Raw genomic sequence first — 70,387 nt, forward strand, 5'->3', positions numbered from 1 at the left:
ACGAAGGGCAGGTCTGGGAGGATGTCAGGGATGTGCCCGCCGGGGGAGGCCGCCAGGCTGGAGTGAAGGCGTCTGGACCTGAATCGTCTGAGTCGGATCAACAGGTGCAGATGTCCCGTTCAGTTCGAGATGGTCGTTTGAGCTTCTAGAGTTCCAAGCTGGGTGTCAGGGCTGGGAAAGGAAGTGATGGTTCCAATGAGAGGCGGTTGCTAAGGGCCCGTGAACAGCAAGGAAAATGCAGGGGGCACCTATCTGATGACAATGATTGTCCTTTTCCAAATGAGAAAATGCGTTTCTCCAAACTCTGTCTTTTCCACGTTCAGCTTCCTTTTGATCATTTCTCATTGGGCTCAGTTTTCTCCATGATTTGAGTTCTCCAGGGGACCCTGGGCCTCCTCAGACATGGCAAGGCTTCGGGATGGCTCAGTGAGTGCCTCCTGGTCACTGCCCACATGCAAAGTGACTCAAACGGGTGTCCGGTGCCAGGGCAGGGCTGATCCAGGACTGCCTTCTGCCCAGCTCCACGCCAAACCCTCTGAGGCTTTCTCCCATCAGGTACGTGGATCTCACAAGTTGCCCACTGTTTACAGCATCTGCTAAACTCACCCTCAAGCTCACAAATCTGTTCTCTGCGACCGGACAGTCTTACCCTACATTCTCCCCTCTGAGAGGATCAGGAGGAAGCTGGATGCATTATGATGCTTAAAATCTAGAATTTTCATGGAGTCCAAGGAAACTCTGAATCCATAACAATTCCATAACAAATCCATAACATTCACTATTTTGTTACACCCCAGTTCCATCCCCAACACCCTTGCCCCAGGTGGTCAATAGAAAAGCAAGCCCATCTACCAAGCCTGAGGGAGGCAGGTAGGGAAAGCAGTATGATTATGGGAATGTGGAAGTCTTTCCTGGACCCCAAAGAACGTCCCAACCAGTAACCACACCACTGACACTTGCCAGTTAAAATACGTGGGAAATAGAAACTTGGATACTGCCTGGTTCATTGGAAGGATGGTAAGCATTTATTGAGAATGGACTGTTATTAATTACCATCATCACTTAAGTACTGTTGAAGAACTTACATGAACAAGATACTTTTGTAAGAAAAACTTCAGAGAATCACATGTAAGTAAGCACATAAAATCCCCCTATGGTTTTGGGAGCTGTCGCGCTTGGAGGAAGTGATGGCAATGTGATGGCAATGTGTCCCCTGGGGGTCCACGCTGGTGGTGGTTTGTTTCTTGGTCTGGGTGCTGGTTACATCGGTGTGTTCAGTTTGTGAAAATTCACCAAACTATATACATATAATTGTACCTTTTTTGTCTTTATGTTGCAGTTCAATAAAAAGTTCTAAAAACTTAGCATCTATCTCAGTTGAAGAGCATTGGGAATTATTTATCCCTCTCTCACCTTTTAGCAGAAAAACATCCTCAACCATAAGTTATGAAACCAGGTTATAGTACCGTTTCTTCAATTAACCAGCTGTGTGATCCAGGACTAATCACTAACCTTGCTGTCTAGTCTTGCTTTTCTCGTCAATTTTATAGGAGGAATTTTATCTAGACTCATCTAAAGTCCTGTCCTTCCCAACCCCCAAATATTTCAACCTTATGGTCCTCCCACCCCCAAGCCCTCCACTGTCTTTTGCCTGTGGAAAAACTTTAGCCAAGAATAAGACTAATCAGAGAAGTGAGAAAATGCAGAAGCAAAGAAGAGCAGTCTCACGAGGCTAGACAGGAGTTCAGTCGTTGTTGTTTAGCCGATAACTTGGGGCTGACTCTGCCTGCCAGGCTCCTCTGTCCACGGAATTCCCCAGGCAAGAATACTGGAGTGGGCTGTTATGTCCTTCTCCAGGGGATCTTCCCATCCCATGGATCGAACCCACGTCTTATGCTTGGCAGGGAGATTCTTTACCACTGAGCCGTTAGGGAAGCCCTGAACTGAAGATTAATTGTTCTTAAAACAGTCAAGATGCTGCTGCTCAGACCACCAGTGACTGCCGGAGCTGACTGTGCTGTTCTGCTCGCAGCCCCTCCTTCCATCTATACACCCTGAAGCTCCGCCTTAGAAGCTCTTGCCCACTGACCGTCAGTGGCAAGACGGTCAGGGGGGTTAGGGGTGGGAGCTGGCTTTTGGCCAAGAGTCACACTCCTCCCTGGTTTCCAGCATCCAGAATAAAGCAAACTTTCCTTTTCACCAAGCTTGCCTGTTTTCTGACTTTTGACCTGCGAGCAGCTGGACCCCAGTTTTGGTGACAAGGCCATGCTGGAGCTGTGGCCTCTTCTCAGGAGAAAACTTCTGGGCGGGGCTGGAGACCCCACCGTCTACACTTCTCTTCTCTTTGAGCCACTGGGCTCCCATCTTCATCTCCAAAGTCGCCCCCCAGTCTCTGCGATCACGGACACCAGCAGCCTCATCACCGCCAAGTCAGCGGCCGCCTCGACCTCGTCCCACCAGTGCCTGGCCTCCCTCTGGACCCTGCAGCCCCGCTCAGCCAGCCTCCCCAGTCACTCCCCCAGCTCCTCGTCCTCACCCTGACGTTTAAACCTCGGAAAATGCCGGTGTTGAGACCTCAGATCTTTGCTTTCCTCCAGCTGCTCACTCGAAAGCCAGATAGAGCCTGGGTCTCCCGCACTGCAGGGAGATTCTTCACTGTCTGAGCCACAGGGGAAGCCTGCTTGCGGCTTTTTTGTTTTATTTTTTGTAAGGAAATGAGGGAGCAGAGGTGACGGAGCGCTGCATGAGAGTCGGAGGGATGTTCTGACAGAAATAACACGCGGATCCTGGAGCCAGAGAGGTGGGCGTCACCAGCATCAGGAGCATCCCTCGGGGAGCTCAGGTACCGGTCGGCGCCCGCCCCGCCGGCCAGGGGGCGCCGCGCAGCCGCTCGGCCTCCGCGGTCCAGGTGATGGGGGCGCGCTGGTCCCCGGGCCGGACTGACAAACGCGACAGACAGGCGCCTCCCTCCTGCCCGCCTCCCCGGGCCCAGGGCGTTGAGCCCCGGCGGGGAAGACGGAGGACGGGCGCTGACTGCTGCTGCAGACCCAGGCTCCTCCCTCTGCGGGATCTGCCCCGTCCCTGTCCTGCCGGAGAGGGGACAGACAGACTGGGGAAACGGGAGGCGGTTCTCGTGCCTGCGTGGGAGGAAGCGCTGGACCCTGTGGGGAAGGGTCTCTGCCTGGGGGGAGCAAGGCAGTTTTGAAAGAGCGCCCCTGAGACGAGGCATCTGAGGTGAATTTTGAGCACAGGGGGAGGAAAGGAATTTTGATAAAGCCAGCGATCACTGCTGAGGCGCAGAGATTATGATATTTCTATGCAATATGTTTCTACATTTATGTGGTACTGGGGGAACTTTATATTGTATTTTGGGGAGAGAAGGGGTGAGGGCGAGGATGAGTCGGGACTGCCTCACTGGGGGTTCAGCATGCCCGGCTAAGGTGTTGAAAACACAGTGGCCAGAGCTGGCTGGTTGTGAGTAGAGGAAGCAGCGTGTGAGTCTGACTCTCTGAAGGACGGTCGTCACGTCAGGAGTCACAGGAGGCCACAGAGAGCGTGGGGCTGGAAGACGTCCCGGGAGCAAGGCCAGCGGGGCCGGTGCCTGTTGGAAGCGGCGGCCGGGAGCGGGTTAGGCTGGGGCAGCCGGCGGGTGTGTGGAGGCAAGGGTTGCTCCCCATGGGAGGTGATGCTGGAGACAGAGGCCTGTCCAGGGGCGGGTGAGTGACAGCCGAGAACTGGGCCGGAGTCCTGGGCGGCCACAGGCGCTGTCTGCGGGCGTCGGAGGGCAGAGGCCTGCCGGGGAGGCCAGGCCCCTGGAGGGGGTGCTGGAGGCTGAGGGGTGGTGGTGGAGGGGGGCGGTATGGGACAGGGAAAGGGTCCGTGGACCCGCGGAGGGCTTGGCTGAGCCGCCCCCAGGAAATGAGGACAGTGGAGGCCGAGGCGTCTCCCCCGGGAGCTCTGGGCCGAGTGGTGCAGACAGGGGCTGGCGCTTCGCTCGGCTGTTTGGCCAAGTGTCAGTGGAGCTGGTACTACTTCCCTGTCGCTTCATGGCGTCCGGGGGCAGTGGGACTCCATGACGTCACTTGTCGTGAGCTGCAGGGACAACGGTAACGAATGATGCGTACTCCCAGAAGTTCTTTTCAAAAATGCACTTCGTATGCGGTTAGCCAGCTAAGCGAGCGAGCTGCTGCAAGAGCAGCGACGTGGCGTGACTTTAAAACCGGTGCGCGACTCCCGCCAGCTACATTCCATCGCTGGGGAGCTTTCCAAAAAGCGGATGACCAGCCTCCACCTCAGGCCAAGCCCCTGGGTCAGAGGTCAGGAAAGATAAACCCAGAGGCCCCCAGCCATGAGGATGGGATGAGGAAGCCTTGTAGCTGGTCACGGACCCAGCGCGGCAGTGCTGACGGCCCTGTGGAGGGCCCACCGTGTCCCCGGGACTAGGGGCTACCCTGCGGCCCACAAGGCTCTCCGCCAATAGCTGGGTCACCCCCACACTTGGCCAGAAGTCTGGAGGCGGTGGACGCAGCACCACCCGAGAACGTGTCCTGCCTGTTCCGTCTGCAAACCTCACCTCCCTGCAGACGGACGGACGGAGACCTGCCTGTGAGCTGAGAGGAAGCCACGAGGCAGACCCTGCAGGTAGATGAATGCGTCAGACTGTTAGTCCCGGTATTTGAAAGAGAAAACCAGGAAGCCTGGGCGCCAGGAGCTGGAAGGGAGACGATTAAAGGGGCAGGGAGATGGGAAATGAGCACAGATTATGGGGCGGCGGGAGGCCGGGAGGGGTTGTGCAGCTGGGGGTGGAGGTTCTGAGAGCCTGTTTGGCGGAGGCTGGAGGGGGAGCTCAGAGATGTGGAGAAGCATGACCTGGGCCTCAGAGGGTCTCAGGAGGAAAAAAAATCTCCGTTTCTGATTTGGGCGTGAAACTAGAAACGGCTGCCAAACCGCTGTGTGCTGCTTAGCCCTCTCATTCCGTGTGCCTTCTTTTTTCACCCTGTGTGACTAGGAAAGTAGTCAGCGTGCCTCACTCACCGACTGCATAAACCCGGTTGGAGCCAGGGTGAGGGAGAGGGTCTCCCAAGGCCCGACGCTTTGACTCGAGTAGAAGTTTCCAGGCTCCTGGAGGGTGTGGTGTGAAGTGACGGGCCTTTCTCACTGAAGGCCGCCCTCCTGGCTTCCCGGGGCCCCCGGCCCGTCCACAGAACGACCGCCCGGTGGGACCCCTGAGCCGTCACTGTCAGAAAACACCCGGCCGTCAGTCAGGGTGGAGTCCATGGGCTCGTCTGTGCTCCTCACCTGTGACCCGCGAGGGTGCTCGTTTAGATCTCAGGACCTAGAGAGTTGTTCTCTTTTAAAGCACTGGCGAGCTCCCTTCCATCACATAGTGACCGTTAGGCTGTCTGTGTTCTTTCTTCTTAGCTGGGCCGCCAGTAAACTTAGGACTTGCTTCAGACAATGCTAGTGACTCCGGCAGCCATGAGCCTAGATTACTGCCACGCACACTTTCTCTTTATTATTATGTGCTTTTAACTTCATTTCTGCACTTAGCATTTTACTTTAGACACACATTTAACTTTTGGGAAATGTTTACCAGTACATTGTGACGTGCATTCATGCACTATTTTTGAAAATCTTTCCCTAGTGAGTAACTCTGAGCAAGTAGGCAAGTAGTGCCTTTGTTCCTGAGCCCTGGGAGGTGGACAAGAGACGTACAATTGTAGGATGCAGGCTCATCAAGGCTCATAATAGCCCTGCTGGGAGTTAGAGATGGACAAAACCACTGCATTTAACCTTGTCTGAGGTGCTCATTCTTACCTCGCTGTGTACAGTGCTTTGCGTGCGCTCAGTCACGCAAATTGTGCCCACTCTTTGCGACCCAGGGCCTGCAGCCCCCCAGGCTCCTCTGTCCGTGGGATTCTCCAGGCTAGAATGCTGGACTGGGACTGACCAGTGTCTCCTGCATCTCCTGCATCGGCAGGCGGGTTCTCTGCCGCTGAGCCACTTGGGAAGTCCGTACAGTGCTTATAGTGTTTTATAAAAAAATTCGAAGCATTATATGTATGTATATGTATTTTTCTTTTTCAGATTCTTTCCTTATAGGTTATTATGAAACAGCGAGTAAATTTCCCTGTGCTATACAGTAGGGCCTTGCTGCCCATCGCCTCTCTATGTAACCGTGTGTACGTGTTGTTCTCAACCTCCTAATTTATCTCTCCTCTGCTTTTCCCCTTTGAATAATGTCTTGTCTCAATGATTCCTTATGGAGGAGGAACTTTCCCATTTTGCAAATGGAGTACTACACTCAAGATTAAGTCCCTTACTTTCTGCTACAATTCAGCCTTCCCAGAGCAACACTGATGAGACCCAGGGACCCCCCAGCTCACCCCCCACCCCAGCCCGGGGCCCAGGAGGAAGCGAGAGCCCTGATAGTTCTGTCTCCGTGCCCCCATCAAGGTACCCGAACACACACCGCGGTTAAAGGGCGCAGGCCAAGTTCAGAGGATGAGCAGGAAAGAAAAGGCCTGAGTGCCATGGGCCACCTTCCGGGAGCAGCCGGCTGGCAGGCGGGAGCTTGCTGTCCAGTGGGAGCCTTCGGTGGCCCCAGCGGCCACTCTCCAGACCACTGCCTGACCCAAAGCCCTCCTGTCGCCAGAGGGGCTGGGGCTCCTGTACATTTTCCATCGAGCAGCAACAGCTGCAAACAGCAAGGAGCTCAGCCTTCCGCCAGAGCCTGTGGTGCCTTGGCCTCCTACCGAGGACCTCACGGAGATGCAGGGCCCTCCTGTGGCATCTCAGCCTGGAGTCTGGAGAAGGGGCAGCTGTGGGCCTGATGTTCCCGGCCAGGCCCCTCTGCCCCCAATTCGTGCATTTCTGCAAGTCTGCTGGGTCTCTGCGGGCAGAGTGTCCCCAGTTCCAGCACCCAGGCTCAGGAGGACCAAGCACTGCCAGCCACAGTACTGAGCAGGGGCCGCACACAGAAGCCAGTATCAGGAAGTGTGCGTCACGCGGCACAAGCACAGCCTGGACAAGCCCGAGGGGTCTGTGTTGAGGGCAGGAGGGCGCTCAAGGTCGAGGAGGCCCGTGAGCAAAGCCCTAGAGGCCACAGTGCCCTTGAGAGGGGCCGGGAGGCCCCCTGGAAGGTGGAAGGCCCTGGGCTGGGCTGCAGGACACACCTCGGAAACTTGGCCTTGGGAGGGTCACAGGGTCTGGCAGACAAGTTGGCTTCAGGGCTGGAGGAGGGTAGGCGGGTGTGCTGCTACGGGACACGGGAAAGAAGCCTAGAGAAGAGCAGGGACTGAGGTGGGGAGGAGGAGGCGAGGTGGGGTGAAAGAAGAAAAGAGGAGACACGGGGAGCCCTGTCCATGAGGTTCCGGGGTGGGGTGTCTCAGAAAGACAGCTGGGCTCAGAGAAGGGCCGTGCCTGCATTACTGGGCATCAGACAAGGAAGAAGGAGCAGGCTGATGGACGTACCTGCCAGAGAGGTGGGCAGAGGGCAGGAGACCGTGGGCCCGCGTGTGGGTTCATGTGTTATCAGCCCCACGTGTCAAGTCCCATTGGAAGTAACTAGCGTCTCTTGTCGTTAATGGCCTCCAACAAGCTAATGTGATGACGTGTGTGTGTGATCCAGGTGAGTGGAGTGAAGTATTTGGACAAGAGTTAGGTGCGTAATATAACTGGATTTATTCAGAAACTCATACCCCAAGGCTTCAAGACACAGAGAGCCTAGTCTGGCTTTGTCCCTCGCTGACTCTAGGAGGCAGTCACTGACTTGCCGGGACGTCAGTTTGCCCATCTGCGAAGTGCTGGCGTGGGGCTGCGTCTTTTCAGCAACTTTCTAGTTCTTAACAGCCACCCCCAAACAAGCCTAGGCTATTGGCCCATGACTCTAGGCAAGTCCCTAGTGGCTGGTGGTACCCTGAGTTTATTTCTTTTGTATCTGAAATGAACTGATTCCGCCACGTACACTCTGCACCTCCGTGATGAGATGGCGGACTGAAGAACCTGATAAAACAGAGACCACGCCACGTAACAGTGAAGCCGCCGGGAAGTCAGCGGCAGCCTCCGCGGGCCTTGGGGTCCGGGCCCACTCAGGGCCCGCGCCGGGCTCAGCCACCGCGGGTCCCCGCGTCACGGTTTCGTCTGCGTCACCCGCTCCTCGGCGGGTTTTGTCCGCTCCGCGGCCTGCGCGGACTCCAGGCGCTCGACGGCCCCGTAGGCGGCCGTGGCGGCGCTCAAGACGCCCAGGAGGGCGTAGAGCTTGACGCGGACGCACAGGAACGTGCTGTATCCGAAGGCGATGACGAAGCCCAGGGCCTCCCAGAGGCGGTAGCTGGCGAAGGCGGCCTCCTTGTTCTTCTCAAACAGAACCCCGAAGAGAGCTGCAGCGAGAGGCGGAGACGTGGCTGTGAGAGCGCACACAGCCCTCCCGGCTCCTGCAGACAGCGCTGCCGCCTCCCCGAGGCCCACGTAACCACCCCAGGGCCTCCTTGCCTGGAAACCAGAAGGGTTTCACGTTGTGGACGATAACCAGTCCGGTGAGCGGGCCTCTTGCAGCGAAGGAAGCACCATCGCGTAGACGAGAAACAGAGCGGATGAGAGTGACCGCCGGAGGGGCCGTGATCCGACCCCGTACCTCGCGGGTCAGGAAAGCAAGGCTGGGAGACGGGGCCTGAACAGATGAGGGCGAGGGGCCCCCCTGCCGGGTCCACAGCGGGGCCGGCCGTGTGCTGTCCCCCTGGTCAACATGACGAGAAAGCCCCTGCACTCTGGCGTCTTCCTCCCCGAAACCATAGCTCCAGCCCAGTTATGAGAAGACATCAGATGAACCTGAATTACAGGGATTGTGTACACAACCCCTGACCAGTATTCTCCAAGAGGGCCACGGTCACCAAAGCAGAGCAGAAAGAGAAGCTGGCACAGACCAGCAAAGCAGCCGCTTGCCTGGGGAGCACACAGAGAAAGGGGGGAAAGCTGGAAAAATGGAATAAAATCTGAAGTTCCGTTATTTCCCAATGTTAATTCCTCGGTTTTGACAAATGTACCACAGGCTTGCAAGATGTTTGAATTGAGGAGACAGAGTGGACAGTATGTGGGAATTCTGCACTCTATTGGCAACTCTGCCGTCGATCTAAGATCATTATAAAACAAAAAGAAGAAAAGCCTGCTTGCAGTCCGACCTGGCCACGGCACCAGGTGAAAGAGACAGGATGCAGACTCCCGACCTCCGATGCCAGGATGAGGTCAAGTCTTGTTTGGTTGGAAACGACAGGATGCATGAGCTGGGCACATAGGAAAGGACAGATCTGAATTTATCAGCCTGGAAGCAGCCCCTTTGGTGGTTGATGAGGCAAAAGGGCATTTCAAGACCAGACACTCCGAGTTGTCTCAGATTCAGGCATTGGTGTGTGAGTGTTGCCATGGCCACAGTACATTAAGGTGGCTAAGCAGAGAGCAGCCAAAATGAATGGCTCCAGAGGCAGGAGGGCTCTCTGGAGCCCAGTGGGAACCCGGAGCCCAGTGGGAACCTGGAGCAGGGGGAGGCAGGATTCTGCCCCAAGAAGGAAGGGCTGGGATGGTCCCACCCAGATGTAGCAATCACCTTTTCCATTGAGAAGTGGTGACTGCAAAGGAGGGTTACACTGTACTCAATTGTATTCCGTCTCATTAACTAGGAATGCACCTAACTAGGGATGTACGTGACTCACGTGTTCTCTTAACAGAGAGAAACATCCAGGGAGAATAGCATTAGAAATCCATCTTGCTATTGAGACAGCAGAAGTGAGAGAGCTGGTCTTGGTAGGTGGCAAAAGCTACACAAAATGTGCAGTTTTTGAAAACACAGAGACGGTACGGATGGACCACACTGCAGGGAGGGGTGCCCGCAGGGAGCTCTGTTATTAAAACAGCCCTCCTGGTCGAGATGGTTGAGAAAGTCACAAACCATAGATGGGAAGAACAGTTTCCCCCCAAGAACTGATTTTTACTAAAAAAAAACAAATTAAGTTCAAATTAAGAACAAAAAGACAGAAATAATTCATTTTAAATTGGTATTCTTATTCAAGAAGGACTTAACCCAAGTCATTCACTGGACTTCATGTAGCTGCTCACCTTGACAAAGGCTCAGCCTGATAGTCTCTCATGTCCATGGAAAGGAAGGAAGAGTTGGAGCAATTATTCCCGTGTCTCAGGGATAGAGAAGAACCAAACAGGTTTACTGTGAGCCTTCCGAACACCTGGGAATTGTATGCACACGGCTGTGCATCCCAGGTCCTGACCTGACTTCTGAGTGTTCAGTTCAGTTCAGTTCCGTTGAGTCACTCAGTCATGTCCGATTCTTTGCGACCCCATGGACTGCAGCACGCCAGGCCTCCCTGTCCATCACCAACTCCCGGAGTCCACCCAAACTTATGCCCATCGAGTTGGTGATGCCATCCAACCATCTCATCCTCTGTCATCCCCTTCTCCTCCTGCCCTCAATCTTTCCCAGCATCGGGGTCTTTTGCAATGAGTCAGCTCTTTGCATCAGGTGGCCAAAGTACTGGAGTTTCAGCTTCAACATCAGTCCTTCCAATGAACATCCAGGACTGATCTCCTTTAGGATGGACTGGTTGGATCTCCTTGCAGTCCAAGGGACTCTCAAGAGTCTTCTCCAACACCACAGTTCAATAGCATCAATTCTTTGTGTAAACACTTCAGAAAGCTCAGCTGAGCTCAGGGAAGTCAGTTAATCAGAGCAAGTTGGCAGAAGCACTGGGGCATAAATAGTGGGGGTCCCTCGCCCCTCCACAGGGACGTGGAGGCGCTCTCTCCTGATGATCACTAAGAGTCCTCTGGGGCTGTGGGGACCCCTCACTGGCTTACAGTCTGGGTGGCCGAGAAAAGCAAGTGTGGTTTCTGTTTGTCTCCTCTACCGACTCAGGGATTTCCTCTGTTGAGCAACAGACACACCTGCGGCTAATCTGTCGCCGCTTCCACCAGCTGCCCTTTGTCCAAACACAGCAGTCTCTGCTGAACTGAGCACACCTCTGTCACCTGGCTGAGAACTCCAGGAACGTCTCCTGCATCGTGGAGGTGGGAGAAAGGCTGTGAAAGCCAAACCCCTTGATGCCAGCGACCTTGGGTTTGCTCGGGGATGTTTCCTCAGCTGTTTCACAGGCCGGCACCGACTCAGATGCTAAGGAGGGGCTGTCGTGGACTGCTGAGGCCACGTGTGTGACATCCCTGGGTGCAGGGACAGCAGCCAGGCCCCCGTCCCTGGAAATGGCAGCTGCTGGCTTGTGTCTGGGCCTGACCTACTTTCCAGTCCCAGGTGCTTCCCTGGTGAGGGCGGGACTGTGGGTGGCATTTCCAAGGGAGTAAGCTCCCTTCTGAGCCGGATCCACCCCTGCGGCCCCAGCTCACCCCTCAGTGGCTTCTTGGCTGCAGAGACGGCTCACCTCCGGGGCCTCGACACTCCCACCCCCCAGCCAGGGCCATCGATGGGTCCTGGGAGACCCTGCCCTCCCGAGTCCATCGCTATTCCAGCCCAGACCTCTGCAGGTGCCGCCCTTCTTCTGGGTGAGGTGCCATGGGGGTGACGCCACCCGCCGGGCTGCATCGTGAGTGAATCCTCACGGGATTAACCCGCCGGCCCGCAGCCAATGCCCTCTGTCACGTTAGGGCGTCCTGGCTGTGGCTCCTCCAGGAAGCCAGGACTGTCAGGCCTGAACTCAGCTCCTCTCCCCAGAGTGATAGTCTTCCTGTCCTTTATGCTGGCTGCCTTCCCAGACTTTCCAAAGAAAGGGGACCCCTCCCCTCCCGGCCTGGAGGCCCCTCAGCCCCCTGTCCCTACATGCCCCTACTGGATGCTCTCCCCGCCTCTCAGCTGTCCTCTGCTCCCCAGGTCCCTTCTCCTCTGCTCACAGCTCTTCACGCTGCATCGAAAATTAATAGTCAGATTCTCTCTTGCTCCAAAATCTCTGTGGATGGTGACTGGAGCCATGAAATTAGAAGATGCTTGCTTCCTGGGAGAAAGGCTATGACCAACCTAGACAGCACATTAAAAAGCAGAGACATCACTTTGCCCACAAAGGTCCGTCTAGTCAAGGCTATGGTTTGTCCAGTGGTCATGTATGGATGTGAGAGTTGGACCACAAAGAAAGCTGAGCGCCGGAGAATTGATGCTTTTGAACTGTGGTGTTGGAGAAGACTCTTGAGAGTCCCTTGGACTGCAAAGAGATCCAACCAGTCCATCCTAAAGGAGATCAGTCCTGGGTGTTCATTGGAAGGACTGATGCTAAAGCTGAAGCTCCAATAGTTTGGCCACCTGATGGGAAGAGCTGACTCATTGGAAGAGCCCCTGATGCTCGGAAAGGTTGAAAGCGGGAGAAGGGGACGACAGAGGATGAGATGTTTGGATGGCATCACTGATTCAGTGGACATGAACTTGGGCAAACTTTGGGAGATGGTGAGGGACAGGGAGGCCTTGTGTGGTGTGGTTCACGGGGTCGCAAAGAGTCGAACATGATTGAGCAATTGAACAATAACAGCAACAACAATACCGCTACACACGCCCAAGACAACCCCTTTCAGGGCTGGGTCCCCCTGATTGGGGTCCCCTGTCTTGTTCAAGCCCAAGCCAAGCCCTTCAGTGGATGCCTCCAACCCTGCTGTCTGGGGGCTTGCTGGCTGCCTGCAGCCCAGGAGTCCCAATGTCCAGCCCAGCCTTGGGACCATCAGGTCTAGCCTGTCCTGGCTTCCTTTCCTCCCTGCTTCCAGCAGCTCCACTGCTCAGCCCCTTCTGACCATGGCCCTCTGCGTGGCATACCCCTGCATGTCCCCAGGTTCCCCTGCGTTGCGGCAGCAGCTCGCCCTACCCCCGTCCCCAGCTGTAAACCCCTGCTGCTGCTTCCGTGGGTGCTGAGTGAACCCGGCCCCTTCACCAGGCAGTTCAGCCCCAGATCGGGCCAACCGCCACCCTCGCCTTCAGCACTGCAGCCAGCCTGTCCTCACAGGTCCCTCTAAACACAGAGGCTGAAACCCCCAGGTGATGGTGTTGGGAGGTGGTACGGGGAGCCCTCAGGGTTACAGTGCCCTCGTGAAGGGGACCCCCGATTGTCCCCTCGCCCCTATGTCCACTGAGGACTCAGTGAGATGTTTATGAGCCAGGAGGTGGGTCCTCCAGTCCCCGAACCCGTGGTGCCTTCGTCCTGGACACCCAGCCCCAGAGCAGTCAGTACATGTCTCCTGTTCACAAGCCCCACTCCCATCTAGGGGGTGCTGTTAGAGACGGCTCCCTTCCAGCCTCCCCCAGGCTTTCCGCTGCCCAGAGGACCATCAGACAGGACGGGACTCAGGCGTGACCCCCAGGATGAATGTGCCACTGACCCCTCCCACCCCCAACTCAGTTCTCCCCGTCCACCGAGGGACGTTGGCATGGTAACCTGTAAGCTGTGGCTCCTCCCCACACCTCCACTGAAAGCAGACAGAAGCGCTTCTGCCCAGACACACGGGCAGGACATCGCTCTGCCCAGAGGAGGTCGCCCGGGGGGAGCCTCGACGGGACGGTCACGCTAGCAAGGACAGCTGCAGGCTCTGCTGCCTTTCCTCCCAGGCATCGCGGATCCAAGCCCGCGAGAGGAAGTGGGGCCTGCCCTCCAGCCCCTGCTCCTTGACACGCGTCTCCCCGTCTCCCTCAGGGGCCCTGAGCCCTCCGCAGCCGGCCAAGCTGGGGCCCCCTGAGCGGGCTGGCCTTGCGCCAGGCACTCACCGTTGTTCTGTGTCTGCCAGACCGCGTCGGCCATGCCCCAGAGGCCGGGGAACACGAAGAACACGGGCAGCTGGCTGGGGTGCGGCTTCCACAGCAGGAGGGCAATGATGCAGGCCAGCTGGGTCACGGCCCCTGGGGGCGGAGGCGGGGGCGGGGGGCTCCTCTGAGTCCCTCGGAGCCGCGGGCCGAGCCTCCAGCCCCCTGCTCCCTAGACTGTTGCTGTCCGCTTTCTCTGGTGCCTCTGACCTGACCCGTGCAGGCTGCCAGGGGCACCCCTGGCAGGTGTGCGACTCTGCCCGCCTCTGGTCTCCACAGCAGCAATGGTGGGGGAGCCTTGGGGTGACGTACCTCTGTGTCTTAGAGCAAAGTGTCATCTTGCTGGGCAGAGGAGGCCCCAGATTGTGGGGGCTCAGGGTGGGAGACACTGGGCTTCTTCATTAGTGGGGACCCCTGCTTCTCACTGAGTGGGGGGCGTGGGAGGGGAGGGGAAGAGGGCCCCCAAGTCTGGGAGCGGGGCCTTCCAAGTAGGACGGGGAGCAAGGCCTCCTTGCTCCTCCTGGCTTTGTCCTCACAGCCTGAGGTCTCGGCTTCGTGAGTCTGCAGGCCCTGTGATGCCCCCCGACCGGGGAGACAGAGCAGCCTGTGACCCTCCGGGGCGGCAGAGGAGCACGTGGAGCAGGTGCCTCCAGGGTGTCCCTGGGCTGCGTGACCCTGGGCGAGTTACTAGGTGTCTGCGTTCCTCAGTAAGAATCGAATGACTCAGGCCTCGGCCGGCACTATGGTTTGGCTTCCCCTCCCTCTCGCTGCGTCACCACAGACCCGCGGGACTGTCACTGTTGGCTAGCTCTTTCCTTGAGCACCCTCATCCTCACCTTGTCTCTGCTGCTTCCTGATCCCCCAGGGGAGGCAGAAGGGGATGCATGTTTAGACAACCAGCTTCATCCAGCGCGTGAACCAAGATCTCCTCCTTCTGGGAGGCCCCCTGCCTCCCGCCTGACCTCCGTCCCCCCTACTTCGTGTGCCTCCAGCGACCCCCTTCCTCACCCCAACCCCGGCCCCCTTCACACAGGCTGCAACTGCCCACAGTGCAGCTGGACCCGCCCCGGGCCGCGCCCAGCACCCGCCTACCCAGCGCGAAGAGCACGGTCCTGCCGGTGTACCGGGCCAGCCTCCCGAAGAGCACGGAGCACAGGGCATTGACGGCCCCGAAGCAGATCATCACGTAGCCCACGAACTGGATCCCCAGGGCGCAGGTGGTGTAGGACTGCGGGAGAGGGCAGACCGTCACCCGCGCCAGCCTCGCCCCGGTCGGGGCCGGGCGCGGGAGCCGCAGCTCTCTGGGGCTCATCCAAGTCAGGGAGTCCAGGCTGTGCTAAAACGCCATCTGCAGTGTGACCACTGGCCTGCTGAGTTGGCCTGAAAGCTCGTCCGGGCCTTCCGTTCCCAGGGCGAGGACAGTGTTGGCGCCCCTTTTGAGTGAGAGCTAACGGGACCCTCTGGACAGGCCTCCTCCCTGTGTCCCTGCAACGCAGGTGTGGCTCACTGCCGTTCTGAGTCTGAAGTCTTCTCCTGGGGCGGGCTGTGCCCCTCCTGCCTGTGGGCGGCTGGCTGAGGACAGACCTGGGGGTGAGCAGGGTGCTGGGGGTGCTTTAGGGCCTTGAAGCTGCCCTGAACAATATGGTCATGATGCATTCATGTCATCATGCCTGTGTCCAAACCCCCAGAACACCCACACCAAGAGCAAGCCCCCAGGGAGATGCTGGATGCAAGGTGATGAGAACGTGTCCCTGTGGGTGCGCCAGCTGTGACAAACAGACAGATGGACTGTAGACAGTAGGGGAGGCCGTAGCCAGGTGGGGTCGGCGGGGGGCGGGTACAGGAAATCTCTGTAATTTCTGCTCAGTTTTGCCATGAACATAAAACTGCTCTAAAAAATAAGGTCTTAATGAAAAAGAAGATGGAAGGAGCAGGGAGGGAATCTCAGTAGAGATGAGAAGAACAGGAAAACCTCCTGCCCCAGGCCCGGGAGGTGGGGGGTGGGGGGTGGAGGGGCCCCGGGGCACCAGGGCTCACGGCTGCGGCTCTCATGATGCGCCTGTCTCTGCAGAATCAGGACAGACACATCAGGAGGCCCCTGGCTCCTGGATGGTGCCGGCTGTGCCTGAGCTCACAGGCGGTGGTCTGTGACAAGTCCGAGGGGAGTGGCCTCGTCCAGACCCAGGGACTCTGTGTCATCCCCCTTGTTCTTGGAAACTCCAGGAACAGGATAGTCCTCAGAGCAGAGGCCACAGGCAGCCCTGGGCGCCTGAACATGCGGGGCTGGAGTTTGCGGTTTATCTGGAACTCAAATCTGTACCCTGCCCTTTCTCCTGCAAGTTTGGCAGCCTCTCCTGGGAAGGAGCCGTCGGGCGGGGGGCTGGAGTGGAAGTTCCCTGGAGGATGAGTGGTGGTCCTGGGGGGTGGGCCTCTCGACACAGGCCGGAGGGTCCAGCCTTGGCCCTGGCTGTCTCCCTCCAACGCCCAGCTCCTCTCCCACACTTTCTGGGCAAAAACCTCGCTACCATCCCTGTCTGTGACATCCCTTCTACAGCATCCCACCGGGGTCTCCAGGACAGAACCCCACCTGGGCAGGGGCTCCAGAGACAGGGGCTCAGGGAGAGACCCTCGATAAAGGTGGCCAGCCAGACCTGGGGCTCCGCTCCAGCCACACCTAAAGAAGGACCCCCTCTCGGAACAAAGTGGGCAGACAGTGCAGGGGCCAGGTGGGCGTCCAGGGAAAGGGCATCTGAGTAGCCAGGGCAGCCATGCTGAGCCACCTTCGTTTCTAGATTGTAACTCAATATTCAAAAACTAGCTAAGGGTCCAAATAGACTTTTCTCCAGACAGGACATACAGAGGAGCAAAAGGCACGTGGAAAGATGCTCAACATCGCTAATCACTCAGTTCAGTTCAGTCGCTCAGTGCGACTCTTTGCGACCCCATGAATCGCAGCACACCAGGCCTCCCTGTCCATCACCAACTCCCGGAGTTCACTCAAACTCAGGTCCATCGAGTCGGTGATGCCATCCAACCATCTCATCCTCTGTTGTCCCCTTCTCCTCCAGCCCCCAATCCCTCCCAGCATCAGGGCCTTTTCCAATGAGTCAACTCTTCACATGAGGTGGCCAAAGTACTGGAGTTTCAGCTTCAGCATCAGTCCTTCCAGTGAACACCCAGGACTGATCTCCTTTAGGATGGACTGGTTGGATCTCCTTGCAGTCCAAGGGACTCTCAAGAGTCTTCTCCAACACCACAGTTCAAAAGCATCAATTCTTCAGCGCTCAGCTTTCTTCACAGTCCAACTCTCACATCCATACATGACCACTGCAAACACCATAACCTTGACTAGACGGACCTTTGTTGGCAAGGTAATATCTCTGCTTTTCAATATGCTGTCTAGGTTGGTCATAACTTTCCTTCCAAGGAGTAAGCGTCTCTTAATTTCATGACTGCAGTCACCATCTGCAGTGATTTTGGAGTCCAAAAATATAAAGTCTGACACTTTCCACTGTTTCCCCATCTATTTCCCATGAAGTGATGGGACCGGATGCCATGATCTTAGTTTTCTGAATGTTGAGCTATAAGCCAACTTTTTCATTCTCCTCTTTCACTTTCATCAAGAGGCTTTTTAGTTCCTCTTCACTCTCTGCCATAAGGGTGGGGTCATCTGCATATCTGAGGTTATTGATATTTCTCCCAGCAATCTTGATTCCAGCTTGTGTTTCTTCCAGCCCAGTGTTTCTCATGATGTACTCTGCATAGAAGTTAAATTAGCAGGGTGACAACATACAGCCTTGACGTACTCCTCTTCCTATTTGGAACCAGTCTGTTGTTCCATGTCCAGTTCTAACTGTTGCTTCCTGACCTGCATATAGGTTTCTCAAGAGGCAGGTCAGGTGGTCTGGTATTCCCATCTCTTTCAGAATTTTCCACAGTTTATTGTGATCCACACAGTCAAAGGCTTTGGCATAGTCAATAAAGCCGAAATAGATGGAATATCACTCAACCATGAAAAGGATGAAATAACGTCATCGGGAGCGACATGGATGCGACTAGAAAGTACCATCATACTATGTGAAGTCGGCCAGAGAAAGACGAGCATCACGTGACGAATGATACACGTGAGCTCATTCACCAAACAGAAACAGACTCAGAGGCTTAGAGAACGCGCTCTTGGTAACCAGCAGGGGAAGAAGGGAGAGAAGGGACAGTCAGGGAGGCGGGGGTGGACGCGTGCACACTGCCGTATTTGAAGTGCGTAACCAGCAAGGACCTACTGCACGGCACAGAGGCCTCTGCTCAACATTCTGCAATAACCTAAATGGGAAAAGACTTTGAGAAAGACGTGTGCATACAGATGTGTATCTGAGCCGCTCTGCTCTACACCCGGGAGCAACACAACACTGTCAATCAACTAGACTTTAGAATAAACATGTTTTAAAAGCTGGGTAATGAGGAATTTCAGTGGTTTCTCTATTTTCCACTCTAAGACAAGGACACGGGGTGAGATGCAGGCAAATAAGGGTCACTGCAACAACTCCCGAGCGGCTTTGGCCCTTTACCTGGAGACGCATCTCAAGCGAGAGGCGACCCTGGTTCCAGGCCAGGTGAGCTCACATCCAGCCCCATGGGCAGCTCCCCCGAGGCTAGAAGGGCTGCGTGCAGCCCGGGGAGCCGCAAGCCGCCCGCCAGCCAGCCCCTCTCTTACCCGCGTGTAGTCGCCCGACAGGAAGGCTTGCTCGAACCCGCTGAGCATCGGCAGCAGGATCAGGAGACGCAGGCGCTTGTCTCTGAGCAGCTTAAACGTCGACAGCAAAGTGGACCAGAAAGGGGGCGCCTGCTTCTCGCCCTCACCTTCCGGCTGAGCATCTCTTACAGGTTCTAGAAACACGGCCGTGAGCAGGACGGCCAGGAAACCGCACCCTGAAAGGACAGGGAGGGGACAGGCTGCTGTGCGGGGCTCCAGGGGCGCACGCGCACGCGCACGCGCGCACGCACACGCACACGCACACGCACACGCACACAGGCTCCCTGCCTTGCCGTCTGGCCTCCAGCCCCGCGGGCTCTCTCTGGGGCTTCTCTGCCTTCAGCACCCACTCATCTCTCCTTCTCTGCCTGGTAAACTCCTACTCATCCTTCAATACCTGGCTTGGGTACCACCTTCCCATCAGAGCTGCCCTCAGTTCAGTTCAGTTCAGTCGCTCAGTCGTGTCTGACTCTTTCCGACCCCATGAATTGCAGCACACCGGGCCTCCTTGTCCATCACCATCTCCTGGAGTTCACTCAGACTCACGTCCATCAAGTCCGTGATGCCATTCAGCTATCTCATCCTCTGTCGTCCCCTTCTTCTCCTGCCCCCAATCCTGCCCCGCATCAGAGTCTTTTCCAATGAGTCAACTCTTCTCATGAGGCGGCCAAAGTACTGGAGCTTCAGCTTTAGCATCATTCCTTCCAAAGAAATCCCAGGGCTGATCTCCTTCAGAATGGACTGGTTGGATCTCCTTGCAGTCCAAGGGACTCTCAAGAGTCTTCTCCAACACCTCAGTTCAAAAGCATCAATTCTTCGGTGCTCAGCTTTCTTCACAGTCCAACTTTCACATCCATACATGACCACAGGAAAAACCATAGCCTTGACTAGATGGACCTTAGTCGGCAAAGTAATGTCTCTGCTTTTGAATATGCTATCTAGGTTGGCCATAACTTTTCTTCCAAGGAGTAAGCGTCTTTTAATTTCATGGCTGCAGTCACCATCCCTAGAACCCAATTTCTCAAGAAGATGTAACTGCTCGTCATCTGAGAGCTTTGTTCAAAACACTCATCCTGTTCAACTGGTTTCAGTTAGCTGAGTGCACATCTGGCCTCCAAGGTCACCGACAGCCAGGACCTCGTCTCCTGCTTTCTGGGCCCCATCTCTAGCGCTCACTCTGGTTTATCAGCGTTAAGGTCCCCCTTGTCTCGTCTGATATGGAAGTGACTTTGAAATAGACCGGAGTGTTGGTGCGTCTGCTCTCACCATGGAGACGAGCCGCCCATGCACACGGCCTCATGGCCTTTGATTCCCAGTGGCATCTGCACTCAGTCCCATCAAATCTGACTCTTATCAGACTCATGGTCATTAAGAAGGATACAATCCAAGACCTTCACAGACTCCAGAATTCAAGAATGATAAAGAATATCCTTAAATTTTCTTCAAATGGACACCAAAAAAAAAATAATAATAACAACCCAACCACCTAATTTAAAGATATGCCCAAAGTAGTGGGGTCATTTAGAAATTTTTCATTCAAATAAGCATCTAAGGATAAGAGATCAAACCAGTCAATCCTAAAGGAAATCAACCCTGAATATTCATTGGAAGGATTGATGCTGAAGCTGAAGCTACAATACTTTGGTCACCTGATGCAAAGAGCTGACTCATTGGAAAACACCCTGATGCTGGGAAAGATTGAAGGCAGGAGGAGAAGGGGGCGACAGAGGATGAGATGGTTGGATGGCATCACCGACTCAATGGACCTGAGTTTGAGCAAGGTCCAGAAGATGAAGAAGGACAGGGAGGCCTGGCGCGCGGCAGTCTGTGGGGTTGCAAAGAGTCGGACACGACTGAGCAACTGAACAACAACGATAAGCGCCGTCATAGGAACTCACTCCCCTTGGGCAGCCATCTCTTCACAAGTTTCCAGTGTCCGACACCTTCTGCTGCCCCGTGACCACCAGTGGGCGCCACAAGGCTTCACAGATACCCAGGGGTAGGCAGTGGGAGACGCCCGCCCAGCCCCAGCCTCTCAGAAGTCATTTAAGTATACGCTTCAGGAAAAGGTGATAAGCCCAAGACTTGGGACTTCCAAATCCAACCAGATGTAGTTGAAGTGTGAAGTGTGACATTCACTCAGCCATGTCTGACTGTGTGACCCGTGGACCGTAGCCCACAGGCTCCTCTGTCCATGGGATTCTCCAGGCAAGAACACTGGTGAGGGTTGCCATGCCTTCCTCCAGGGGATCTTCCTGGCCCAGGGATTGAACCTGGGTCTCCCGCATTACAGGCAGATTCATTGCCATCTGAGCCTCCAGGGAGGCCATGCAAGTAGCCGATTCACCAAGGCCGTGGGCCACCTCGGTGCCACCCAACAGCGCGGCCACAGCCCCTAGTGGCCACTGAGCGCTTGGAACGTGGCTGCTGTGTGACCTCGGAAGAGTCATCTTACTTTCGTTAATTAGAATTTCAGTAAGCACACGTGATGACCGCGGGCCTGGATGGTGCAGACGTGGGGCTGGTTCCATCATCAAGCGAGACCTCTGACAGCAGAGGCTGCTGCGCTGGGTTTCATGCGGGAAGGCCCCGGGCACCACCCAGCTGAACGCATTCTGAGGGGCGTGTGCAGATAAGCTCAGATCATCTGAGCCCTGGGAAGGTGGTCTTTTTACCCGGGAAGGTCTTGCTTTGCCCGGGTTCCTGGGGCCGGCACGTACCCGTGTAGATGCCCATGAGCGTGTAGATGAGGTCCTGGGAGGGCCGCTTCGTGCTGTTGGTGGACGCCACAGCCATCAGGCAGTCGCTGGCCCCGCAGGCCTGCAGCTGCTCCTCTGGGACGGTCCCTGTGGAAGCAGAGAGGCCGACTAAGGACATGGGGAACTCGCAACAGGAGACGGCACACGTGGAAGGATGTGCCAGGGAGAGTGTGGCCACATGGAGCGTGAGACCCACCACAGGTCAGAGCCAACCATGGGGGTTGTTCCGTCCAGTGTCTCAGACATGTCTCTCCTCGGAAACATCTATATGCTTGATTTTAAGACACTCCGGACCCATGTGGAATAAATGCTAGCTACTAGTTATATTGCGTTGCTAACTTCATTAAAAGTTTTCCACTTTTCAGAATTATAAATAAGATATGTTAGACTGGGTGTCAGGCCCACTGGGTTCTGAGACTCATCTGTGAAGAGACCCATCACCGTGGGCAGGTTCACTCATACTTTCTCTGAATGTTCCTTAGCCGTAAAAAGAATGACATGTGAGCAATCAGTGACTCTCAGTAGACCCACATCGAATCTCTGAAGAAAGGGGACACGTGTCACAGGCAAGCATCCTCGGTGTCTCATCGTTCCCATAGTACTGATCTCAGCGCACGAGATGCTGTGGCCTTCCTGTGGGTCGGGAGGTGCGCAGCCGGGGACAAGGCGGCAGCGTGGAGGCTGGAGGCACAGGAAGGTGGAGAAGCCTCTCAAGGCTCCCAACGTGCCTTCCAGCCCTCAGATTCTGTGTCTGGTGACCAGGGAGAGATTAAGCTTACTTGTCTGCATGTCTTTAAAAGTGAACTTGTTCGCGCCTCCACACCAGTCATGTCAGAGCCTGAACTTTCACCCTAGCTTCTGTTGGTCAATTGTTGACAGTTCTGGCAATATTGAGTAATGATTGGTGTCTATCAACCCTGCAATTTCCCTCTGCGGAGGTACTCAGCAAGGATGACATCATGTGAGCAAAGAGGGAGGAAAGGTTCTTATTTCCGAAAGCTGGGACTTGAGTGGATGAGCAGTACAGAGGATCAAGGCAGAGAGAGAGCTTCCTGATAACAGGACAGTTAGCTCCTCTTCCCCATTAATAAAGCTTCCTGTGAGGACTGCAGACATGCATTTCCTCTGCCCTCGGTTGAAGTCTTCAGACAGCAAAGTGTGCAGGCGTAAAAGAGACGCGCAGTCTGTAACCCTGTCTGGGTGAGGCCGGGCAGAGAGGACAGTTAAGACCCTGGTCATGCAGGGTTCACATCTGTCGGGGATGGTGGCCTTCTGTGTAATATTGAAAATGCTGGTGAATGAATCGATTCTGAGGGAAAATAAATCACGGAAACCATTCTTAGTCTAGAGGATTTACTACCCCATGGATGTGTGGATGTGAGGGTCGGACCCTAAAGAAGGCTGAGCACCAAGGAACTGACGCTTTTGAACTGTGCTGTTGGAGAAGACTCTTGAGAGCCCCTTGGACTGCAAGGAGATCCAACCAGTCCATCCTAAAGGAGATCAGCCCTGGGTGTTCATTGGAAGGACTGATATTGAAGCTGAAACTCTAATACTTTGGCCACCTGATGGGAAGAGCTGACTCACTTGAAAAGATCCTGATGCTGGGAAAGATTGAGGGCGGGAGGAGAAAGGGATGACAGAGGATGAGATGGTTGGATGCCATCACTGACTCGATGGACATGAGTTTGAGTGAACTGGGAGTTGGTGATGGACAGCGAGGCCTGGCGTGCTGCGGTTCATGGGGTCGCAAAGAGTCGGACACGACTGAGCGGCTGAACTGAACTGAACTGGAGGACACGTGAACTCGCATTCCACAGGTAGTGACCCTCAGTTTCCCCAGGGCACCCCTCCCTAAGGAGTGGCGGCCAAGGCACCCGGGGACCAGACGGCCCTCAGACCCGCCCAGACTGTCCAGGGAGGAGCCGGGTCCAGGCAGTCTGAGAACCAGGTCTCGGGGCCCCACGTGACCACTGTGCATGTCCTGAATGAGGACGTGAGGGACGGGACCAGAGGCCCTGGGTGGCCCCCACTTCCCCTTACCTTGAGTGGGCGTCTGGCCGAACACGAGAGACGAGATCAGGTTGCCCCACACGCCAGACGACTGGAATATGAGGAAGAAGATGCCGAAGTACTGGCTGACCACGTCTCTGCCGGCTTGTCCCGTCTTCTGCGCCTGCATGTTCCCCACGATGGTGAGGTAGGTGCCCTGTGCAGACCACAGGGCGGCGGCTCCCAGCCCCACCAGGACGGAGGTGGGGATCAGAGTGTACCTGAGAGACGAACGTGGACAGGCCTGCCTTGGCCCCTTCCTCCCTCCCTCTGTCTGAGGAGGAGGAAGCTCCCGGCCCGGCCCAGGGAAGTGTCACCGTGTTGGGTTGGTCAGCTTGACTGAGTCGCCCTCAGACTCAGATGACTGAGAAAATCAGACGCTTTTCTGGTTCAGGATCGTTTGCAAGAGTGAAATTCGGTGTCAGTGTTTTTGTGCTTGGGTGCAGCTACCTTGAGCTGGGAGAGCAGATAAGACTGGGCCGGTTCTAGATATTTCTAATGGCGGAAGATTTAACCTGATTTATTGTCTGTCTATCCACTCAGCTCCCTGTCTGTCACTCTGCCGTAAGGATCCCGTCTGAGACTCTGGTAACCAGAGAAGGAATAATGTGAAGCCATCTTCCCCGCGTGCTTCCCTGACAGCTCAGCGGTGAAGACTCCACCTGCAGTGCAGGAGAAGTGGGTTTGATCCCCGGGTCGGGAAGACCCCCTGGAGTAGGCAACGATAACCCACTCCAGTGTTCTTGCCTGGAGAATCCCGTGGACAGAGGAGCCTGGTGGGGTACAAGCCACAGGGTCTCAAAGAGTGGGACGGACCTAGCAGCACATCAGTGCATCCTGGGTGACAAGGGGCGTCCCCCTAGGAGACGCTTGAGCAGCGTGCCCCTGGGAACAAGGCCCCTGAGGGCCCCTGTCTATCCCGGAGCAGGCGGAGCTCAGGTGCAGCCCGGGACACCGGCTCCAGCCCTGCTGCCGTCTCTGTGACGGGCTGAGCGTGTGAGGTCTGGCCCAGGCCACACTCTGCCCACTTCCCCTGAAATTCACCCTCCACATCTTAGGCAGCTTCTCCCCCCTCGTTGCTGGGGCTGTGAAAGTGCCCTCCCTGGCCCAGGAGGGAAGCTGGGGGCCCGAGGAGAGGTCAGGCGGGGTGGGGGGTCGGGGGAGCATGGTCTAGCAGAGGGGACAGGGGCGTCTTGGCGGGAAGGCGGGGGGCGCGGTCACGGCCTGCCCCGGGCGTGGGGCAGGGTGCGGGCAGCAGCTGGGAGCGGGCGTACCAGCTGGCGTAGAAGTTGCCCAGGGAGAAGGCCACGTAGCAGCACATGGCGAGCACAAGGGTCCACTTGCAGCCGAGCTTCCCGATGAGGACGGGCGGCAGGAACATGGAGGACAGCAGCATGCCGCCGTAGAGCGTGCTGAGCGCCGCCACGCCCAGGCCCTCCTCGCTGTACAGGCTGCTCTGCGGGAGCACGACCGGCCGTCAGCGTCCGAGGCCCGGGCCGGGCGCTCGGGGCCGCCCCCTGCCCCCGAGGCCCAGCGGCAGGCTTCCTCTCCTCCAGCTGAGGGACGGGGCAGAGGGGATGGCAGTGGGTCAGGGACCGGCAGCCCAGAGACAGCGGGGCGGCCGGGGTGGGGGGCTCAGGCTTTCCAGCACCCGCCCCCCGCCCCCTGGTGAGAGGGGAGAGGGCGTCCAGGCGGCCGGGAGCCCTGGTGGCCCCAGGCTACTCGGGAGACAAGCGTTGCGGCTGAGCAAGGAGCTCCGGTCTGAAGCCTTGTGAACACAGAGGCTCGCTCCTCAGTGCTGTCGCTTCCCACTTGAGCGCTTAGCGAGCTTAGTGTGAAGCGGCCACAAGGTCAGGCAGGCACCAGACCCGCTTGGCAAGGGCCATGGCAGGGGTGATGTTTGGTTTTTGCTGTGAAAGAACCAGCCTGATTGCTTCTTCTATTTATTTCACTTCTAAAAGGAAAGGAGGGGAGGAGGGGAGGGGGAGGATGGGGAATGGGAGGAGGGGAGAGAGGAGGGGGAGGACGGAGAATGGGAGGAGGGGGAGGGTGGGGAGGAGGGGGAGTGGGTGGGGAGGAGGGGGCGGGGGAGGAGGAGGGAGGAAAAGGAGGGGGAGGGGAGAGAGGAGGGGAGGAGGGGGGAAGAAGACATCTGCTCCCCCCAGCAGCCAGATCCTCCCTCTCGAGGGTCCTCCCGGCCCTGTTTCCTCCTCCTCCATGTCCTGCTCAGGCCAACCCTGCGGTCATTCGTGGAGGGACGCCTGCTGGGCTCCAGGCCACTGACCACACAGCAGAGAAGAAACGTGAGCCCGAGAGGGTCCCTTCCCCGCAGAAGCCAGAGCCCCAGACTCAGGAAACCACCACGGCTCAAGTGTCGGCAGCAGGCAGACACTGAACTGAGAGCTCCCGCGTTCCTTCTCCTTCCGGCTAGGACGGTAGCCCTGGCCCCTTGGGAAAGACATGCACCGTGTGAGTTGCACACCTGGCTAACTAGTCCAGACGACCCCAAACCTGGAAGTAAACAGTGGCACCGTTCACCTTCCTTCCTACCAAGCCCCCCGTGAGACAGAGCAGAGTACCCCACCCAGCCACCGGGCGCCCTGAAGCCCCCTGCAGACTGCAGGCCCGCAGGCCGAGCTCTCACTCCAGGATGGGCTCTTTTCCTCGGGGTAGCTGCCCCGCCCTCTGACCATCCTCCCCTGTCCAGATGGTGCCCTTTCTTCAAGCGCAGTTCAAGCGTCTCCGAGGGTCTTGAGCTCAGGGGGGTGAGCTTTTTCTGAATCTCCCCAGGTGCCTTGCCCCCAGTAGGTACTTAATCGTGTTGCCCAGTTAACTGACACTGAAAATAAGACCTGGACCCACGAAAATTCTAAAATCTGGTTGGAATCAGAAGTCGAATAGTCTACTGTGAAGTGAGGGTTACCTGGAAATTTCTGCTCATAACTAGTCTCCTGGAGCATGGAGCGAGAGAACAGGCTTGGCCAGGGCCCCTTACTTGCTTAATACTCGAGCCTGACGCCTCCTGACTGGTGAACTTTCCCCTTCATGTGCTAATGAGAAGCTGGCATTGGGGCTCTGCATTAGAATGTCCTCCCCACTCACGGCCCCACGGCCATTCAGCAAATATGTCTGTTACTGACCATAGCGCTCCACTGTCCACCTCTGGGAAGGAAGCTGGGTCTCAACCTTCAACACGGGAAACAACTTTCAAAAGCAAATGCCTCTTTCTTACATGAGCGACCGTATTCAAAGGCCTGTCTTTGCAAATGTGAGCCAACTTGCAAAATACATGCCCAAGAAAAAGCCCATGGAAGTGACCTGTACTCAACAACGAGGATGGTCACTCAACTCAATCTGCAAGTCGATCGGTTGTTTGATCGGTCACAAGCGTGGACCAGCAGCGGCTGATGTGAGGCTCCAGGGCTGCTCAAAGAAAAGACAACACCTGCACGGATATCAGATGTCAGTGATGCGGCCCAAAGGCCACCGCAGGGGACAGTGAGCCCTGCCGGGGTAACTCGGGGGCCAAGCTCCTAGGAGGACACGAAGGCCAGGCCTTCTCGTGCCAGAAGACTTTCTGGAAGGTGTGAGACCTGCAGGACATGGGGGTAACCAGGGAAACGTCAGGGGGTGTAGGTGGGGCCGGGATGTTTAGGGGGTGGGTTACAGAGGCCCCATCCTGAGAGGGGAGAGCCCAGAAGAGTCAGATGCTTCAGCCAGAGCCGCTAAGCTCTCTTCCAGGGCGCTGCGGCAGGGACGGGCTCTGGGTCTCCCGCAGAGCACCCCAGAGGAGGCTTAAGCAGATGAGCACATATCAACGACCTCACTCACCAAATGGCCACCAAGCATGCTGAGCGCTGAGGCAGGGACACAGTGGCACAGTGGTGGGGGTGGGCCCGGCCTCGTGGAATTCACACACAGTGCAGGGTGAACCACAGGACCCCAGGTGCACACACAGGGCCGCTTCTCCCAGACGTGGTGCCCCAGGCACAGGGAAGGAGGAGGAGAGACGTGACATTCGCACTGTGACCTGAACCATAAACAGGAGGCTGACTGCTCGTGCGGGAGGCAGCGTAGACCTGTGTCGGGGTCCCCGGCAAGTGCACGACCACGTCCAGACCAGGGCTGGGACGCCGGCCTGCTCGTGGCCGCCTCTGGTACCTCTCTGGGCCCGAGAACGACGCCAAGCAGATGAAAGCAGAAGGAAGTGATGGAGGCAGGCAGACCCCTCCGAGGTGGGAGTCAGCCCCCTGAAGGCCACATCCGTGCTATCCTCACATGCTGTTTCTTAAGCCAGGCCCGGCTGCAAGCATCCAGACACGACGTGCTCTGGATCAGTGGGCGAGGAGATACGGCCCAATTAGCAGGGACAGAGCAGGGTGAGCAGGTAGGTGGGCTCCTCCCATGACAGGGCGGAGGTCTGGTTCTCCAATGTCTCTAGTCTTCTGAGGAGGAGCTGCTGGTGACGGCGGGCCCCCAGCAGGCGCCCTGGGGAAGACGGGGAGGCCAGCGCGGCCTCCCCTCAACTGCGCACTCTCCCCACACAGAGGCTGCTCCGACAGGCTCTTGGGGAGGCCCTCAGATCGCGTGTATCCTCGAGTCCCACGCTCTCAGCCCGAGAGCTGGGAATCCTGGCACATCCTAAGGCATGCCCCCCCGCCCTCTGCCCCTGCTGCTAAGTCCAGGGGCCAATCGGCTGTCATTGAGATCGCAACTGGTCCCTGAGAATTCTGACCCCATCGGCCCATGCCAGGGCCCAGGGAGTGTGGCCTGGCCGACTTCCTCCTGTGCGGACGGTGGCACCGACAGGTCCACGCTCTCGCTAAGCTCTCCTTCCAGACACCACTCACCACATTCAACACGGGCTCAGTGCAGCACGAAAACGCGGGTGCTTCACACATGCTAGCACTTTGCAACATCCCAGAGCTCTGAGCAATGTCTACAAAGTCACGGATGATCCTTCAGCTTGACTCTGGGCATCACCCTGGGCTGAAATTTCATTCTCTGCGAGCGTAATCAGAATAGAGACTGCCCGGGGCAGATCAGGCAGGAATGCACGCAGACCTCTGACGGATTCGCGTGACTGCCCGACCGCAGATTCACAGTGATCAGTCTTGTGTCTCCTCTCACCCACAAAAGGCAAGGCAGACCTTATCAGACCCTAACCCAAGTCCAGCTCTGCTCGTCCAAGGGTCAGACACCAGCAGTTGTGCAATCCCGTTGAACTAGGAGCGGAGGCTGCATGAAGAGCCACCGTCTGTGTAGAGGACTGGGGAGGGTGACCTGGACAGATACCCACGTTCCTCGCTGTCTGTGGCACGGATAATCTTGGTGTCCAGGAGGCATCCCGAGGGGGAGGTCAGATGGCCTTCGCACACCTACCTGCAGGCTCTGCAGCCCTCCATAGGCAGTGAAGAGCAGCAGAAACCCGAAGGAGACCACGAGGACGTTCTTCAGGTTCCTCTCCATGGCGCCGGCTGAAAGCTACACGCCCGGGCGGCTCCGCAGTTCCCTGAAAGACACCAGCCCGACTCAGAAGTCACGTTCTGTCCTGGAGTTCGAGTGAGACGTGCATTAGTCACCGAGGCTGCTGAGAGTTAATAAACTTGATAACCACTGACTCCACGAGGCACCCCAACACTGTTATTCGCCTTTTCTGCAACCCACAGTCATCGCTTCCTAACCAGGCAACACTTAGGACTCTCATCAGCTTGTGTGGACTGGAACTTTTTACTGTTAATTTCCAATAGATATGGTCCATGTGGGAAAGTGATGATTTTCATATCACATGGTATAATTGCCTACATTACATAATTAGATATATGTGAATATCTTAAAGGACAAAGTATACATGTCAGCTTCAAGATCCATAATTCAACTTCTGAAAAAGAGCTGACATGACTGTAAGACCCAAGGGCCAAAGTATTAGTGTGTCAAAGACTAAATGATTTCACAGCACTGCAATAAGGTAACAGGATTTATGTAACACTTTATGGCTTGCAAAGCCTTTTACACGCTGTCTTACTTACGGTGCGGTGATTATCATTAGATCTGAGACCCATTACCAGACAGGAAACAGCATCAGAAGACTTCGAGGGGTTTGAATTCCAGATTTAGACCAGTGTTGTCTAAGAGAACTTTCTGCACCATCCAACACAGCAGCCATTTAAATTTCTTTTTTAATCAATTAAGAATAATGCAACTGTGAACGCCCCTCCTCAGTGGCACTGGCCATGCTTTACGGGCTTGAAAGCCTCGTGGTTATTGCAGCGGAGGAAGTGAATCCATAGTTGCATTTCATTGTAATTGATTAAAATAGAAATGTAAATGGCTACATGTAGCCAGTGTGATCATCCGGGACAGGGTCCGTCTCGAGTTTAAAGAGCTTATCTCATATCTCACAGCCAATAAGCAAGAAGCAAAATCGCTTGCCTTTCTGATTGCGAGTCATTCTATTCAATTATTAGTAAAACTTGGAGTTTGAAGACTGTTTCAAAAGCTCTGTACAGCCAGTTGTTTTTATCTAGCTTGGATTAATAAGGCAAACCTCACAGTGTAGGTAGGTGTTACCCAGGGTGGTGACCCGGTTCAGGGAAGCAAGCCATACCATATGAATAGCGTGATGAAACTCTTCTCCTTGCAGCTTAACTTATTCCTATGGAAATAACATTTTGTGGAAAACGACAGTTCTGGGCATCGACTGAACATAAATCATCACACTTACCAAGCTATGAGAGCAGCATGGTCTATGAAAAGCGATGGGAACCACAGAAATGAACGAGACCTGAGGATCCAACTCTGATCCCGTAACTTTTTAGCCGGACCATCTCAAATGGATTACTGACTCTTCATACCTCAGTTGCCTCTTGAAAAAGGAGGGTTGCAGAAGTTCAAGAGGCTAATGACTGGGAAAGCCCTTGGAATAGCCTTGACACAGATCACCAGTGAGTGTTAACTGGCTAAGATGAAGATATCAGTGGGGACAATATTCCAAGAAATGTCACACGTATACGCTAGTGATGCTATGTATGAAATAGATAACTGATGAGAACCTACCGTATGGCTCAGGGAACCCTACACAGTCCTCTGCTGCTAAGTCGCTTCAGTCGTGTCTGACTCTGTGCGACCCCATAGACAGCAGCCCACCAGGCTCCCCCATCCCTGGGATCTCCCAGGCAAGAACCCTGGAGTGGGGGCCATGGCCTTCTCCAATGCATGAAAGTGAAAAGTGAAAGTGAAGTCGCTCAGCTGTGTCCGACTCCCAGCGACCCCATGGACTGCAGCCCACCAGGCTCCCCCGCCCACGGGATTCTCCAGGCGAGAGCACTGGAGTGGGGGCCATGGCCATCTCCTGCACTGTGCCCTGCGGTAACCTTAATCAGAAGGAAATTCCCCAAAGAGGGGCTCCATGTAACAGCTGACTTTCCAGTAGTCATGCACAGATGTGAGATTTGGACCATAAAAACGCCTGAGCACCAAAGAATTGATGCTTTTGAACTGTGGTGCTGGCAAGGACTCTTGAGAGTCCCTTGGTCTGCAAGGAGATCAAACCAGCCAGTCGTAAAGGAGACCAGTCCTGAATATTCATTGGAAAGACTGACGCTAAAGCTGAAGCTCCAGTACTTTGGCCACCTGAGGTGAGGAAACGACTCATTTGAAAAGACCCTGGGATGCTGGGAAGGGCTGTAGACAAGAGGAGAAGCAGACGGCAGAGGATGAGATGGTTGGACGGCATCACCGACTCAGTTAACGGGAGTTTAACCAAACTTCGGAACATAGTGAAGGACAGGGAAGCCTGGCGCGCTGCAGTCCTTGAGGCTGCAAAGAGTCGGACACGACTTGGCAACTAAACAACAGCATAGCTGCTTCACTTCACAGTATGGTGGAAACTAACGTAACACCGTAAGCAACTATACTCCAATAAAAATCCTTTAAAATGTCGTTCCTAGCATAACACAGACTTTTCACACCAATCTTATTCTCAGTTATCTGACATCCTTTTTATTCCTCAGCAACACTCTAGCTTACCTCCATTCCAATCTGTCTTTACCCATGGAAGACTTATATTTTGATATCAGAAGACCTTCCTAGGGTTTTCTTCTGCTACTCGCTGTTCAAAGACACCAGAATGACCTTCTGGACTTTCTAGCTGGCTCCATGCGCACCTTCCAGTAGCTGCCGATCCAGCCGTTTCACCGGCAGCCAGGGTCTCCCAAGGAGCTGTGAGTCTGTGCAGAGGCACGCCGGGGGCCTGCTTCTGGTCTCTCCCACCCTGCCCCTCTAACTGTCCTCTTCTAATCAGGAATCAATCGCTGACATCATTGCTTTACAGGCTTGCTTCTTCAGTCTCCCTCCTGGTGTTTCCCCTTTGTCTTAAGAGGGATTTTAAAAATGAAACAGATGGTTTGCAATAAACCTTGCTCTCTAGCAAGACAAAAATGTTTCTTTTTTCCCCTCCAGTTTTATCGATAAATAATTGACATACATCACTGTGTAAGCTTATGGTGGACAGTTTGATTTACATCTATTGAGAAATTATGGTCGCAATAGGTTCATCTAACACCCATCTTCTCATACGGATCCAATAAGAAGAAAAGAGAAAGGAAAAAAATAAAAGGTTTCCTCACGATGAGATTGCAAAGATTCACTCTTTTAGTAACACTCCTTTGTATCACATGGGACTTCCCTGGTGGCTCAGACGGTAAATCGTCTGCCTGCAATGCGGGAGACCCGGGTTCGATCCCTGGTTCGGGAAGATCCCTGGAGAAGGAAATGGCAACCCACTCCAGTATCCTTGCCTGGAGAATCCCATGGACAGAGGAGCCTGGTAGGCTACAGTCCACAGGGTCGAAAAGAGTCGGACACGACTGAGTGACTTCACTTAGGTTTGTATCAAATCAGTGCAAACAAGAGTCACCACGCATACTTATCTTGTAAATGGAAGCTTGAACTTTTAGACCACCTTTCTCCAATCCTTCCCCCCTCCACCTTCTGCCTCTGGTAATCATAAGTCTGATCTCTTTTTCATGAGTTTGTTTTTAAATTTTTTTAAAAAGATTCCCAATATAAGTGAGTTCGTACAGTATTTCCTCTCTCTGTGGGACTTCACTTAGTATAACTGAGGGCAAGGTCCATCCACGATGTCACAAACCATAGGATCTCCTTGCTTTTGCTGTTGTGTATGGTATTATATTAATTGTATATATATTATATAAATGTATATTATATATATAGTGTGTGTGTTAGTCACTTAGTCGTGTCCGACTCTTTGTGACCCCATGGACTGTACGTAGCCCACCAGGCTCCTCTGTCCATGGAATTCTCCCGGCAAGAATACTGGAGTGGGTTGCCATTTCCCTCTCCATGTATATATGTACATGTATATTACATATACCACAACTTCATTCGTTTGTCTGTTGATAAAAAAACTTATCTTGGCTATTGTAAATAATGCTGCTATGAACCTGAGGGTGCAGATATCTTTCGAAGTTAGTGTTTCCATTTTCTTTGTATAAATACCCAGAAGTGGAATCTCTGGACCAAATGGCAGCTCTGTTCATGATTTTCTGAGAAACCTGCTCTGTTTTCCATGGTGGCTGCACTAGTTTACAACCGACAGTGCCTGAAGCTTCCCTTTTCCTCGTGTTCTTGCCAGTGTTTGCCTTATGGTGACGGTGGTTCTAACAGGTGTGAGCTGATATTGCTTTGTGGTGAGAGAGTCAATTTCTAGGCAGGTTGATAAGAAGTCCAGGGGTCCCCAAGGAGAGAGGAGTCTGGAATTCTCAAGGAGGAAGAAAGGAAAAACATTTTTTTCCCCCTCTACAGTCCTTAGGATTATATAACAATAATGTATCCTGCTTGAAGACAGTTTCTGGAAAAAACCTTCTGGCTAAACCTGTTATCTTAAAATGTAAATTATGGGAGTAGGTCCAGTAAGATCTTTACAACCTCCAGACATTCTTTTGATTCATTGTAATAACTAATTAAAAGGTATGTAACTCACTCTTCATCCCCCCGATGTCTGTGTCAGAAGCTTTCTCTGTCGCTTTTATACTTTAATAAAACTCTATTACACAAAAGCTCTGAGCGACCAGGCCTCGTCTCTGGCCCCGGATTGAATTCTCCTCCGGAGGGCAAGAATCCCAGCGTCTTTTGTGGTTCAGCAACAACCTTTCAGCGGTTTTAATTTGAATTTCCTTAACAGCTAGTGATGATGAACACTTTATAGGTATCTTCTCTGGAGGAATGCTCAGGTCCTTTGCCCATTTTTTAATTGAGTTATTTTATTTTCTACTGTTGAATTTATATGGGTTCTTTATGTATTTTGAATATTAGCCTTTTATCAGATATATGGTTTGCAATACAGTTTTCCTATCATGTAGGTTGTCGTTTCCCTTTGTTGATTTCTTTTGCTGTGCAGAACCTGATCAGATTGACGTCCTCCCACCTGCTTAATTTTTATTTTGCTGTTTGTGCCTTCCTTGGTGTATCAAAAAAATCATCGCCCAGATCCACATCTGGGAGAATTTTCCCATGTTTTCTTCTAGGAGTTCTGTAGTTTCAGAACTTCCATTAGTTTTTAATCTATCTTGAGTTAATTTTGGAAAATGGTGTAAAACATAGATCCTATTTCATTCTTTTTCCTGTGAATAGCTAATGATTCCAGCATCATCTATTGAGTATTCTTGGTTCCCTTGTCAAACATTGGCCGTATACGACTTGGTTCATTTCTGGGCTGTCTGTTCTGTTGGTCTAATTGTCTGTCATTGTGTTGGCTCCACACTATTTTGAGGACTATAGCTTTATAGTGTAGCTTGAGATCAGGACGTGTGATTCCCCTGGCTTTGTTCTTCTTTGTCAGAATTTCCTAGGCTATTCAGGGCCTTTTGTGTCCCCACATGAATTTTAGAGGTGTTTTTTTTTCTACTTCTATAAAAAAATGTCATTGGAATCTTGATAGGGATTGCATTGAATCTATAGGTAGATTTTGATAATATTGCTATTTTAACAAAGTTAATTCTTCTAATCCATGAACACAGAACATCTTTCCATTTATTTGTGTCTTTAATTTCTTTCGTTGATGTCTTGTAGATTTCAGAGTAGAGATCCTTCACTTTCTGAGTAAAATTTGTTTCCAATGATTTTGTTTTTGATGCTATTCTGATATCAATTTCTTTATTTCTCTTTCAGAAAGTTTGTTGCCAGTGTATCGGAAACACTGCTGATTTTTATGTTATTTGTATCCTGCAATTTTACTGAAATCTTAGATTTTTTTGGTTGAGTCCTTAGAATTTTCTTTACATAAAATCAAATATAAATAAGGACAGTTTTACTTTCCCCTTTGCTTCTTTTTCTTGCCTGATTGATCTTCTAGGACTCCCAACACTATGTTGAATAGGAGTAGGAAGAACAGGCTTGCCTTGTTCCTAATCTTAGAGAAGTTCTCAGCCTTTCACTGTTGAGTATGATGCTTGCTGTGAGCCTGGGGACCAAGTCAGGTCTGAGTGTGCACTGACCTTTCTGGTCAGCCGACAGGGGAAGCCACAGGTTGTGCTCTGCGTCCAAGACCCCTGCACGTGGGGCTGTTGATGGGCTTTGTGGCTCCCGGGTGCTCTGGGTGGGTCTCTGGTTGCTCAGGCTGAAGCCTGTATTCAGTGATGAGCAGGCCTCTGAGTCCCTGCCCTGGCTCAGCTGGAAAATCAGCTGGAAAATCTGGGCTTTCTTAACTGAAGCCGACACGCACCCTGAGCTTTCTGATCAGACAGTCACTGGCAAACCATCAGCCCCACTCAACTCTCAGCTCGAGCCCTGCTGGGCCACACAACTTCCAGGAGCCCTTGCTGGTCCTCCGGTCAGATGGCGCTTCGAGGCACCCTGCACGTGGGTGGGGGTGTGCCCGGCTCCCTTGCCCGGGCGGGAGGGGAGGGGCTGCTCCAGGCCACCCTGTTTCCTAGTCGGCTCTCCAGCCTGGAGATGCAAGGAGCTGCCATCAGCCTTGGCCCTGAGTTTGTCCGCTGCCCATGGGCAGCAGAGAGTGGGCCACGCTGGTCCCCAGCTTCGCTCTGGGGGCCACCTGCTCTGCTGCTGCCCCCCAGCTTGAGCGCAGCCGGGCGCACAGCTTGCAGGAGTCCTTGCCAGCCTCCTGGCCAGACAGGGCTGGCCGGCTGCCTGTCAGCAGGCGGGGCTGTGACTCAGCTCCTGCCTGGACCTGGGCAAACAGCTCTTACAAAACTCCAGTCAGCAAAACTCCAGTCTGAGGATCTAAATCAGGCGAATCCGCACCCAGCAAAGCGGCGCACAGTGCTGGGGGCGGGGCGGGGGAGGCTGCCCCCACCCCAGGTCTTGTCCCACTCGGGGGTCTGGAGGCTCGAGGGGGCCCCTCTATGTGGTGTGGTGCCAGCGGGGGGAGGGGCAGCGTGCTGAGCCTGTGGCCACTTTCTTACCCGGCGCGTGGTCTCCCGGTCCCTGGGGTCAGGGCGCTGTGGCCTCTGCCCAGACCTCCAGGGCGTCCTCAGTGCTGTCCCGCTCCCCAAGGCGGTCAGTTGCCCTGCTTGTGAGGCAAGCGAAGTCAGGAAGGGCCTGTGTCACCGTCGTGGTGACATCACTCTCCCAAAATACTTCTTAGAAGAGATGTCCTCCAGGAGGGCTTCCAAACTGTTACTGTGAGGAGGACAGTCATGTGACGCTTTCCCCACGATCAGAGGGGCCCGGGCTCAGAGGTGTGTCCTGACCAACTCACGCCTACCTGCAGACGTGTGGTGGGGACAGGCAGGGCAGGGGAATTTCCAGGAACCGAAAGGAAAGCTGTCTTGACCTTTCAGCAGCAACAGTGACGTGTTGGCAGAACGGTGGACCTGAACCCCAGGACAGGGCAAACCTCAAGTGGCTGAAGAGATGCCGTGTGAGTGACTCAGGAGATATCAGCAATCGTTTCACTCCTCAATGTTAACATCAATACCAGACCCTTTGATTAGCTTCCCCGTGGCTCAGGGGTGAAGCATCACGCAATGCAGGAGAAGCAGGTTCGATCCCTGGGTTGGGAAGATCTCCTGGAGGAGGGCATGGCAACCGACTCCAGAATTCTAGCTTGGAAAATCCCACAGGCAGAGAAGCCTGGTGGGCTACAGTCCATGGGGTTGCACAGAGTCAGACACAGCTGAGCATTGCCACTATGCAGAAAAAGGATGATTTTTGCAGACCTGCTTAAGTGTTCACGATCACTTGCTAGGTATAAAAGTGATGGAATGTTCTAGAGAACTGCTAATGGCCGACACTGGTGTGACTCTACCACTCACGAGGTGTCACTGTTTGGCTGCCAGTGTGGGCGTGCTCTGTCACGTCCAACTCTGTGTGACCCCAGGGACTGCAGCCCACCAGGGCCCTCTGCCCATGGGATTCTCCAGGCAAGAATACTGGAGTGGGTTGCCATTGTCTGCTCCAGGGGATCGAACCCCAGTCTCCCGAATCTCTTGCCTGGCAGGCAGGTTCTTTACCACTGAGCCACCTGGGAACCTTCTGCTGCCCAAGTTCACCAAAGCAGCTAGGGGTTGAGAGCTGAAGAGCCACACTGCAAATTCTGTGGATTTGTTTTTGGCTGTGCTCAGCCTCTGCTGCTGCCTGCTCCAATTGCGGGGAGTGGGGGCTGTTATCCAGCTGTGTCTGAGCGTCTCGCCGCGGTGGCTTCTCTTGTGGGGAACTCAGGCTCCAGAGCTCTCGGGCTTCATAGCTGCCGCACCCAGCCTCAGGAGTTGCGGTTCTTGGGCTTAGTTGCTCCGAGGCACGAGGAATACTCCTGGATCGGGGAGGGAACCTGTGTCCCCTGCACTGGCAGGCAGATTCTTATCCATTGCGTCACCCAGGAAGTCCAAGAATCACATTTTAAATGAGCAGACTTCCTGCTAAGAAGCTAAACATGGCTCTGAATTCAAGGGAAGTCTAATCAATGATTTACTCTTTTAAAGGCATTGCTTATGTAAGGAAATTTATATCAACTTTTTTGACATTTAAATGTGACATCTTTGTTAACAAAAACAGCACCAAATAAATTTGCATTTGTCCTATTCATTAATTATACTTTTATCCACATAAAGAATTTAAAAGGTATATGTAGGGCCTGAAACAAAATATTGCCTAAGTTAAATTCTTACACTTTGGAAATAAATGTACTTAGTGCTTTGTTTTTAAGAAAAAAGAAAAGCAATTTATGTTAGCATAACTCTAGCTTGGGAAAGTGTTTTTGAAACAGGAGGGAAGGGGGTGGGGTGAAACCTCTGAAATAATGACAGGGCCCAGGGATACAACATGGACTGATTAGACTCAAGTGGGTCCAAGGCGGCAGAGTCAGCAATATCACGCTCACTGTACTCCCAGACCGCACTAGCCTGTTACTCCAGGAATCTCTTGACATACTTCTTTCGCATTCCAGTCCCCTGCAATGAAAAGGACTTTTTTTTTTTTGGTGTGAGTTCTAGGAGGTCTTGCAGGTCTCACCATAGAACCATTCAACTTCAGCTTCTCTGGCATTACTGGCTGGGCCTAGACTTGGGTTACTGTGATGCTGAGTGGTTTGCCTTGGAAAGGAACCAAGATTGTTCTGTCATTTTGAGGTTGCACCCAAGTACTGCATTTCGGACTCTTCTGTTGACTATGAGGCCTATTCCATTTCTTCCAAGGGATTCTTGCCCACAGTGGTAGATTATAAAGGTCATCTGAGTTAAATTCACCCATTCCCGTCCATTTCAGTTCACTGATTCCTAAGATGTCAATGTTCAGTCTTGCCATCTCCTGCTTGACCACGTCTGGTTTACCTCAATTCATGTACCTAATGTTCCAGGTTCCCATGCAATATTGTTCTTTACACCATCGGGCTTTACTTTCACCACCAGGCACATCCACAAGGGAGCGGTTTTTCCCCGTTGGCCCAGCCGCTTCACTCTTTCTGGAGCTATTAGTAATTGCCCTCAGCTCCTCCCCAGCAGCATACTGGATGCCTGCTGACCTGGGGGGCTAAACTTCCGGTGTCATATCTTTTTGACTTTTCTTACTGTTCATGGGGTTCTCTCAGCACCTCAGCAAGCGAGTGGATTCTCAGAAGTGCTGTAAAAGTTGCAAGGTGGGCCATCGAAACCAAAACATGAGCAGTGGCCCAAAGCCTAGAAATTTCCACCTCTTCCCCCAAATAATTGGAATAATCCTCCCGCCCATCAGCCTACGAAATTACGCAGCCTGTACAAGCTACCACACCTCGTGTCGGCGCTGCGCCCCGCTCTGTGGCAGCCCACACTCTGGGCTCTGGGGAATGCTTCTCTCTGAAGAAATCCACTTCTTGCCTCTCACTGTCTCCCACGGAATTCTAAGATGAGACATCAGGAACCTGAGCTTCATCAGGTCCTGAAACCAGGCGTGTGCTCTCGGTGGGAAGACCGTGGGTTTTGGCCGGGTTCAAGCCCCAGTCTGAGGGGAACGGTTTCATCTTCTCAAAGCACGTCTTCCAAAGCAGCTAAACCTTTAGAGCAACAGAGTCACCTGCTGACCCCGTGTTGAGATGATCCAGGCCCTGGGGACGATGACATTGGAGCTGGCAGGGGCCTCTCCTGGGTCCAGCCCCTCCTCTGCCAAGCCGTCACTTAGAGAGCAGAGACCCTCCTCAGGGCCTCTGCTGACACGGGGCAGAAAGAGACGAGAAACAGTCCAAATGCTTTCACCCTCAAAGTACTCGCGATTGGAGCAGCGCCCAGCCCTCGCGAGACTCCGGGTCTCCTGTGCCCTTTGGGCTCTTAGCATCCCTTTCCACCAGGCCCACCTGGGCCGCCTGACTGCACAGCCAGAACCTTCCAGGGGAACTGCGAGGCCCTGGCCTGCAGCACTGGAGAGGCCACACACCCTCACGCTGAACGGAGGCAGCAGAGAGAGGGGCAGGGCACAGCCTCAGAGGACCTACACGGCCATCACGGACCCCATGCAAACAGGTTGGAACTGACCGGGCCCAAGATGGTGGAAGATTCAACTTCCCGTGGTCCTTGAGCCTCACTACACGCTCCCTCTGACACGTCAGCTAAATGACACACCCACGGGCAGCATCCCAGTTCCCAGGCTCATCATGAAAGGTCAGAAAGGGGGCAGTGGGGCCCCTTCCCCAAAACAGAGGGGAGAGCCCCCCACTCATTAGCCTATGAAGTTGCCCAGCTCATAGAATCGAGCCACCCTGCACCTTGGGTGCGCCCACCTTGTCAGAGGGACCACACTCTATGGCCTGAGCATCTGCCTCGGGGACCTCCTTGCCCGTTACTGTGGCCCGCTCTCGAATTGTTCCCTGCTGGGAGCCAAGGGCCCTCGTGGCAGCCCGTCCCGGGGCTCAGCCAAGGCCTGCGATGGGAGCCTCCTCTCAGGCCCCGCCGTCCTGCAACATCTTCACAAAGAGAGAGGGAGAAGGCGGCCTTTCCCTTCTCTCTCGCTTTCCCTTTCATTACAAAAGCAGAGCCCACTCATTTCTCCAGACAGAGCCCCCTCACCTGCCCTTACCCCTCCCAGTGTCCTATATTAACACACCTGCTTCTCACGTATCACTTTGCCTCTCGCTGAATTCCTTCTGGGCTGAGACATAAAAAACCTGAGTGTCAAGTCCTGAAACAAGGCGTATGACTTCAGTTAGAAGATTGTGGGTTCGAGTCCCAGCTGAGGAGTTGCGTTCAAGTCCTCCCTGAAGCCAGACACTGTGGGTTGGAGGTCATCCAGAGGAGAGTGGTTTCGGAACCAGAGTGGAGGAGGCTGGCAGGGCACGGCCACCACTTCTAATATGCCTCACATTTGCCGTGACAGGCGTGCAACAGAATGGGTCAGGGGGGCACTGTGATGGGGGCTGCTGGAGCAGGACACACATGCACACACAGACGTACGCACGCGCACGCACACACACACACGCCGTGCACGCGCACACGCATACCTTCCTCTCCCAAAGGCATAACCTCGCTTCCTGCCCAAGGCGCCCTCTGCTGCCTTAGGCAGAGAGCTGCTTTCACAATCTCCCACGTGCCTGCTGGGTGCCCACCCCACGCCAGGTACCCTTCCAGGATCCGGGGCCCTGCACTGCCGGGGCGGTGAGAAGCCTCCCCCCACCCGCCCCCGTCCTAGAGGAGGAACGGGCAATAGACAACTAGGCAAAAAGAGAAATCAGACAAAGGCAGGGGAGACGTGCGTGTCATCCCCCACACAGAGCAGGGAACGTGGCCGAAAGCCTGGGGATGTGTCCCACCGGGATCCCACCCCCACGTCTCCACGAAGCTGGCTAAGTGACCACAGCACCCTGATACAGCCGCTCAGCTCCCCGGATGCAAACCCAGGCAGATTTCTCTGGGTGGAAACCCACAGCCCCGGGTCTGCCGTTCACAGACCGGCTTGGCAAGCCCCACGGAGGAGAGCAGGTGGCCCTGGCAGGGCAGGCAGAGCGCCAAGGAGCCAGACGCCACAGCTGGACAGCGAGGGCCCAGCGCCCATGGGCTCCCGAAGCCCAGATGTGGGCAAGGGTGGCGATGCTGACGGTATGTTTTCTCTGCAGGCCAGGCCGCAGCAGATTCCGGCACGTGGGTAAATCCCCAAAGATAGTGTTGATTCTGCTCCACAGTGCACAAACATCCACGGTGTGAATGTTGTCCCCACACTAAACAACGCCCCCCTCGGCCGATTTTACCTAGTTCCACGGCCTCCTCAGTCCCATCACAGCACACGGCTTCCTACCCTTGGAGAGTGTCTGAACCCTGAGATGCTTCCCTGGTTGGCTTCTGGTTGCAAAGGAAATGGCTCTTTTCAATGGTACCGTGGGCAAGTGTGTCGTAATACTTGTTTTCGCTCCAGCAAGTGGCAGGACCTGTTTGTAAACTGCAGAGCCCCTGGCAGCTGCTGACCTGGGAACTTCTGAACTCTTTGGGGAAAAAAAAAAAAATTGCTGGCAAGATGTAGAGAGACGACAGAGAGACGGGGGGTGATTAAATGAGAACATTGTGTAAAGATCGCTACTGGAAGTGATTGTGTGGGTTCTAAATAAAAATGGTAGGAAACCATTGGCTGCTCACACCCTCCTGCACTCCCCGACGAGCCCCACCTTCCCTGAGCCCCACCAACGCACCGGCCAGCCTTCGGGGGTAAAGTGGCCCCACAGCCCCACCCTGGTCATCCATCCTCCCATGCTGCCTGCCCACCAGACCAACAGCTCCCTGAGGCCTCGCCTGTCTACAGGCGGCTGGAGAGAAGCAAGTGATGTGGTGGGGCCCTGGAGAGGCTGGTAGACGGTGGTGCAGACAGCCTCTCTGTGTCCCGATGCCGCCCCTGGGGCGGGACTCTGCATGGGCTTCAGGGGCCTGGACGCAGAGGAGAAGCAGGGCTGCCTCCCAGCCAGGAATCATGCGGCGGAGGGCCCGGCCAGCAGGACCGTCAGCCCTCTCTCTGCCCCAGAGAGAGCTGGACTGGACATCCCTCCCTCTGCCCCAGACAGAGCTGCCTGTCTCTTGGGCATCACCACGTACCTGCTCATCTCAAGCAGTCTAGTCACTTCCTGTCCTCCGTGCCAGGGACCCAGGAGTGGCAGCAGGCCGGGGAAGGGCACTCCCGCTCGGGCCAGGCCAGGGCAGGCTGATGACGAGCTCTGAGAACCGGACGGGATTGTGAGTCACAAGGAGGGAGAATTCTGTGCAGACAGTGAGCCTCTCACAGCCCTGGCCTCTGTGGTCGGGGTGAGCCGAGTGTCCAGCGCCCCCGAAGAGGGACAGCCAGCTGGGGGGCATGCAGCGCCTCCATGACTGGCATCTCTCCTGAACCGTCTTCCACGGCTGAGAGGCAGCGACACGCCCGCCGCGTCAATGGCCGTCCAAGCCGGGATGGAACTCTACACCAGGACCTGGGCTCTTCCTGTGGGCACCACAGGCAAACGCAGGATTCTCCAAAGAATCCCAAACATCCTGCTTCTTAAACCCTGGGTGCAGCTGAGTAACAGTGTGATGTTTCACGGTGTCTGACCCGTGGCTCGGGAAGCGCCGCTCACCTGGACTGCTCGAGTGAGGACGGGGTGGGGCGACAGGCACCTCTCGTCTCCACCTCCCCCGCCCCCCAGCATGGATGCATCAGGCCTGTTCTCAACAGCTTTCCTTCGTGGTGCTCAGACTGCAGTTCCTTTCTTTCCTAGGAGCTGAGAACCCTGTGTCTTAACAGCTGGTTATGAACTCTGCCGAGCATCTCACCGTGCCTGTGAGGCTGGGGGAGGGAGGGGGCGCGGTCCAGGGGCCTCAGCAGAAAACTACACTGATGGGGGCTCCCTGGCCTGCAGGAAAAGGGGTGCACGGGTTTGCAGAGGTCAGGGCACGGCCCCCGAGTCTCACCCCCACCTCGGGGTTTGGAGAGCCTGAGGTGTGCTGCTGGGGGGCCTCCCAGGCCCGGGGCCACAGCTGTCCATCTGTCCGTTTGTAGCCCCGTCCCTAGGACTGAGGGGCATTGCTCTACGTGCCTTGCACTCGGCCTCACTACCTATTTTTTGGATTTAGTAAAACAGACAGACTCTACCAAACAAGATGAAGCCTGACTTGTGGGTGTCACACTCCCAGGCCACTCTGGGAGAGTCTGACTACAGAACCATTTCCTGGAGTGCCCTGGGGTCCAGAAGAGACCGCGATGGTTGGAAGGTTTGCAAATGACTATCTTCGACCTTCTGAGTGACGCTGACATTGCTCGTTGGAAGTTCCTTCCTGCGACCACCACACTCTCGAAACTTAAGCGGTTGTAACGTCTCTCACCCTGAGAGGGGTCTCTGGTCCTGCAGACCCACTACTGAGGAACGAGGACTCGAGCCTCGTGCTGCTGAGACCGGAGGTCGTTTGTGTCCCCTCTGCCCCGGGAGCCCCGGGAAGGCCTGCTGAAGGGCGCCTGTGGGACCAGCCTTGCCTGGGCAGCTCGCCTGGTTCAACCACTGCTCTAGCTCCTGCACAACAAAGACTCACTTTCAGATGTCTTCTTTCAGTCCCACTCCGAGGAAAAGACGTCCGCAGCTCCAACAGTGCCAAAGCAAAGTTCTTGGGCAAGAAGGCAGAAGGTTGGGGCCCGCTCCAGAGGGACGCCCACCACCCTTGCTGGTCCGGTTCACCCATGCACAGGGGTGGGTCAGAAGTCCAGAGGACGCTGGTGGGCACGAGGCCATCTCTGGGATGGGGCAGGGAGAAGCAGGGCAGATGTGGTCCCCGGGCCTGGTGATGCCTGAGAAACGTCGAGTCCCGGCCCCGCAGCCGCGCCCCCTGCTGTGTGAGGCTGGCAGGGACCCTCCCCCGCCCTCTGGCATCACCATCTGGATTCACCCGTGATCTTGAGAGTTGGACCGTAAAGAAAGCTGAGCGCCGAAGAATTGATGCTTTTGAACTGTGGTGTTGGAGAAGACTCTTGAGAGTCCCTTGGACTGCAAGGAGATCCAACCAGTCCATCCTAAAGGAGATCAGTCCTGGGTGTTCATTGGAAGGACTGATATTGAAGCTGAAACTCCAATACTTTGGCCACCTGATGTGAAGAGTTGACTCACTGGAAAAGACCCTGATGCTGGGAAAGATTGAGGGCAGGAGGAGAAGGGGACGACAGAGGATGAGATGGTTGGATGGCATCACCGACTCAATGGACATGGGTTTGGGTGAACTCCGGGAGTTAGTGATGGACAGGGAGGCCTGGCGTGCTGCGGTACATGGGGTCGCAAAGAGTCGGACACGACTGAGAGACTGAACTGAACTGAACTGAATACTTCTTTTCATACTCCATTTTCTCTCTATTTTAGATGTTACGTATTCTTTTTCTACTCCTTTAATGGTGATCCTTGACTTTCAACTTACCTTAAGTTAATGAATGTCTTAAACTTTCCATTTGAATAATAAGAATTTAAGACCATCCTTCCCAATTTACATGTTGCTGTTTTGTATTAACTGTTTTCAATTTAATCTCCCAAATTAAACTCCTTTTTCTCCATGGACAATATTAGCTTGCATTTCCCTGTATGCTCAACAGTGTCTTTGCTCATCATTCTTTCTCAAGTGTCAGCCCTTCCTACAGGATAACTTCCCTTTTCTGGAAGTTTGTTCTATAGAATTTGCTTTAGTGAGTTCTTGGGTGGTAAAACCTCCCAGTTTTGTTTTGTTTTTTCATTTGTTTTAATCTTAAACTGTATTTATGGCACTGGGCATATAATTCTAGATGAACATTTATTTTCTGCCAGAACTTAGATTCTAAATGAAAGTTTGCCAGGCAGAGAGAGGTGGGCAGAAGCAGGGTCCTGTTCCTCCTCTCAGAGCGTGTCCAGTTCTTGCAGCCCGAGCAGGCCCCGTGCGTTCTATTCTCCCAGCGTTTGTTGTGATGGTGAGTCTGTTGTGCCATCACTGAGCAGTAGTGGGGTTGTCACTGAGCGTGGTGCTCTCTGCTCACTGCACGCTGAGCCCGTGCCGGTCTCTGTGATAAAAGCTCTGCGTCCGTGAACTCAGTTCACTCTCACAATCTGCTCCTCACTCTTGTTGCCGTGGCATTTTGTGGTTTGCCAGACACTTTATAGTAACCACTTTGCAAGAATGAGACTGAGGACACAGGTGGTGTTGCGCCCTCGAACTTCAGGTAGGGGGACAGGCTCTGCCCTGACACCAAAGCCCCGCCCCTCCCAGCACATCGTCCCCCCCCCCCACCCCCTCCCCGCCGACAGTCTCCGAGCTGCTCTCATCGTCCTTCAGATGCCCTTGGCGCTCCAGCTTTCAAGTCACGGAGCAGCTTCTAATAACTGCACAAGTGCAATCTGGTGCAAAATCAGAATTCAGTTTTCTCTTTGTTAAAAAGAACAAGATTTTCTGCTCTTGAGAAGAGATTGTAAAATGTTCTTCTTTACCTTTTGGGTTATCTGCCTGGAAAGCAAAGATTTTGCATCCTATCAAAATCTCCTATGCTTTGTGTTTTTCTTGGGTCTTCGATTACTTGGGAGAATTGAGTCTTCTCCATATTCAAAGAGCTAAGTTTTATTCATAATGATATACATTTTGTGCATGCTAAGTCATTTTAGTCCTGTCCGACTCTTTGTGACCCTATGGACTGCAGCCCACCAGGCTCCTCTGTTCATGGAATTCTCAAGGCAAGAATATTGGAGTGGGTTGCTATTTCCTTCTCCAGGGGATCTTCCTGACCCAGGGGTCGAACTCTTGTCTCTTGCATTGCAGGCAGATTCTTTTCCTTCTGAGTAACCAGGGAAACCCCCAAAACTTCTGTATTTGCCTTTAAAATCTCACACTATCACCTTGTTCCAACAGATAATTAAACATCATTTACGAATGATCTATGATCCCATTTGATCAAATGGTCAAAACTATTGATGTTTTGGACAACTTCCTCAAATCAAATTCTACATGGAATCTTTTGACCTCAAATTGACTTTGAAATTTCTCAGAGAGAAATACCTCAATTTGATGAATTCTTTTTTTTTTAATTTTATTGAAATATAGTTGATGCATAATGGCGTGTTAATTTCTGCTGTACAGCAAAGAGATTCAGATACGTACATACATATATACATTATTCTTTTTAAAATAGTCTTTCCCACTATGGTTTATCACAGAATATTCAATATATTCCCTGTGCTAAGCAGCTGTTGTTTAGTTGCTAAATCGTGTTCGACTCTAGGCAACGGCCAACTACAAATTGGCACTTATCAAGAGCATCTTCAAAGACTGAACAGCAAAGGCGTTTGCCATCTGCCGCTACAGAGACTGAACCCCGAGCTGCAATAGCCGCTGACCTTCAACAGCCCCTGAGGGAGTTCAGGGTGGAGGGAGGCACTCAGTGCTCCAGGGAATCTGGTGCGACAGGTCTTTAGACAGTTGGATGTTTTTAGGAACAGATTTTATGGCCTCAATCCTTAAATCTCCTCATATCTACAAAAGATCCTCATGACTAAGGATCAAAAAACCTTCTGTAAAATGAATGCTTCATGGTAGTGAACTCCCCCTTCACCGAAACCTTATATATTGGCCTTCCCCCACTGCCGCTTTGGAGCAGACTCTCAGACACGACCCCATGGACTGAAGCCCACTCGGTTCCTCTGTCCACAAGTCATCTTGACAAGAACACTGGAGTGGGTTGCTATTTCCTTCTCCTTCCTTTTTCTTTGAATATTTATTTTTTTTTATTTGTTTGGCTGTGCTGGGTCTTAGTTGCAGCATGCAGGGTCTTTGGTTGAGGCATGCAAGACTTTTTTTACCGGTTGCAGCATACAGGATCTAGTTTCTAAGTGAGGCTGAGCACAGCCAGCCAGCAAGGCCCTCAGCTGCAGCCCCACACGGCAGTCCTTCCCCTGCCCCTTCCTTTCCTCCGTCCCGTCCCTCTCAGGTCTGGTCAGGGAGCACTCTCCCCTCCTCTGCTCTGTGCTCCCCTAAGCTCTCAAGACTCAGAACAAGACACGAGGAAGACCAACCAGGCCAGAGTTCTTTTTCCTTATGAAAATGGATAAAAGACAAACAACTGCCACCTCTGGGAAGAAAGAATCTGCAAACCAAGAGTAATTTACCAAAATGTGCCCCGAGTCATTGAGCCAAGAAATTAGCACCGTGCTTTCTCCTGCTAATATAAATTTAGAAAAGAGATAAAGGGCTCTTACCACTCAGTTTCCACCAGACCCTGCAGGCAGAGCTCCAAGATGCTCAGTTCAGTTCAGTCGCTGAGTCACGTCCGACTCTTTGCGACCCCATGAATCGCAGCACACCAGGCCTCCCTGTCCATCACCAACTCCCGGAGTTCACTCAGACTCAGGTCCATTGAGTCGGTGATGCCATCCAGCCATCTCATCCTTTGTCGTCTCCTTCTCCTCCTGCCCCCAATCCCTCCCAGCATCAGAGTCTTTTTCAATGAGTCGACTCTTCGCATGAGGTGGCCAAAGTACTGGAGCTTCAGCTTTAGCATCATTCCTTCCAAAGAAATCCCAGGGCTGATCTCCTTTAGGATGGACAGATTGGATCTCCTTGCAGTCCAAGGGACTCTCAACAGTCTTCTCCAACACCACAGTTCAAAAGCATCAATTCTTCGGCGCTCAGCCTTCTTCACAGTCCAACTCTCACTTCCATACATGACCACAGGAAAAACCATAGCCTTGACTAGACGGACCTTAGTCGGCAAAGTAATGTCTCTGCTTTTGAATATGATATCTAGGCTGGTCATAACTTTTCTTCCAAGGAGTAAGCGTCTTTTAATTTAATGGCTGCAGTCACCAACTGCAGTGATTTTGAAGCCCCCCAAAATAAAGTCTGACACTGTTTCCACATCTATTTCCCATGAAGTGATGGGACCGGATGCCATGATCTTCGTTTTCTGAATGTTGAGTTTTAAGCCAACTTTTTCACTCTCCTCTTTCACTTTCATCAAGAGGCTTTTTAGTTCCTCTTCACTTTCTGCCATAAGGGTGGTGTCATCTGCATATCTGAGGTTATTGATATTTCTCCCGGCAATCTTGATTCCAGCTTGTGCTTCTTCCAGCCCAGCATTTCTCATGATGTACTCTGCATAGAAGTTAAATGAGCAGGGTGACAATATACAGCCTTGACGTAGTCCTTTTCCTGTTTGGAACCACTCTGTTGTTCCATGTCCAGTTCTAACTGTTGCTTCCTGACCTGCATATAGGTTTCTCAAGAGACAGGTCAGGTGGTCTGGTATTCCCATCTCTTGAAGAATTTTCCACAGTTTACTGTGATTCACACAGTCAAAGGCTTTGGCATAGTCAATAAAGCAGAAATAGATGTTTTTCTGGAACTCTCATGATTTTTTGATGATCCAGCGGATGTTGGCAATTTATCTCTGGTTCCTCTGCTTTTTCGAAAACCAGCTTGAACATCCTGAAGTTCATGGTTCAAGTATTGCTGAAATCTGGCTTGGAGAATTTTGAGCATTGCTTTACTAGCGTGTGAGATGAGTGCAATTGTGCGGTAGTTTGAGCATTCTTTGGCATTGCCTTTCTTTGGGATTGGAATGGAAACTGACCTTTTCCAGTCCTGTGGCCACTGCTGAGTTTTCCAAACTTGCTGGCATGTTGAGTGCAGCACTTTCACAGCATCATCTTTCAGGATTTGAAACAGCTTAACTGGAATTCCATCAGCTCCACTAGCTTTGTTCATAGTGGTGCTTTCTAAGGCCCACTTGACTTCACATTCCAGGATGTCTGGCTCTAGGTGAGTGATCACACTATCGTGATTATCTTGACTGTGAAGATGCTAACTGACCTCGTGCTTACCTCGTGCCTTCTTTTATCAGGAGTTTCAGGCTCTCTGAGCCTCAGCAGCCGTGGGGCAAGGAGTATTCCATCAGTAAGTTGAATTCAGCCACCTACACAGCCAACTGCTGTGAAAGAAGAAGTTGTCCTCTACCCTTTTAGGTTCATTTGGCTAATCTAAGAATTAACATGAGACAGATCAATCAGAGAAAATCACACAAAATTTAAATAATGTGTATACATCAGTCAGTTCAGTTCAGTCACTCAGTTGTGTCCGACTCTTTGTAACCCCATGGAATGCAGCACGCCAGGCTTCCCTGTCCATCACCAACTCCCAGAGCTTGCTCAAACTCATGTCCATTGAGTCAGTGATGCCATTAAACCATCTCGTCCTCTGTCATCCCCTTCTCCTCCCGCCTTCAATCTTTCCCAGCATCAGGGTCTTTTCCAGTGAGTCAGTTCTTCACATCAGGTGGCCAGAGTATTGGAGATTCAGCTTCAGCATCAGTCCTTCCAATGAACAACCAGGACTGATCTCCTTTAGGATGGACTGGTTGGATCTCCTTGCAGTCCAAGGGACTCTCAAGAGTCTTTTCCAACACCACAGTTCAAAAACATCAATTCTTCGGTGCTTAGCTTTCTTTATGGTCCAACTCTCACATCCATACATGACTACTGGAAAAACCATAGCTTTGACTCACTGACCTTTGTAGGCAAAGTAATGTCTCTGCTTTTTAATATGTTTTCTAGGTTGGTCATAGATTTTCTTCCAAGGAGCAAGTGTCTTTTAATTTCAAGGCTGCAATCACCATCTGCAGTGATTTTGGAGCCAAGAAAACAAAGTCAGCCACTCTTTCCACTGTTTCCCCGTCTATTTGCCATGAAGTGATGGGATCATGGACGCCAAGATCTTAGTTTTTTGAATGTTTAGTTTTAAGTCGGCTTTTTCACTCTTTCACTTTCACGCCTAATTTGTTGCTCAGTCATGGCGACTCTTTGTGACCCCACAGACTGTAACCTACCAGGCTCCTCTGCCCGTGGAATTATCCAGGCAAGAATACTGGAGTGGGTTGCCATTTCCTCTCCAGGGGGTCTTCCCAACCCAGAGATCAAACCGACGTCTCCTGTGGCTCTGCATTGACAGGCAAATTCTTTACCATTGAGCCAGCTGGGAGAAACACAAGAAAACGGAGTAATTCACCAAAATTGCCAGAGCCCTCACCTCAAATACCATTTTCAGCTAAATGCAAAAGAAGATGTTGGGGGTTTGAGACTTATAGAGGGAGCAAGGCAGTTCACACGGAGATAGTGTCAGCTAGAAACTGGCGCTTGCCCAGAGCATCTGCCAGCAACTGAACAATGACCTGGGCGTTTGCCATCTGGCCCCGCAGAGACCAAACCTCGCGTTGCTTCAGCTGCCAGCCTACAGCAGCCCCCAGAGGGAATTCAGGTAGAGAAGGAGGCACTCCATGCTCCAAGGAGACGGCGGAGCAGGCCTTTAGAAAGAGACTTTCAAGAACTGACTTCATGATCCTGGTCCTTGCATCTAATCATGTCTACAAGAGCACCGAATCCCCCAGCTCCTGGTGACTAACAGAACTCACGTCTTGTAAAGTAAGCGCTTGACTGCACTGAACTCCCCTTCACTAAAATCTTATGTATTGACCTCCCCACACTGCCTCTTTAGAGCAGACTCAGAGCTGTCTGAGGTGCTGTCTCCCGGGCTGCAGTCCTCATTTGCTGCAAGTAAAACTTGATTCGAAACTCTCACATTGTGCATTTTTTAGTTGACAATAGAAAAACAAATATTGGGTAAATTTGTGTTCATTTGGCCAGCAGAAACAATGGGGCATAGAGGGGAATTTTAGCAAAGCCATCCTGAGGATGACCATGGATATAACCGAGTATAGCTCCCTGTGAACGTCTGCAGGAAGGAGAAAGATACCTCCCCTCTGGAGGCTGCCCACAGCGAGGGAATGTCTGACTTTATTTCCTCTTGTGTTAGTATAAAAGAAGCCTGAACTCTGACTCAGGCAAGATGCTTCTTTGGGACATGAGTCCACTGTCCTCTTGGTTTGCTGGCTTTCTGGATAAAGTGGCTATTCTTTGCCCAAATAATAATAGCAACAACACAAAATGTTGTACACAGATTTCCCCTGTTTACACACCTGTCAACTTAAACACACACAGTGTGAGAGTTTCAAGTTCAGTTTCACTGGGGCCAAATGAGGACAGCAGCCAAAGGTCTGAGAAGCTTCTCCAGAGAGGCGGGAGCAAGGCCAGCACGAGCGCCTCTGTTGAGCAGGGAGTTCGTACTGTGAAGCGCATCTCTTTGCAGAAGGTTTTCTGCTAGTCACGAGGAGCTGATGTGATTTAGTGCTTGTCTGGATATGAGGAGATGCCGGGACTGGACTCATAAAATCAGTTCCTGAACATCTGTAATTATCTAAAGGCCTGTTCCACCAGTTTTCTGAAGCACAAGATAGCTCATTCCTGTTTGCCACCTAGAACTCCCTTCAGGGCAGGTCGAAGGTCGAACACTGCAGCAGTTAAGGACTCCGTCCACACAGAAGCAGACGGCGAATGCCCCTCTTGCTCAGGCGCTAAGTCGTGTCCTTCTCTTTGTGACGCCATGGATGGCAGCATCCCAGGCTCCTCTGTCCGCCACCGTCTCTCAGAGTTTGTTCAAATTCATGTCCATTGAGTCAGTGATGTCACCTAAGCATCTCATCCTCTGCCACCCCCTTCTTCATCGCCCTCAATCTTTCTCAGCATCATGGTTTTGGCTTTTCATATCAGGAGGTCAAAGTATTGGAGCTTCAGCTTTAGCAACAGTCCTTCCAATGATTTTTCAGGATTAATTTCCTTTAGGATTGACATGCTTGATATCTGTCAGTCCAAGGGACTCTGAAGAGTCTTCTCCAGCACCACAGTTCAAAACCATCAGTTTTTAACACTCAGCCTTCTTTATTGTCCAACTCTCACATCCGTGCATAACTACTGTAAACACCACGAGTGAAGTGAGTGAAGTCTCCCAGTCGTGTCCGACTCTTTGCGACCCCATGGCTCCCACGTCCATGGGATTCTCCAGGCAAGAATACTGGAGTGGGTTGCCATTTCCTTCTCCAGGGGATCATCCTGAGTCAGGGATCGAACCCAGGCAGATGCTTTAACCTCTGAGCCACCAAAGAAGCATAGCTTTGACTAAACAGACCTTTGCCAGGAAAGCGACGTCTCTGCTTTTTAACATGCTGTCTGGGTTTGTCATAGCTTTCCTTCCAAGGAGCAAGCATCTTTTAATTTCATGGTTGCAGCCTCCATCCCCAGTGATACTGGAGCCCAAGAAAATCTGTCACTGTTTCCCCGTCTATTTGCTGTTGTAGTGGCCGATGGCTCGAGAGCCTCAGCATCCTTTGTTTCTGACACGGCAACAACGGTTTGCTCTTCTTTCTTTCTTTTTCCTTGGCCATAGTGCTCTGCTTGTGGGATCTTTGTTCCCTGACTGGAGATTGAATCTGGGCCCTCGGCAGTGAGAGTCTAGAGTCCTAACCGTTCTTCATCCCCAGCACGGTCTGTGCAAGTGTCTGCGTGTTCTGTCTGAGAGGCTGTTTGCAGAGGAAGGGAGACCGTGATGAGTCAGGGAGAAAGAAAGTCCTCACCGTCCTTTCAGAGGAAGCTAAAGGAGAGGCCCTCAGGAGCTCACTTTCTTCAGAAGTCCCCACCAGAGCCAGAGCCAGTAGGAACTGCTTAGGAGTTGGAGTTTTAAAAATCACACAAACCAGTGTGTATATATATATATATATATATATATATATATATATATATATAACTACATTGCTTCCCAGGGCTGTCTGTATTGATAAACCCAACTTTTTTTCAGAGTTCAATATCCACCTGAGAGGGGAATAAAAGTTGGCTCACAAAACCCCAAGCATCTCACCTCAAAGCTAATTGGCAGAGAACAGCTGGCGAAAGTCCTGAAGTTTTTATCTTCGCTACAACTGATACTATTCTTACATTCTAATCCCAACACCAGAGCCCATACCGGTTGCTTTCGCTAATTCTGGAGAATTCAGCTCAGATCCGAATCCAAGGAATGACTCACTCTGAGGACCCCAGAGCGCATCCTCCAGGAGGGGCAGAGTGTCGCTCAGAGGGATTGACCTGTGCGGGACGTTCTAGCTGGGCCCAGGCTCTGCTGGGGAAGGAGCTGGGGAGGAAACTGCTGGCCTGGCGGGCTTGTCCCTCCGGAGGGGCCTGAGACTGACCACACACGCACAGATGCACCTGAAAGCCACCTCTCTAGACGGTGAACAGCCAGGCCCCAGAAGCCCTGGGCTGCAGGCCCCTAGGTCTGGTTTCTAGAGGGGCTGGAAGATGCCACCCCAAATACACCGCTCTGCACAGAGAGGCTTCTGAGCTGAAACAGTGAGAAAAAGGAAATACAAGATAAACTCTGCCCCACCTCCCCCACCCCTCCAGTGAGGGCTGGACGATTCTTAATTATTTGGCAATTCTAGACTGTTCTCAGCCCACAGTCGGCACCTAGGACTCTGTGTAGCAAACCCTCCTGAAACGCTTTTGCCCCCATCAGCCCGTGCCAGCCCGTCTTCGCTATCTCTGGGGGCTCGCGTCCCAGTCCCCTGTCCTGGCGCTTCTCTCCCAGCCCCTTGTCCTGCTGGGACGCTGTGGAAGCTGTGGTGCCCAGCACCCGGGGCCGCGTCCCTGAGGCCTCCTGTAAACGCGCCGTGCACGCCCCGTAGCTCCTGTTGTTCCTCTCCCGTCCATCTGTCTCGAGTTTGCCCCATTTGCGGCCCCCATCTGTGCCCCTGAGACAGGAGAGAACTGAGACACCCTGGAGACAACAAGCGGCCGCCAGGTGTCAGGAGAGCCCAATTTTGCAGCTCGTCCTTGAGGCTGGCCTGCGCTCTCTGGGCGACCGTGAGAATCGCCTGGAAAATGGAGGATGTGAGGAGGCCACACTCCATCAGACAGACAGACCCACGGACAGACAGAAAGCCAGCTGGCTGAAACGAGCCAGACACAGAAAGACAGACGCTGCATGACCTCAAAACCAGCCAGACTCCCAGCACCAGAGCAGAGTGGTGGTCTCCAGGGGCGGGGGTGAAGTGGAGTGGGGGCGGGGAGATGTTGGTCAGAGGATACAGACCTCCAGTTAGAAGGCGAAGATGCTCTGGGTCGATGCCCAGCCTGGCGCCTGCAGTAGTAACACTCGCGCGTCTGCGTGAGGCGCGCCTGCAGTTAGTAACACTCACGCGTCTGCGTGAAACGTGCTCAGAGGGATGTAAGCGTTCTCATATTGAGGAATAAAAGGTGTCTGTGGGGGTGCTGGACGCGTCAATGGGCCTGGTGTGGGAAACACACCACACACATGCAGAACACCGCACCACACACCTTCAGGAACGTTTCCGTTTGTCACTTTTACCTCGAACAAGCCGGGCAGAATAAATCAGCTTCTAAAAAGGAGGGCCACCCCCCAGGACCAGGACGTGGGGAGAGGCTGGCGTCTGGCCCCAGACCCAGGCTGAGGGCTGAGCTGAGGACCAGGACCCCTGGCGGGCCCTCGCTTCCTTCCCGGGGAGCGCCAGTGCGTGCAGCTGGCGGATGTATAATTACGAGCTATCAGGGAGCCATTCCGCTTGGTTCCAACCAGGAGGGCCTCCACCGTCCCAAGTGAGGGACCCGAGCCCTCCTGGGGTCCCGCTTGTCCTGGTCTCTGATTTTGTCCCGGTCTCTGCAGCCAAGGAAACGGGTGGGGTGGCGTTGTTACTCAGCAGGAATGCCAACCCCCGTGGCTGAAGACTGCCGAGTGAGGGTGCCCCCCTCACCGACTGTTGCTGGCAGTTTGAGGACTCGTGTGTCACAGGTGGATGAAGGGATGGAGCTTCAGAGACGGGCAGCGGGGAGACCCAGGGCAGAGAGAGCTGGTCTGAAAAGCAGGAAGGCAGGTATTGATCGAGGACCTGCTGAGAGCAGGCCCTGGTCGAGTCGCCCCCAGATTTCCTGTCCTGCGATCCTGGCTTGAACGCAGCGAGGCGAGGAGTATCATTCCTCACTGGGTGGATGAGAAATCCAGGGCTGGGTGTGAGTGGGGGCCACTGGCCCATGTTTCTCAGGGCAGTACTGACTCACCAGACACCCCAGTTCTATAGCTTAATTTCAGAAAGCTAATTTTTGCTTAGAAAACATTCATCGCCGAGTTCCTGGTGGGTGAGTGACCTTCTCTGTGGTCATGCGGGCCTCTCGTCCCGGCACCGTTTTGCCCCTGGAGGCCATGAAGTCTTCCCATTCAGCCAGAGAAAGAGGAGGGAGGAGGCTTCCAGAGCCAGGCTGCCAGGGGCCCCGGGCTCCTCCGTGCCCTCTCCGGGCAGAATCAGCCACATGGCCACGCCCACCAGGGGTGGTTGGGGGCAGGGCTGGTGGGCGGCAGAGTCCTGGGCTCAGCAAACCTGGCCAGGCCTTCAGGGCCCCCACCAACCTCTGTCAGCCAGACTCCAAGCAGTGGTTCCTCTCGGACTTAAGGTTTCTGAAAACCAGGGGCCTCCCCCACAGAGTGGGGACTATTCCAGAATGAAAGAGAAGACCACTGTGGAAGGGGCGTGACGAGAAAGGGCTGTGGCTGCTCCGTCCTTCGCCCTGGGGACCAGGATCCTCATCAGACAAGAGCCGCCTCCCTCCTGCTGCCCCACCCTGCCCCCCGCAGGAGCAGGCGTCTGACCTCACGCCAGCCAGGCCGTTCGGTGAGGTGTCCTCTGAAATCCAGGGCAGAACCGGAGGTGGCAGCAAATGAAAAGCGAGTTTTACTAACTGAGCAGAAAACCTGGAGCAGAGAAAAGAATATAAAGTTCCCTTCTGCAAGTGAGCAGCCAGCAACCATAACACAGCTTCAAGGCTGCAGCTTTCAGAAACCAAACCCCTCAGTGGCCGGTGGCCGGGAATGCCTTCCTTTATTGTCGGAGTCTCAGAAATGCCGGGGTTCCCTTCATACCCACGTGCAAGGGCTCCGGATCGGCCAGCTCTCCAAGAGGATCCTGGAAGTAGCTGTTGTAGGTTTGCATATTTCTGTTTCTCTGCCTTTCTTCAATTTACCCCAAAAAGAAAAGCAAAGAGTGGGAGTGGCTTGACTGACGGAAGCAGGGTAAGTTGCTGCTCTGGGTTATTACTCATATCCCAGTGAACTTGGAGAGAACAGGTCGTTTCCCGGAGCCCCAGGGATGGTCTTTGTTCCCCAGCTTTGTGGACTGCAGGGGAAGCCACGCTCCCCTCCCTCCTGGCTGGGCCCCGGGAAGCTGCGGAGGACGAGGCGGGTGCGGGTGAGCAGCTTCAAGACCCCCAGGTCAGACTTCAGTGTCTCCACGAGGCTCAAATCCAGCCTGAGGCTCTTGAGTGCAGAGTCATTGCTGAGGCATCGGCGGTGGGAAATAAAGGAAGGGCCCGCAGGCCACGGGCCATGCTCTGGCCTTGAGTTCGCCCGCTTGGCATTGAGAACCCAGAGAAAAGAGACTCTGAAGGCAGAGCTTGTATGGCTGGAGGCCAGCCAGGAACAGCCAGGAAGCCTCTGGCCTGGGGTCAGGGACACACAGTTCCCTGCCCAGCAAAGGGCCTGAGCCTGGGGCAGTTCCCTCAGGCCCAGTGATCACGGCTCTAATCCCGTGCTTGGCTCAAAGTCATCATTATTTCAGACTCAGCAAGCCTGGACTCAGCTTATTAACATGGCATTTTGGTTGCGAGAGGCAGAATCCAGAAGCCATCTGTAAGCTATGATTTCAGGGCCAGCAGAAAATTCCGCACTTGTCCCTGACTCTTTCTCTGTTACAGTTTATGAAATCTCCCCACTAGACACAGATTATCTTAAGGGCTTTAACTAGCTTCCTAGATGGCGTAGTTGGTAGAGAATCCGCCTGCCAGTGCAGGAGACTCAACAGACTTGGGTTCGATCCCTGGGTCAGGAAGATCTGCCGGAGAAGGAACTGGCAACCCACTCCTGTACTCTTGCTGGAGAATCCCATGGACAGAGGAGCCTGGCAGGCTACAGTCCCCGGGACTGCTAAGAGTTGGACGTGACTGAACAACTTAGCACTCACGCTCCCCGTTAGACAGGACTCTGAGTGTGTGTGAGTGTTTCCGGATGAGATTAGCATTTGAATAGGTGGACTCAGTAAAGCCCTGGGCCCCGCCCGTTGTGAGTGGGCAGCGTCCAGTCAGCTGGGACCCCAATAGGACAAAAGGTGCGAGGAGGAGGATCCCCCATTTCTCCTGCTCACTGACACACTGGCCTGGCTTGTTCAGCCTCTCCTGCCCCCGGCTGGGGTTTACACCTTCCACTCTGCTGGTTCTCAGACTTTCAGACCAAACTGCCTTGCACCACCTTCTGGGCTCAGCTGGCAGACGGCACGTGGTGGGGCTTCTCAGCCTCTGTAACCATGTGGACCATTTCCTTTCATTGTGTATGTATATGCAAATATGTATGTATGTCTATGTATGTATGTGTATACATGTGTGTATACGTGTGTATGTATATATGTATATGCATATGGATACACACACACACACACATATAAATATATCTCAGTATGTATCTCTGAGTCAGTGGGTGAGGAATCGGGAAGCTGTCTGAAGGCTGGCCTTCCGCGGCGGCATCTCCCGCGGCATCCACACTTCGCGCACGGCCTCCTGCAGGGATGCTGGCTGCCTTCATGACACAGTGCTGGCTCGTCCCTAGTGAGGCTTCCCAGGGAGCCTGAGGAGCCACCTGCCTTGGTGATCCGCAGGGGAGTGATATGAGTCACGTCCACCATACTCCACCCGTGGAAAGCGAATCACAATGTCCAGCTCACACCAAGAGGAGCGAACATGCTTTAAAATAGCGCCTTTCTTGAAAACCCTGCTATAGAGATTTTTTTCATTCTTAGTGTAATTACCTTTCAGGAAACAGTTGAGCGAGACCTGGCTATCGCGTGTGAGTTCAAGCCTTAGGCCCCTTGCTAGCTCATCGATAAACCAGGTTAGGGGATTAGGAACTAGCCCTTGAGACCGTAAGTCCTTCGTTTAAGCTGCAAAGTAAGATTTTCCTAGCCCTTGAAACATGCAGGAAGCGGATATCCCCAGAGTCCTTACTGATCAGCTTTGGGCATTTGGGAGTCTTTGTTTCATTGCATTCTGAATCCTTAAATAAAGATTTGTTTGTTTATTTCAGAATAGAGGCCGGTTCATTTTCCAAGTGTCTCCAATTCCTAATTGTATCTGAGTATCAAAGTTTCTGCAGCCCACACCTGTAAATTGTGGTTTATTTTAGGAAATGGGCCTGAGAAATAATATAGCTTGGTTTCTAATGTTAAAACAATTCTCATAACTATCAAAATGACATGGTTGATTCTAGAAAGAGAAAAAACTACACTGGAGCCTCTGCCATTTTTGAGGGGGGAGGGTAGGGTGTCATTCTTGGAGTCAAAACTGATCTGGGTTTTTAATCATGCTCTATAACTCAATCAAGCATTTGATGAGGCATGCAATTGTGCACATGTTCTGAGTGGCTTTGCAAAGAATGTGCTCTCAGGAATGCCCTATCTACTCTATTTACATTTCCCACAGTCCTATTCAAACAGATAAGTGCATGTCTTCCAGCAAAAAATAAAATTATAACTCAGCTCACTTGCTACCCTACCAAGGACAACATTGTCGTTTAGGCACTCAGTCTTGTCCCACTTATTGTGACCCCACGGACTGTCACCCACCAGGCTCCTCTGTCCATGGGATTCTCCAGGCAAGAACACTGGAGTGGGGTGCCATTTCCTTCTCCAGGGGATCTTCCCGACCCCGGGGTCAAACCTGCATCCCCTGCAAGTGTCCTGCATTGCAGGATGACTCTTTGCTGCTGAGGCATCAGGGAAGCCCAAAGACAACGCGCGAGTCCTTAACGTGATCAGACCGGGGCAAGGCCGCACTCGGAAGGCAAGCGTGAAAGTCTGCCGAGCTGGAATTTGAATAATTAAAGCTTTCTGGTTCATGTAGACAGCATAAAATTATAAGAAGCTAATTATGTCAAGTAATTAGCACACCTTCGGAAATCAAGTGCAGGGGCAGTCTGCTAGGAGACCGAAAGGAACTATACAACCAGAGAATTGAGAAAATGCCGTCGTGTTCCGCGACGGGCCTTGAACTCCACACGGGAAGGGGCGGCGCACCGGCTCGCTGCCTTTAAAGGAGCCTGGACCTGCGTGCTGGAAGGGCTGGTTTCAGTGTTTAAAGCTGCATTCTTGGCTTCCTGGCTGAAGCTGAAAATTGGTCTGGAGAATGGATGGGTCAGATCTTACTCATGAATGGATTTCTATTTAATGGCACTTTAAAGGTGGTTTATAATTAGCAGTACAGCAGAAAACATCCTTGACACCTAGGAGGAACGCAGCCTGAGAGGTCTGGGACGGAAAGGAGGGGGAGGGCGAGACAGACCTGCAGGGAGCTGGATAATCACGCAGGCGAGGAGTGGGCGCGCCGAGTCCAGGGACCCCGAGACCAGAGACCAGAGCCATGCGACCCAGCCTCTCCGTCAAGAGCAAAAAGAGAGGTGGAGTTCAGGGCCGAAGCAGAGCATCAGCAGCAGCAGGACCACCTCCTCCCCGCGGGCCTGGGCAGCCAGGGTACCAACGAGCCTGCTGAGAGAGAGGCATTTTAACGACTTCCTTGAGGCTGCTGTGTTTTAAGGTTAATGTCTCTTGAGAGATGCCCTGGTCTTTTCTAAAAGATTACAGCATAAAGGAGAGTATTTTGGGTTTTTAGCACCTCTGCCAACAAAGGTCCGTCTAGTCAAAGCTATGTTATTTCCAGTGGTCATGTATAGATGTGAGAGTTGGACTATAAAGAAAGCTGAGTGCCAAAGAAGTGATGCTTTTGAACTGTGGTGTTGGAGAAGACTCTTGAGAGTCCCTTGGACTGCAAGGAGATCCAACCAGTCCATCCTAAAGGAGATCAGTCCTGGGTGTTCATTGGAAGGACTGATGTTGAAGCTGAAAGTCCAATACTTCGGCCACCTGATGTGAAGAACTGACTCACTGGAAAAGCCCCTGATGCTGGGAAAGATTGAGGGCAGGAGGAGAAGGCGACCGCCGAGGATGAGATGGTTGGATGGCATCACTGACTCAATGGACATGAGTCTGAGCAGACTCCGGGAGTTGGTGATGGACAGGGAGGCCTGGCATGCTGCAGTCCATGGGATTGCAAAGAGCCAGACATGCCTGAGTGACTGAACCGACAAGACCAGGGAGAAACAAGCAGTCAAGAGCAGCCTTGGGGCAACCTTCTATTTCCCCACCACTGACTACACACAACAGTATCTTTCAGCTATTTTGCAGATACTGAAACCCCCTCCAGGTGGGAGAAGTTATCGAGTCACAAGGTATGCTGCCCATAGGCAGGTGGGCACCAGACCAGTTGACCTGAAGGTTGGTGATGCTGACTCCGACTCACCTCGCCACCACCAACCCATCAGAAGAGTGTCCACCAAGTGATCACCCCCTCTTTGAACAACTGCCATAAAACTTCTCACTGTCCTCCCCAAGTGTAGACGCTTGGTTTTGAGGGCATTGGCCTGCTGTCGCTCCCTTTGCCTGGCAAAGCAATAAAGCATCCTTTTCTACTTCTCCCAAAGCTCTGTGTCTTAGATTTTATTTAGCACCAGTACAGAGAAGCTGAGCTTTCGGCATCACAGGTCGGCTAGACTAATCGGTGTGTAAGAAGACGCAGAGGTTATGCAGCTGAAGCAGTGTAACAACCGAAGGGCCTAGACCCGGGGGCCGAGAGGCCTGGCTGTCTCGTGAGGGGTGCTGTGAGCTTGAACAAGCCCCTCACCCCTGGAAGACCCAGTGCCCTCCTCTATGGAATGGAGACTTCACTACTTTCACAGCTGTGGCAGGTTGGATAACTGGTCCCCACTCTTCCATTACCTATGAAAGAGTGTTTACCTGCCCTTTACTGTGTGACTTTGCAAGCCCTCCCAGAAGGATCTGACCATGTGACTTGGCCCACTGGCATCAGGCGTGGCCGCAGAGCTTGCCTGGCAGGGATGTGGGCAGAGACATCAGTGTGGAGGCTCTGGAGGGAGGATCTAGAGGTCCTCGCTAATTCTCATACTCCACCACGAAAGGAACAGCTGGTCAGCTGCTGTCCTTCGGCTATGGCCCCAGAACAGCATTCGGGTCAGACAGAAATTCAACCCATAGCTTGGAGCCAAGCCACCCACACAGCCAGCCCAGCCCTGTGTGGGCCGACGGAACCACCGGTGACCTAGACACTCACGAGGATGAAATACGTTTGTTCTTGGAAAGCCCTGAGCTTTGGGGTGGCTTATTACTCAGCGTTACCCTGATAGCTGTGGACAAATACACTCACAAGGTCCTGTGAGCTTCTCCTAAGCCAATGAGTCTGAGAATGCGTCGTAATCTGCTTTAAAAGAGACACTCATCTGGAACGAATCCTCTATAAAGGCAGAAACTTTCTTTACTCTACCTAGAAGAGCTCCTGGTGCAAATGGATGGGTGGATTGTTTGACAGAAAATGCTTGTGTATGGGTTCAATCCCTGGGTCGGGAAGATCCCCTGGAGGAGGGCACGACAACGCACTCTAGTATCCTTGCCTAGAAAATTCCATGGACAGAGGAGCCTGGTGGGCTACAGTCCAAGGGATCTCAAAGAGTCAGCCACGGCTGAAACGACTTAGCACACGCACGTATATGTGTATGAACCCTGGAATTTCTACTATAGGCACTGTTTTTCTTGAATTTAAGTAATTCATTTCAGTTAATATAAATATCCCTGAGAACGGTGATTTTTTTTTTTTTTTGGTAACACTATGATTTGAGGACTTTTGAAGCCAGATACTTGGAATAATTATAGGATCTGTAGAAAATCAGAGGTAAGAGCAGGGGTCTAAGAAATGAATTTCCCACTTTGACCCATGGATAATTTATACCCTTCAACAAAACTTTAGGAGTTTTACTGAAACTAGCGTTCTGTCCCCCCCAAAATTTCTTTCATGAGATAAAGGCACACAGATACACACCCGAACATGTGCACTGATGTAGTCTCGAGCGCATTTGCAGAGGCTGCATTTGTGCGGCTGTGTCTGTCTACCCACCCATCTATCTTCTGTTCATGCAGAGACAGAGCTGTTGCAACCACAGGGGAACTCACATGCTCTGGGAGACTAGAAAGAGAGCTGTGAGAGAATTATTCCATTTGTGCTGAATCTGTACACAAAATGTATGCTTCATGGAGCTGGGACTCAAGAATATGGGCTGGAAGCCTTGCTCCTATCGTTGGTGATGGGACTTTGGACAAAGCATAAAGCAAGAGAGCCTGGGTTAGATAAGCTCCAGCTGCTTTGAAATGTATTCTCTGTATCTTTTGAAGGGATGAGATACTGAGTTTACCTGAATCATTTTGTGACCGCGCTGGGTTAGAGCACCACTCCTTGAAGGCCGTGTCTGTGACTCCAGGGGTCATAGTGGGAAGCCTATTCCTGGAACCCCTGCTCTGAAAGTTAATTCCCGGTCTGCTGGAGTGCTGGCTGGGATGTCCTCATCACTCCCTCGTCCCACAGCCCTGGCGCCCCGGGCAGTGTTAACACGGTGTGTTCGAGCATCTTTGTTGGGACACCTGTGGTTCTCAAAGGACGAGGTGTGCACAGCTTCTAACTGATAAGGGAGACTTTGCATCCTGGCCTGAGGATTCGAGCAACCCACACACCGACCCAGCACACAGCTGCTGGGTGTTTGCCTCGTTTCTCCTATTTTTTGTGACCTTTGAAAGCTTTCCTAAACCTGGACTGGACCTTCCTGGAGCCACATGCTGCCCTCTGCTTGCTTTTCGCTGCATGACCAGTGGCATCTGTGCTGGTCCAGTCTCGAGCCAAAAGGGAAGGGCCAAGGCCCTCGGGGTCCAGGGGCTGTGTGTTACCTCGCTGGGCCGATAACGACCAGTTTGGAGACCACGCAGCGTCCAGTGTGGGTTTCCACCTTGCCTCAGCCCCAGCCGCCTGCAGACCCATGTTGTGTTCAGCGTGGAGACACGGGCCATGCACTCTGACAGTTCTCCACAGAGCATCCCCGGTCCCTGTCGCTGGGTGAAGAGGACGGCATGGCCCCAGCACAGGCCCTGGGTGCCCGAGGCAGGCGGGCTGCGGGGCGCCCTCTCGGTGCCCGAGCTTGTCCCCGCGGCACGCAGAGCCCGCCGTGGCCCGGCTGCCCTGCTCCATCCACTTGCTGCCCTTTGTGAATTCCGGGGGTGCCTGTTGTCGGCATCACTGGTCAGAGACAGGGTTCCACACCCAGACCCTGTGTTTCGGAGGCACAGGGGCTCGGAGCTCGGATTCAAACGCTCCGCTGACTCTGGGGCACGGGAGCGATGGCTGCTGTCCGGGTCTTGTTCTGGGGATCTTCACACACTCACAGTCCCCAAGGTGTTGCCTCGCTCTGCAGGTGGGGAAATAGAGGCTGCAAGCTCAGGGGACCGCCAGGAGGCACAGGGGACGTCACCACCGACCCGGGAGGGACCGAGCACTCTTCCTGGGCCTGGCGCTGTGTGCTGATTTCTCTGTGAAGAGCTCCTCTCTTCAAGTACCGCCCGGAAGGGCCTCCCCGGAGCTCCTCTTGGCCGGGTTAGTCTTCCGGGTTTGGTGGAAGGACTGCAGTGAGCGTACGCACGGGGTGAGAGATGGCATTTTCTTCCAGGAAAGATGGTCAGCACTCCACCCCATCCCAGATTCTACCCTACAGCTGCAGCTGCGAGGGAGGGAACTTGCTGCCTTGCCACGAACACGAGAGGCAGCCCATCTCCACGTTGCAGCCCGAGGACTGTTCCCAGAGACGTCATCAACCTTAGGGGACGGCTCTGGCCTGAGCCTGTGCCCCGTGACACTCAGCACAGCGCGCATCGCCCCTCTCCCCAAGAGACGCCATGCCCCGCGGGGAGACCAGCTCCAGTTGCCTGGCCCGCAGGCATGGGGATGCCCTGGGCAGAGGCGGCCCGGTGCCCACAGTCCAGGAGAGGAGCGTGCTCCGTCCAGCAATGTCGCTCAGCACACAGAGCTTCAGTGACGGCCAAGCCCGCCCTCCTTGATTTTCTGGGCAGCTTCCTGGAATGGCGGCAGGGGTGGAGGGGGTCCTGATCCCTCCTCTAGCCTGGACTCTCCCCCTCTCCGAGCTGCCGGGGCTCAGGGAGCTGGGAGCCGGGGAATGGAGACTGCAGCAGGCTGGAAAGGGGGCCCTTGGGAAGACCGAGCGGGCGGAGTGAGCGTGGGGTGGGGTTTAGCTCGTTTCATCCCCTCTGACTCCCCATCCTTGCTCCCCTGAGTCCATACACAGCAGGCCCCGCAGTGATGCCCCTGATACACGGGGCCCTTTCACATTTTTTCTCACTTAAAATGTCAGGCTAGTCATTATCCAGCGGGATCCCACACCCTCCCCGACTGACTGCCTATCATCGAGCGAAGTGAGTTATTCTGATTCGAACGTGTGTCACAGAACCAGCAAGTCAGCTCATTGCCTCCCAGGGGGGATGCACGTGGGGAACATGGCCACCTGGGAACGGGGCCTTAAAATGAGGGGCCGCCAGCCCAGGGCTTCACACCCAGGTGGAATCTGATGAACGTTTACAGAATCAATTGGGATGGGGATATGGTTTCCCTGGTGGCTCAGACGGTAAAGAATTCTCCCACAGTGTGGGAGAGCCAGGTTCAATCCCTGAGTGGGGAAGATCCCCTGGAGAAGGGAATGGCAACCCACTCCAGAGTTCTGGCCTGGGGCAGTCTGTGGACAGAGGAGCCTGGACGGCTACAGTCTGTGGGGTCATAAAGAGTCAGACACGACTGAAGCGATTCAGCACACGAGGCCCTGCCCAGGGCATCCTTTCTGGTCCACGGAGCTAAGGCCAGGCCCCTGCCTCCCGGCCCTGACGGCTGTCCCAGCTCTGGGTTCTCTCCTGTGGCTGCGGTGGGGTGCTGAGGGCGCCGGCCGGACACAGGCCTGGGGCTCGGGTCCAGCTCAGCGAGCCGCTCAGCAGGAAGCTCCCGGTGGTGCCTCAGCTCCCGGCACTTCGAGCGGGCGTTGGCTGCGACGTCTGCTCGGTGTTCGGGGGATGAAGCGCGTTAAACCACGTGAGGCTGTCAGAGCCACGCTTGGGCGGTGGGTCAGGCTCCGAGGTTTGGGCGTCCACCTCTGCGGCCCCGCACGGTCCTCTGAGACGCGGACTTGGTCGCTCTCTGGCCCCGCTGGCCCCTCTGGTCCTGGAAGAGGCCTCGTGAACGCCACGCCTGCCCCGGCCTGGCAGCTGGCCCACTGCACCTGCGCCTGTGAGCAGCCCTGGGTCATGGTGCAGCGTGGCCCAGCCGGGCGGCAGTCCCGTGGATGCCAACACCGTCCTCTGCCCGGAGGCTGTGTACCTCCCAGGGGCACCGTGGTGCCGCCTCTCCCTGTACAGAAGGAACTCAGCACCCAGAGGGCCACACGGCAGAGGGACTTGATGCCCCACAGCCCGTGTGGGCCCTGGGCACCGTGACCAGGGCCCCAGCAGGGGCGAGGTCCCGAGGGCTCCTGGGGGTGAGACTCCATCCGCCAGGCTGATGCTCCTTGTGATTCTAAACCCTTCCCTTCCCTGCAGGTCCCTGCTGGCCCTCCCTGGGCTCAGGGTCTCAGGAGTGAATGTGGACAGGGGCTGGCCTGGCCGGTGGGGGCCGCTGAGGGCACCCAGATGTGCGGAGAAGTAAATATCTCCGTTTTTCTTCCCACCGGCCCATCAGAGTTTTTAGACTCAGATTTTCTCCTCACGAGCTTCCCAGTAGCTCAAACAGTAAAGAATCTGCCTGCAGTGCAGGAGACCCAAGTTCGATCCCTGGATTGGGAAGATCCCATGGAGGAGGGCCTGGCAACCCACTCCAGTATTCTTGCCTGGAGAATCCCATGGACGGAGGAGCCTGGCGGGCTGCCGCCCATGGGGTCGCCAAAAGGGAGACACGACTGAGCGACCTTTTCTCCTCTGTGGAAGAGTCCCCCAAATCTGTACCGTGAAGGCTCTTACGGACAATGATGGCCTCCTAGCCCGGCCCCCGTGTCTGCAGGGGGACGTCCCGCGGGACAGAGCTGTGCAAGGAGGAAACCAGGTTTAGGTGGATGGCACTCGGCTCGTGGCAGAGGGCGGTGTGAGCCCACACCTGACGGGCGCGACAAGCCGGGGCCGCCGCTCCCCGCTTGGACCGCCGAGGCCCCTGGTGTTTAGTGCTGACCACCTCCTCCGCCCCACAGAGAGGCCAGGGCACTCTGCACCCGCCCCATCCCTCCTGCGGCCTCGGTGAGCTTGCGGCTGCCCCCGGCCGCTCTCTCAGACTCGGGAGGAGCTGCCCAGGAGGCTCGCGAGGAGCCCGCAAGCAGCGGCTCCCGCGTGGCACAGCGGCTCCCGCGTGGCGCAGCGGCTCCCGCGTGGCACAGCGGGCGGCTTGCTCTGGACCCTGAGCTTGTTCACGTTCAGACCTGCCCGCTGAGGGGGGCTTGCGGTGATGGCGGTGATGGGACTGTGTCCTTGTGGCAACCCCACCAGACGCTCCCCTTCTGCTTTTGCCCCGTTAGATGGAGCCCCATGTGCAGATGGGACCTGGAGGCCAGCAGTGACCCCTGGCCCAGCTGCCTGGCCCTCGGCCGGACTGGACTCCCCGGCAGGACTCGCTCAGCAATGCGTTTGGAGCCTCTGACTGCAGAGTCCCCAGCTCCCCTGGGGATGTGATCACTGTCCTTCCTGCCCGCGGCTCAGACATCCACACTGGCCACCAGCACATCCCAACGAACCTCTGCAGCTGCGTCTTCCAGACCCGGAGGGACCCACTCTGCGGCCGCAGACTGGCCTCTGCCCTGGGCGGCGTCTCAGCCCCACACCGGGCGCCTTCCAGGAAGGGGAGCCCAGGGCCCAAGCGGTTCTCAGGTGGTCTCCTGGTCAGTATGATCTGAGATAACTCGAACAGCGCTCCTCTTTTAAAAATCCGCCCTGATAATCCCTTCCCCCTCTGTTCAAATGTGAGTGTTAACTCTCCTGGGGACAGTTCGAGCTGTCAGCAGGGACCTCCCCCACCACACACATTTATCAGATTACTGAGCGTCACACACGGAGGACCCAGGGCAGATGGATATGGGCCCGACGGCGAGGAGTCTGGGACCCCTCAGTGGCGTGTGTTTAAAGGGGAAGCCCAAGAATACTGGAGTGGGTAGCCTATCCCTTCTCCAGCGGATCTTCCAGACCCAGGAATCCAACTGGAGTCTCCTGCATTGCAGGTGGATTCTTTACCAACTAGGGAAGCCCCAAAGGGGAAGTCAGGGAGAAAACAGAATTTGCCTACTTAATATTTTTCCCATAGTGTGCAAAGGTCTGGATGGACTATTTCATGCCCTCAGTTCACAGGACATTGTAGGCTGTAGCTCCGCTCCTCTGCAAAGGAGCAGACAGATTTCACTAAAGTCGTGGACGTGTGGTGTGTGTGTGACGTGTGCTGTGCGCATGTGAGTGGTATGTGTGTGCGTGAACGTGCCTGTGTCTGCTGTGAGTGGTGCATGTGAAGAACAAGCATGTCGGGGGAAGCGGGGAGAGGAACGTGCTGGGCCTCAGGGCCCAGGGTAATGCCGCGTGCACACCTGGAGGGTGAGTGGGGCCAGCTGGAGACCAGCTGGGGAGACGCTACGTGTCGGAGTAGGGGCAGCCTTCCGAGCAGTGAGCAGGGCTGTGTGCCTACCCACCCATCTAGGATCTCTGTCAACCCCCTTCCACTCATTGTGACAACTTTCCGACGTGTGATCGGAAACGACCTGCAACCTGAGGCCCAAACCTGTCTTCAGAAACGGGTGGCATTTGGATTTGCTTCTCACAAAGATGACTGATCACAAACCTAAACCGTTTCTGGCCCGGTTCCCTGCAGCCCTAAAATCCGCTAGACTGGAAACGCCGCAGGGACGGTCTTCCTGCGGAGCGTGCAGGTCGACAGCTGGCTGGCCCGAGAGTGCTGTGGTCCTTTGTCAGCAAAGACAGACCCGCTTCTCAGGGAAAAAATCATTCCAAACCTTTCCCTCGTTGGATGTAGACAGAACCCTTTGCCTTAAAGATGTTGTGTTTTGTCACAGATATTACTTTTTTTCTGTGTCTCCACGCCTACCACCCCCTCTCCATACAGCCCATTTGAAAATAATAGTAATAGCAAGAGCGGTCACGGTTGCTAAAATTTCAGGGTTTGGGCAAGCCTGTTGTTTGAAAGTGAAAGTGAAGTTGCTCAGTCGTGTCCGACTCTTTGCAACCCGATGGACTGTAGCCTATCAGGCTCCTCTGTCCATGGGATTTTCCAGGCAAGAATGCTGGAGTGGATTGCCATTTCCTTCTCCAGGGGATCTTCCAACCCAGGAATCGAACCCAGGTCTCCCGCCTTAAAAATGAAATTATATAAACTTTCAATTATACAAATTGCATTTTAAAAAAGCAACTAATACCCGGAGATCATCACTTCCTACAGGTTTTTCTACACTTCACGATTTCTCTGCTTTTGAGTTGCTCGCTGCCTTGAGTCCCGCTCGGGTGGGAGGATGTGGAGAGTCACAGGGTCCCCTCCTGAGATGGACAGCAGGGGCGACCCCGCACTGGCCACACGCTGCTCAGCTGCTCTGAGCTCCATCTGCTGAGACCCGTGACCAGCACTGCCAGCCCTTCTGGGCTTCCCTGGTGACTCAGGAGTAAAGAGTCCACCTGCAATGCAGCAGACACAGGGCCGATCCTTGGGTTGGGAAGATCCCCTGGAGGAGAAATGGCAGCCCGCTCCAGCCTTCTTGCCTGGAGAGTCCCAGCGCATGGGGTCACACAGAGTCAGACACGACTGGGTGACTCAACAAGAGCAGCAACCGCCGCCTCTTACCGAAGCTCTGCTCTCCTGCAAGAGTGATGAGGTTTCGCACTTCATGACTGCCTATGACCGGACTGAACACACGCCTGTTCTGAACGGCATCTGTCAGCTGACCTGGCAGTAGGCGACGGTCCCAGGTGACGCCCTCGGACGTCCCACCCCACACCCAGCACCTCTGCCAACTTTCAGAGCACCTTCCGAGGGCTGAGTACCTCTCCCAGATCCGTAGGTGAAACCCTAACCACTCCGCACCCCCACCGCGATGGTGTCAGAAGGCGGGTCTTCGGGAGGTGATGAGGTCAGTAGGGTGGAGCCCTCCTGATGGGATTAGTGCTGTAAGGAGAGACCCAGAGAGCCTCCCGCCCCCCACCCACGCGAAGACACTGTGAGAACCCGAAAGTGGGCCCAGCAGACAGTGAAAGGCCCCGGGCCCTCACTCGCGGCCTGAACCTGTGCATTTTCATTATCGCTGCCCAAGCGGACCGGAACAGCGCCTTCACTGGAGAGCAAGAGGCCACGCTCAGGCTCAGGGGCGTCCGACTTGCCTCGACTCCTCCGTCGTGTCTGACTCTGTGACTCCATCGACTGCAGCCTGCCAGGCTCCTCTGTTGATGGGATTTCCCAGGCAAATGAGTGAGTTTCCTCCTTCAGGGGATCTTCCTGGAGAATGAAAAGCTCTTTCCAAAACCCCTACATAGTTTTGAAAGATGTGTCTGCCCCTTACTTTTGCCTATATTATTAATATCAATACCTTGAAACAAATTACCAACGCACGTAACTGATTTAGCATATTAGCAATTGTTTTATTTTACAAGGGAATTATTGTTATATCATTCTATGATTAATTACATCATTTAAATAGTAGCTCTTGTTTAATTGATCTCAGAATAGAACCAGCATACTCGTTCCGAGCTTCTTAAAATTAATTGTAAACGTGGAGGCTTATGTATTAATTATTTAAACTTACATTTAAAATAACTGACCAGATTACTTACAGTCATATAGACTCACCACATTCTTTAGCTTTTGTTTTATCTTCATAAAGAATGAACAAATTACTTGAAACTGCAAGGAAATCCAACCAGTCCATTCTGAAGGAGATCAGCCCTGGGTGTTCTTTGGAAGGGATGATGCTAAAGCTGAAACTCCAGTACTTTGGCCGCCTCATGCGAAGAGCTGACTCATTGGAAAAGACTCTGATGCTGGGAGGGATTGGGGGCAGGAGAAGGGGACGACAGAGGATGAGATTGCTGGATGGCATCACCGACTCGATGAACGTGAGTTTGAGTGAACTGCGGGAGTTGGTGATGGACAGGGAGGCCTGGCGTGCTGCAATTCATGGGGTCGCAAAGAGTTGGACACGACTGAGCGACTGAAATGAACTGAATAGAACATATATAAACTGTCATCATTTCCTTTAGGCTTTATTTCCTGACATATGATTTTAAAGTAGAAAACATTTCCTTACAATGACTCATAGTTATACAGAATCCATAACTTGGCTTCAGCTCTGAATTATTAATTTTAAGCCTCATTAAAATGCCCCATTTGCAAAGAGCAAGGAAGTTTACACATTTATTGTATTAACAGTCAACTATCAGCCAGCTAGCACCTTGGTCAAAGGAAAGGCACAAGGTGATGGAAGACAGTCAGTAATGAAAGGCAGAAACGCTTTCTCCGAAAGCCTGAAGCGTGACGTTCTGTCTTCCCTGATGGTCGTTAGCGCTCAGGCTCTAGGATATTTCCGTGGGCTGGAGATTTTGCTCTGTTCTCTGTGTCTTCCGGCTGTTTTCAGGGCGGCTCCTCCGGCTGCTGGAGAGAGTTGAATTAAGACAGGCAGATCTTCCCTCCCACACTCC

At 53.8% G+C, this 70,387-nt stretch overlaps 1 protein-coding gene across 1 annotated transcript; it reads right to left on the bottom strand.

Annotated features, from left to right (window-relative positions):
- Positions 1–7,667: 7,667 nt before the first annotated feature.
- Positions 7,668–35,925, bottom strand: UNC93A (unc-93 homolog A). Its single transcript, XM_052645812.1, has 9 exons — positions 35,791–35,925; positions 28,730–28,859; positions 24,622–24,803; positions 23,339–23,568; positions 21,257–21,382; positions 18,498–18,712; positions 14,879–15,014; positions 13,751–13,882; positions 7,668–8,381 (listed from the first exon to the last, which is right to left on the bottom strand). The coding sequence occupies exons 2-9, from the start codon at positions 28,814–28,816 to the stop codon at positions 8,131–8,133; spliced, it is 1,359 nt and encodes a 452-aa protein (XP_052501772.1). The 5' UTR covers positions 28,817–28,859; positions 35,791–35,925; the 3' UTR covers positions 7,668–8,130.
- Between the last annotated feature and the right edge of the window lie 34,462 nt (positions 35,926–70,387).

This window comes from Budorcas taxicolor, chromosome 9, assembly GCF_023091745.1.
Source record: "Budorcas taxicolor isolate Tak-1 chromosome 9, Takin1.1, whole genome shotgun sequence".
NCBI classification, from domain to species: domain Eukaryota; kingdom Metazoa; phylum Chordata; class Mammalia; order Artiodactyla; family Bovidae; genus Budorcas; species Budorcas taxicolor.

Bases quoted from the DNA above. Each gene is read 5' to 3' on its own strand.
- UNC93A (XM_052645812.1), bottom strand. From the start codon at position 28,816: ATGGAGAGGAACCTGAAGAACGTCCTCGTGGTCTCCTTCGGGTTTCTG. The intron at 23,569-24,621 runs GTACGCCCGCTC...TTCGTCTCTCAG, and splicing joins GGCAACTTCTACGCCAGCTG to GTACACTCTGATCCCCACCT. The intron at 15,015-18,497 runs GTAAGAGAGGGG...CCTCTCCCGCAG, and splicing joins TGTCGGGCGACTACACGCGG to TCCTACACCACCTGCGCCCT.